This window comes from Pristiophorus japonicus, chromosome 19 (genome assembly GCF_044704955.1).
Source record: "Pristiophorus japonicus isolate sPriJap1 chromosome 19, sPriJap1.hap1, whole genome shotgun sequence".
NCBI lineage: Eukaryota > Metazoa > Chordata > Chondrichthyes > Pristiophoridae > Pristiophorus > Pristiophorus japonicus.
The window spans coordinates 18,205,243-18,277,331 of NC_091995.1; the positions used below are offsets into that span (position 1 = coordinate 18,205,243).

Below are 72,089 nucleotides of genomic sequence, written 5' to 3' on the forward strand. Positions count from 1 at the left end.
AAAGGGCAGAAAACACTAGTGGGAGTTGTGTACAGACCTCTAAACAGTAGGAGTGAGGTTGGGAACAGCATCAAACAAGAAATTAGGGACACGTGCAATAAAGGTACAGCAGTTATCATGGGCGATTTTAATCTACATATAGATTGGGCTAACCAAACTGGTAGCAATACAGTGGAGGAGGATTTCCTGGAGTGTATTAGGGATGGTTTTCGAGATCAATATGTCGAGGAGCCAACTCGAGGGCTGGCCATCCGAGACTGGGTACTGTGTAATGAGAAAGGACTAATTACCAATCTTGTTGTGTGAGGCCCCTTGGGGAATAGTGACCATAATATGGTAGAATTCTTTATTAAGATGGAGAGTGACACAGTTAATTCAGAGACAAGGGTCCTGAACTTAAGGAAAGGTAACTTCGACGGTGTGAGGCGTGAATTGGTTCGAATAGACTGGCAAAGGATACTTAAAGGGTTGACGGTGGATAAGCAATGGCAAATATTTAAAGATCACATGGATGAACTTCAGCAATTGTACATCCCTGTCTGGAGTAAAAATAAAACGGGGCAGGTGTCTCAACTGTGGCTAACAAGGGAAATTAAGGATAGTGTTAAAACCAAGGAAGGGGCATATAAATTGGCTAGAAAAAGCAACAAAGCTGAGCACTGGGAGAAATTTAGAATTCAACAGAGGAGAACTAAGGGCTTAATTAAGAGGGGGAAAATAGAGTAGGAGAGGAAACTTGCAGGAAACATAAAAACTGACTGCAAAAGCTTCTATAAATATGTGAAGAGAAAAAGATTAGTGAAGACAAACGTAGGTCCCTTGCAGTCTGATTCAGGTGAATTTATAATAGGGAACAAAGAAATGGCAGACCAGTTGAACAAATATTTCGGTTATGTCTTCACGAAGGAAGATACAAATAACCTTCCGGATGTACTAGGGGACAGTGGGTCTCCATCTTAATAAAGAATTCTACCATATTATGGTCACTATTCCCCAAGGGGCCTCACACAACAAGATTGCTAATTGGCCCTTTCTCATTACACAGCACCCAGTCTAGGATGGCCAGCCCTCTAGTTGGTTCCTCGACATATTGGTCTAGAGATTAGAGATAGTAAGGGGAAAAAGTCACTGGTGGGTGTAGTTTATAGGCCCCCAAATAATAACTTCAAGGTGGGGAGGACAATAATCAAGGGAATAATGGAGGCATGTGAAAAAGGAACGGCAGTAATCATGGGGGATTTTAACCTACAAATCGATTGGTCAAATCAAATCGCACGGGGTAGCCTGGAGGAGGAATAGAATGCATACGGGATTGTTTCTTAGAACAGTATGTTGCAGAACCTACAAGGGAGCAAGCTATCTTAGATCTGGTCCTGTGTAATGAGACAGGAATAATAAACAATCTTCGAGTAAAAGATCCTCTCGGAATGAGTGATCACAGCATGGTTGAATTTGTAATACAGATTGAGGATGAGGAAGTAGTGTCTCAAATTAATGTACTATGCTTAAACAAAGAGGACTACAGTGGGACGAGAGCAGAGTTGGCTAAAGTAGACTGGCAACACAGACTAAACGGTGGCACAATTGAGGAACAGTGGAGGACTTTTAAGGAGCTCTTTCATAATGTTCAACAAAAATATATTCCAGTGAAAAAGAAGGGCGGTAAGAGAAGGGATAACCAGCCGTGGATAACCAAGGAAATAAAGGAGAGTATGAAATTAAAAACCAATGCGTATAAGGTGGCCAAGGTTAGTGGGAAAATAGAAGATTGTGAACATTTTAAACGACAGTAAAGAATGACTAAGAAAGCAATAAAGAAAGGAAAGATAGATTATGAAGGTAAACTTGCGCAAAACATAAAAACAGATAGTAAAAGCTTTTACAGATATATAAAACGGAAAAGAGTGACTAAAGTAAATGTTGGTCCCTTAGAAGATGAGAAGGGGGATTTAATAATGGGAAATCTGGAAATGGCTGAGACCTTAAACAATTATTTTGCTTCGGTCTTCACAGTGGAAGACACAAAAACCATGCCAAAAATTGCTGGTCACAGGAATGTGGGAAGGGAGGACCTTGAGACAATCACTATCACTAGGGGGGTAATGCTGGACAGGCTAACGGGACTCAAGGTAGACAAGTCCCCTGGTCCTGATGAAATGCATCCCAGGGTATTAAAAGAGATGGCGGAAGTTATAGCAGATGCATTCGTTATAATCTACCAAAATTCTCTGGACTCTGGGGAGGTACCAGCGGATTGGAAAGCAGCTAATGTAACGTCTCTGTTTAAAAAAGGGAGCAGACAAAAGGCAGGTAACTATAGGCCGGTTAGTTTAACATCTGTAGTGGGGAAAATGCTTGAAACTATCATTAAGGAAGAAATAGCGGGACATCTAGATAGGAATAGTGCAATCAAGCAGACACAGCATAGATTCATGAAGGGGAAATCATGTGTAACTAATTTACTGGAATTCTTTGAGGATATAATGAGCATGGTGGATAGAGGTGTACCAATGGATATGGTGTATTTAGATTTTCAAAAGGCATTCGATAAGTTGACACACAAAAGGTTACTGCAGAAGATAAAGGTACGCGGAGTCGGAGGAAATGTATTAGCATAGATAGACAATTGGCTGGCGAACAGAAAGCAGAGAGTCGGGATAAATGGGTCCTTTTCGGGTTGGAAATCAGTGGTTAGTGGTGTGCCACAGGGATCGGTGCTGAGACCGCAACTGTTTACAATATACATAGATGACCTGGAAGAGGGGACAGAGTGTAGTGTAACAAAATTTGCAGATGACACGAAGATTAGTGGGAAAGCGGGTTGTGTAGAGGACACAGAGAGGCTGCAAAGAGATTTAGATAGGTTAAGCGAATGGGCTAAGGTTTGGCAGATGGAATACAATGTCGGAAAATGTGAGATCATCTACCTTGGGAAAAAAAACAGTAAAAGGGAATATTATTTGAATGGGGAGAAATTACAACATGCTGCAGTGCAGAGGGACCTGGGGGTCCTTGTGCATGAATCCCAAAAAGTTAGTTTGAAGGTGCAGCAGATAATCAGGAAGGCGAATGGAATATTGGCCTTCATTGCAAGAGGGATGGAGTACAAAAGCAGGGAGGTCCTGCTGCAACCGTACAGGGTATTGGTGAGGCCGTACCTGGAGTACTGCATGCAGTTTTGGTCACCTTACTTAGGGAAGGATATACTAGATTTGGAAGGGGTACGAGACGATTCACTAGGCTGATTCCGAAGATGAGGGGGTAACCTTATGATGATAGATTGAGTAGACTGGGTCTTTACTCGTTGGAGTTCAGAAGGATGAGGGATGATCTTATAGAAACATTTAAAATAATGAAGGGGATAGACAGGATAGAGGCAGAGAGGTTGTTTCCACTGGTCGGGGAGACTAGACCTAGGGGGCACAGCCTCAAAATACGGGGGAGCCAATTTAAAACCAAGTTGAGAAAGAATTTCTTCTCCCAGAGGATTGTGAATCTGTGGAATTCTCTGCCCAAGGAAGCAGTTGAGGCTAGCTCATTGAATATATTCAAATCACAGATAGATAGATTTTTAACCAATAAGGGAATTAAGGGTTATGGGGAGCGGGCGGGTAAGTGGAGCTGAGTCCACGGCCAGATCAGCCATGATCTTGTTGAATGGCGGAGCAGGCTCGAGGGGCTAGATGGCCTACTCCTGTTCCTAATTCTTATGTTCTTATGTTCTTATTAATGTTGGGGAAGTCCATAACCAGGGGTTACAGTCTAAGGATAAGGGGTAAGCCATTTAGAACCGAGATGAGGAGAAACTTCTTCACCCAAAGAGTGGTGAACCTGTGGAATTCTCTGCCACAGAAAGTTGTTGAGGCCAATTCACTAAATATATTCAAAAAGGAGTTAGATGTAGTCCTTACTACTAGGGGGATCAAGGGGTATGGTGAGAAAGCAGGAATGGGGGACTGAAGTTGCATGTTCAGCCATGAACTCATTGAATGGCGGTGCAGGCTCGAAGGGCCGAATGGCCTACTCCTGCACCTATTTTCTATGTTTCTATGATTCTATGAGCCGACGGGAGCTCACATTCTTGGCGGCAAATGTGCTTGCCGCCCAGTTGCCGCCGACGATGGAGTTGGGCCCACGGAGTGTCGAGCACCTAAAGAGCATCCAAAACAAAATAATACATCATGACGACCTTCAGCAGACCCCATCCAGGTAAGTCCCTGTAAAGAAATAAGTTTTTAGAAATGTCACTAACCTGTTTTCTCCCATCTTCTCACTTACCGTTGAGGACAGAGCGGCCTGCACTCAGCGGCCATCCTTGCGCCGACTCCAGCCAACTCCCGTTCACATAAATATGACATCTCGGCGGGCGGGAGTCCACCTTCGCGCATCGGCTGTCCGCTCATGTGGGCGGGCGCTCCCCGGCGGCTCTCCTCTCGCGCCCGTTCCAGGCCACGACGAAAGTGGCACTGGGTGGTTCGAGCAAAGGAATGTCAGTGGCAGTGGGCAGCAGTCGGTGGCAGTGGGCGGGAAGTTCTTCAATTTCGGGTCCAAAAGGTTAGCATGGAGGTACAACAAGTAATCAGGGAGGCAAATGGAATGCTGGCCTTTATCGCAAGGGGGATAGAGTATAAAAGCAGAGAAGTCCTGCTACAACTGCACAGGGTATTGGTGAGGCCACACCTGGAGTACTGCGTGCAGTTTTGGTCTCCGTACTTAAGGAGGGATACACTTGCATTGGAGACAGTTCAGAGAAGGTTCACTCAGTTGATTCCTGAGAAGAAGGGGTTGAGCAGGTTGGGCCAATACTCATTGGAGTTTAAAAGAATGAGAGGTGATCTTATTGAAACATATAAGATACTGAGGGGGCTCGACAAGGTCGATGCAGAGAGGATGTTTCCCCTCGTGGGGGAATCTAGAACTCGGGGGCATAGTCTCAGAATAAAGGGTCGCCCGTTTAAAATTGAGATGAGGAGGAATTTCTTCTCTCAGAGGGTTGTAACTCTATGGAATTCCCTGCCCCAGGGAGCTGTGGAGGCTGGGTCATAGAATACAGTTAAGTGGAGATAGACAGATTTTTGAAAGATAAGGGAGTGAAGGCTTATGGGGAGCAGGCAGGGAAGTGGAGCTGAGCCCAAGATCAGATCAGCCATGATCTTATTGAATGACGGTGCAGGCTCGAGGGGCCAATGGCCAACTCCTGCTCTTATTTCTTATGTTGTTATAAAGTTAGCGACCAGATGGTATCACCGCCTTAAGCAGCGCTATAATGAATTTTTAGCCCTAAAAGCGTACTCTAACAAAATTGTTATCAATTTTCTTGGCGGGCACCGCGCTTTTTGCTCCGGGCATTGACAGCAAAATAGTTGTTGTATATGCCAGTTATCTAACCAGGTAGTGGTATCCCAGCTATATCAACATAACTGGCCACATCCCAGGTGAGCAGGGACAATGCATAACGATTAGGAGCAGGAATCCCCACCCCTGCCAAAATCCAGTTGACTTTCCTCCTCACTAAACCAGGACAAAGTAGCCCGCTTGATCAGCGCTCCATCTACCACCTTTAACATTCACTCCCTCCACCACCGGCGCACCGTGGCTGCAGTGTGTACCATCTACAAGATGCACTGCAGCAACTCGCCAAGGCTTCTTCGGCAGCACCTCCCAAACCCGCGACCTCTACCACCTAGAAGGACGAGGGCAGCAGGTACATGGCAGCACCATCACCTCCAAGTTCCCCTCCCAGTCATACATCATCCTGATGCCAGGGATGAGGGCTTTCAGTTCCGTGGATAGACTTGAGAAACTGGGGTTGCTCTCCTCAGAGCAGAGAAGGTTCGGAGGAGATTTGGTAGATGTGTTCAAAATCATGAGAGGTGTGAACAGAGTAGATAAAGAGAAACTGTTCCCATTGGCCGAGGGGTCGAGATCCAGAGGACACAGATTTAAGGTGATTGGAAAAAGTTCCAAAGGTGACATGACAAAAAACTATTTTACGCAGTGAGTGGTTAGGATCTGGAATGCACTGCCTGAAAGGGTGGTGGAGGCAGATTCAATCGTGGCTTTCCAAAGGGAATTGGATAAGTAGCTGAAAGGAAAAAAATTTGCAGGGCTATGGGGAAAGGGGCGGGGGAGTGGGACGAGTTGAGGTGCTCTTGCAGAGAGCCGGCACAGGCTCGACGGGCCGAATGGCCACCTGCTGTGCTGTAACCATTCTATGATTCTATAACTTGGAAATATATCGACGTTCCTTCATTGTCACTGGGTCAAAATCCTGGAACTCCCTCCCAAACAACGCTGTGGGAGCACCTTCACCACATGGACTGCAGCGGTTCAAGAAGGCAGCTCACCACCACCTTCTCAAGGGCAACAAAGGGGATGGAGTATCAAAGCAGGGGAGTATTGCTACAGTTATTCAGCGTATTGGTGAGGCCACACCTGGAATACTGAGTACAGTTCTGGTTTCCATATTTTAGAAAGTATATATTTGCTTTGGAGGCAGTTCAGAGAAGGTTCATTTGGTTGAATCCGGGGATGAGGGGGTTGACTTATGAGGAAAGGTTGAGAAAGTTGGACCTCTACTCATTGGAATTCAGAAGAATGAGAGGTGATCTTATCGAGGGGGCTAGACAAGGTGGATGCAGAGAGGATATTTCCACTGATAGGGGAGACTAGAACTAGGGGGCATGATCTTAGAATAAGGGACCGCCCATTTAAAACTGAGATGAGGAGAAATTTCTTCTCTCAGAGGGTTGTAAATCTGTGGAATTCGCTGCCTCAGAGAGCTGTGAAAGCTGGGTCATTGAATAAATTTAGGACAGAGATAAGGGAGTTAACTGATAAGGGAATAAGGGGTTATGGGGAGCGTGCAAGGAAGTGGAGCTGATTCCATGATTGGATCAGCCATGATCATATTAAATGGCGGAGCAGGCTCGAGGGGCCCTATGGTCTACTGCTGCCCCTTTTTCTTATGTTCTTATGTTAACAAATGGTGGGTCTTACTAGCGATGCCCACATCCCGAGAATGAATTCAAAAAAATTGACAATTAACTAGACCAAGGAAAATATTGTTTATTGACTTAATGCATACATACCTATTTTTGCAGAGGCAAGATCTTTACTACTTGTATATATATGTACAAGATTGTTACCAGATCCAAAATATATACCTATTGCTACAGAATATCTGCTTTCATGGTTGAATATCCTGGCCTATGTTTCCACACTCAAAATCAGAATCATAAACGTAATGTAATGAACATGAACAAACATAACTATCGGCCCATTTGGATCAGTTTGCCCCAGGCCCACCAGGCCCGTAATCCAGCCCAGCAAGCAGGTGCCACCTTCTTGCCCAATGGAAGTCACATACTGACAGGCATGCATGAAGAGACGGGCGCGGTGGTGCCTGGCCTGGCATCGCCGCAGACCGCTAGTTGGATACAAGCCGTACGGTGAAGGCTCATGTCGGGGGCATGCCTGCACTGGTTGCCCCCCCCCCCCCACCGCGCCCCCCCCCCCCTCTCCAATATTATCTCAACCCAGTGCCCATTCTTATCGCGTGAGCCTAGGCTGTCATCGTGGGCAAGCTATTCACCGGGTGGCGGTGAGGCGGTGGGGAGTGGGAGCCAAGCCTGATCATAGTTTGGCCCGATGTACTTGCCAGTAGAGGTTGCTGGATAGGTCAAGCCAGCAGGAATGTTGGCTGCTCTTTGCCTCCCACCCCCAGGGAGACAGGCCAGTTCGACATCTCCCAGGGCCACCGTGGGTTATATCAGCTCACTCAGCACAGGCCAGGGATGAAAAGCTTGAGTTCCAGCCCCAAACTGGTTAAACGCGTGCCGATCCTTGGAGCTTCCACACAACCCGGCTCCCTGGGTGGAGCTTCTCATTCAAGGGGAGGCTGAATCAGGAAGGCCCGCTGACCCTTCATTCCGGGGCCCACGGCGGCTTTGCCAGTTGCCCCGTTATTTCCTGAAAGCGGGACAGGGTCAGGAATGCCAGTGACCGGGGTCGAGGGGCCTTGATCTGCCGCACATACATCGGCGGTATTGGCCCCAAGGTGATTCAGCACCAGAGCATGCGGTCCATTGTGTAAAGAACTCGTGTAATGCTACATTTGTCATCACACTGTTCCACCAACAAGAAAATACAAGTCAGTAAAAGACGGAGAATCTGACGACATCCAATTTATTAATGTATTAGTACAGTGGGTCAGACACTGTCCTTTCCCCTCTGGGACTGGGTGGTGCAGTGGGTCACACACTGTCCTTTCCCCCTCTGGGACTGGGTGGTGCAGTGGGTCACACACTGTCCTTTCCCCCTCTGGGACTGGATGGTGCAGTGGGTCAGACACTGACCTTTCCCCTCTGGGACTGGGTGGTGCAGTGGGTCACACACTGCCCTTTCCCCCTCTGGGACTGGGTGGTGCAGTGGGTCACACACTGTCCTTTCCCCCTCTGGGACTGGGTGGTGCAGTGGGTCACACACTGTCCTTTCCCCCTCTGGGACTGGGTGGTGCAGTGGGTCACACACTGTCCTTTCCCCCTCTGGGACTGGATGGTGCAGTGGGTCACACACTGTCCTTTCCCCCTCTGGGACTGGGTGGTGCAGTGGGTCACACACTGTCCTTTCCCCCCTCTGGGACTGGGTGGTGCAGTGGGTCACACACTGTCCTTTCCCCCCTCTGGGACTGGGTGGTGCAGTGGGTCACACACTGTCCTTTCCCCCTCTGGGACTGGGTGGTGCAGTGGGTCACACACTGTCCTTTCCCCCTCTGGGACTTGGTGGTGCAGTGGGTCACACACTGTCCTTTCCCCCTCTGGGACTGGGTGGTGCAGTGGGTCACACACTGTCCTTTCCCCCTCTGGGACTGGGTGGTGCAGTGGGTCACATACTGTCCTTTCCCCCTCTGGGACTGGGTGGTGCAGTGGGTCACACACTGTCCTTTCCCCCTCTGGGACTGGGTAGACCGAGGATTTAGACTGGTGACCTTTTAGCAATTGGTGAAATGGTGGAATCGACTTAGTTGCTCTTGCTCACTTTCTGACCAGAGCTCGAGAGAGAGAGTGTGGTGGGCTGGGACTTTGGAGCCGGTGATGATTTCAATTGGAGAGTGGCTGTGGATGTCACAATGGAGTCGAAGATGAATGAACAAAAAGTTAGAAAAATCTAAAAGCGACAATATTATTTAAGCCTCACATTGACCTGATCTCCGCCTGCACATGCCCAGTTATCAGTTGGATTCCGGTAATTCATTAAGGAATGGTTGAAGATGGAAAATATTTTGCAAGCTTGAACTTCATCAACTTCATCCTGTCGGGTAGTGACCATTTTACTGCCCAAATTCCCCACGTGCTTTTGCCTGTTGAGTTGCCTCACCACCGATAGGACGTCTTTGCAGCCATGCTGAGAGTAGAGCCGGCGCCTGGCTCGGAAGTAGTTGAAGGTGTTGGCCAGAGCGTCGGCCCGGGGGTCATGGGGATAGAAGCCTTCCCGGTCCATGGCCTGGTAGAAGCACTGGACCACGTGCACCCTCTCGAGCGGGAAGAGCGGGATGATCTCCGGCTCCCGCCACACGGGGTGCCGGCGGGCGAATGCCTGCGCCAGCTCCGCGCTGAGCCTCCCGACGCGGCCCGTCTCCCGGCGGGCGAAGCTGCGGCGGACGGACTGCGTGATGGCGCCCTGCCCCACGTTGCTGATGAAGACGTAGACGGCGCTGGTGTAGTTGGAGCGCAGGAGCTGCCCGACGAAGCTCAGGAGCTGGGCCGGCGCCAGCTCCATCTCGTCGAAGACCAGGACCGGGATCCGCTTGGCCCAGAGGGCTTGGGCGAGGACGGCCGCCGTGCGGTCGGAAAGCCGCTGCTGGGAGCGCTGGCCACAACGGCCCACCAGGTGCTGGTATTTCATGGAGTGCTGGAGCACCAGCTGAGGCCCCAGCTGAAACTTGAAGTGCTTGGCGATCAGTCGGCCCAAATGGCTCTTGCCAACTCCTGTGGGGCCATGGATGGACAGGAAGAGGGGCTTCACGTGGATGTAAGTGGAGAAGTACATCCTCAAGAACTTGGTCAGCTTATTGATGGCCAACGTCTGGCCGAGGATGCTGTGGTGCAGGGTCTTCTCAAGCTGGTTAATGTCGTAGATCAAGAGATTGTCGTCCAGATTCTCATAGGCGTTGTACACCTGCACTCCCACAACCAGGCAGAGCAGGTACAGAAGACACTTGGCCTTCGCCTTGGTGTCAAGGGACCACCACTTTTTTTCGCGCCTCAATGGGGCCTTCCTCTTCCACTGCAGCTTGCTATATTTCTTCTTAAAGGGACGGTGGCGACTGGTGCCCTCAGCGTGACCTTTGACCAAGGGTTGGGAGGCCACCCTCAGGAGGCGCTTGCCTCGCATCATCCGGTTGGCCAGCCGTATCTTCCTCATTGTGTGGGCCAGCTGATATTTGCGGGACTTTTTCACCTCCGGCAACTCCATTTTGGGACGCTCTCCTGAGGGTGAGATGCCATCGGCTGGGTCTAGATCGGTGTCGGGGTGGAGTGGGTGGAGGGGGGATGGAGAAAGGGGCCGGGGAGGGGGAATAAAGAGGAGGAACGAAGAAAGGTTTAACAAGAGCAGGTTTATAGCATGAACAAATAAAGGCAAAGAATATGAAGTATACAGTAGCCTAGTGGTTACGCTGCTGGGCTAGTAATCCAGAGGCCGGGGCTAATGATCCAGGGACGTGAGGTCAAATCTCAATTCATAGCCCTCCCTGGCCTAATACCCTGGGGATTGCCATACATGGAGCAGTAACTTGCCCCCTTTATGCAACTTACCCAATCGTGGGATTTGGGGCGGGTGGGAGGGGGATGGTGTAAGGGAAGGGGCAAGAATGGCAACTGGAGGTCCCATTCCCCCTACACTTCTGGTGGCAGAGTGGGGGCCTCGGGAAATTCTGGCCAGGCAAACAAGCAATTAGGAAGGCACATGGTGTGTTAGCCTTTATCGCAAGGGGATTGGAGTATAAGTGTTAGGCGGTCTCGCTGGGGGAATTTAAGTTCAATTAAATAAATCTGGAACTAAAAATTGAGTAATAGTGATCATGAAACTACTGGATTGTCAGTAAAAACCCAGCTGGTTCACTAACGTCCTTTAGAGAAGGAAATCTGCCATCCTTATGCGGTCTGCCTATATGGTGGACTCCAGAACCACAGCAATGTGGGTGACTCTTAAACTGCCCTCTGAAATGGCCTCGCGAGCCACACAGTTGTACCAAACTGCTACAACAAAGTCAGCACTGTGGGAGTGCCTTCACCACATGGACTGCAGCGGTTCAAGAAGGCGGCTCACCGCCATCTTCTCAAGGACAATTCGGGATGGGCGATAAATGCTGGCCTTGCCAGTGATGCCCACATTCCGTGAACAAATAAATTAAAAAAATATATAAGAAATAGGAACAGGAGTATGGCATTTGACCTCTCAAACCTGCTGTGCCATTCAATAAGATCAAGGCCGATCTTCTACCTGAACTGTACTGTCCCCATATTCCTTGATTCCCTTAATATTCAAAAATCTATCGGTCTCTGTCTAGAATATTCTCAACGACTGAGCTTCCACAACCCTCTGGGGGTGGACAATTCCAAAAACTCACAACCCACCGAGTGAAGAAATTTCTCCTAACCTCAGTTCTAAATGGCCAACCCCTTATCCTGAGACTGTGCTCCCTAGCTCTGTACTCTCCCGCCAGGGGGAAACCGCCTCTCAGCATCTAACCTGTCAAGCCCTCTAAGAATTTTAAGCATTTCAATGAGATTACCTCTCAGTCTTCTAAACTCCAGAGACTACAGGCCTATTCTACTCAATCTCTCCTCATATGACAGCCCTCTCATCCCTGGAATCAATCGAGTGAACCTTCATTGCATGCCCTGTAAGGCAAATATATCCTTTGCTGTATATGGAGACCGAAACTGTGCACAGTTCTCCAGATGCGGTCTCACCAAAGCCTGATATAATTGCAGCGAGACCTCCTAACACTTATACTCCAATCCCCTTGCGATAAAGGCTAACACACCATGTGCCTTCCGAATTGCTTGCTTGCCTGGCCAGAATTTCCCGAGGCCCCCACTCTGCCACCAGAAGTGTAGGGGGAGTGGGATCTCCGGTTGCCATTCTTGCCCCTTCCCTTAAACCATCCCCCTCCCACCCGCCCCAAATCCCACGATTGGGTAAGTTGCATAAAGGGGGCAAGTGCCTGCTCCATGTATGGCAATCCCCAGGTATTAGGCCAGGGAGGGCTATGAATTGCTAAGCAGTAATGTTGGGGGAAGGGAGTGCTAGCCTTCTTGTTTCCTTGTTGAAACTGAGAGAACTTCTTTGCGGCCACTTTCCTCATGGCGGTTGTTCACTCTATGATCGGTTGCTACTGGCAACCTGATATTCGGCCTCCATGATCACATCATTTGCAGTCATAACACCTGCTTCCTGATCCTTGGCCCTAGTAGCGGTAAAACCAATGCTGCCTCTGGCCAAGGGATATCATCCCACTCGTCCCGCTTCTTTCATAAAGAAAGACTTGCATTTATACAGTGCCTTTCACATCCTCAGGACATCCCAAAGCGTTTTACAGCCAATGAAGTACTGTTGAAGTACAGTCACTGTTGCAATGTATGAATTGCGGCAGCCAATTTGCGCACAGCAAGCTCCCACGAACAGCAATGTGATAATGACCAGGTAATCTGTTTTAGTGATGTTGGTTGAGGGATAAACATTGGCCCAGGACACCGGGGAGAACTCCCCTGCTCTTCTTCAAAATAGTGCCATGGGATCTTTTACAGCCACCTGAGAGACCAAACGGGGCCTCAGTTTAACGTCTCATCCGGAAGATGGCACCTCCGACAGTGCAGCACTCCCTCAGCACTGCACTGGAGTGTCGCCCCCTGTTGTGTCCTTACGCACTACAGCAAATCAACACGAGGCACATTCTATGGACAAGGTCACTCTGTGACCTGTACCTTTATTCACAGGACCAAGAAGTGCTGACCCTGCTTGGGACCTCCCGTTATATACCTGGATGACCAGGTGAGGAGTGTCTCCCACAAGTTCATCCCCTGTGTATCCAGTGTACAGTGTTGTTACATGAAGGTTACAGCTATGTGAGGTTACAAACATGACAGCCCCAGATTACGTGCTCAAGTGCCCTGGAGTGGGGAACTTTTACCCACAACCTTCTGACTCAGAGCCGAGTGTGCTGCCCACTGAGCCACTGACTGACACTGTTCATAGGAACATTAGGAGCAGGAGGAGGCCGTTCAGCTTCTCTGGCCTGTTCCGCCGTTCAATCAGATCATGCCTGATCTGCCCCAACTCGCCTTAGCTCCATATCCCTTGATACCCTTACCTAACAAAAATCTATCGATCTCAGTCTTGAAAGCTCCAATTGTCCCCCAACATCCACAGCCTTTTTGTGGGGGGAGTGAGAGTCCCAGATTTCCACTGCCCTTTCTGTGAAAAGGTGCTCCCTGACATCGCCCCTGGACAGCCATTGAAATGGCCTGGCTCTAATTTTTAAGATTGTGGCCCCACTCGTTCTTGATTTTCCCCTCCAGAGGAAATAGTTTCTCCATGTTCACCCTATTGAATCCTTTTCACATTTTTAAACACCCCGATCAGATCACCCCTCAATCAAGGGGGTTTACGCAACTTGTCCTGAGAGGTGATCTTATTGAAACACGTAAGATTCTGAGGGGGCTTGACAGGGTAGATGCAGAGAGGATGTTTCCCCTCGTGGGGGAATCTAGAACTAGAGGACATAGTTTCAGAATAAGGGGCTGCCCATTTAAAACGGAGATGGGGAGGAATTTCTTCACTCAGAGGGTTGTGAATCTTTGAAATTCTCTGCCCCCAGCGAGCTGGGGAGGCTGGGTCATTGATTATAGTTAAGGTGGAGGTAGACAGATTTTTGAGCGATAAGGGAGTCAAGGGTTATGAGGAAAGGGCAAGTAAGCTGAGTTGAGGCCAAGTTCAGATCAACCTTAATCTTATTGAATGGCGGAGCAGGCCTGAGGGGCAAATGGCGTACTCCTGCTCCTATTTCTTATTCTTAACCATATAAACCCTGGTATCATTCTGATTCAGTGACATTAGAATTTCCCAGTGATAAAATAACAAGGCATGGAGATTTGGTAGTGCCAGGTTCTGCTCCACATTTCATCCCACCCTCCCCCATCCAAATGCATTCTATATTCTGACCTCCCTAGCCTAGGAATTTTAATTCTCGAAAGCTGGCCAGTCCCAGCCTCAATAGTCAAGTGGATAGTCGAAAATGACAATAGCCAGCATACAGGCTGGCCGTCCAGGTGTCAGCCGTGGCTCAGTGGGTAGCACTCTCTCGCCTTCTGAGTTAGAAGGTTGTGGGTTCAAATCCCACTCCAGATACTTGAGCACAAAAATCTAGTTTGATTCTCAAGTGCAGTGCCGAGGGAGTGCTGCACTGTTGGAGCAACCAAATTGCAGGTGAGACTTTAAACCGAGGCCCCTGTCTGCCCATCTCAGGTGGATGTAAAACATCTCCATGGTTTCCCGGGGCCGATATTTATCCCTCAACCAACAGCACCAAAAACAGATGATCTATACATTACCACATTGCTATAGAAACATAGAAAATAGGTGCAGGAGTAGGCTATTCGGCCGTTCGAGCCTGCACCACCATTCAATAAGATCATGGCTGATCATTCACCTCAGTACCCCTTTCCTGCCTTCTCTCCATACCCCTTGATCCCTTTACCCTTAAGGGCCATATCTAACTCCCTCTTGAATATATCCAATGAATTGGCATCAACAACTCTCTGTGGCAAGGAATTCCACAGGTTAACAACTCTCTGAGTGAAGAAGTTTCTCCTCCTCTCAGTCCTAAATGGCTTACCCCTCATTCTTAGATTATGTCCCCTAGTTCTGGACTTCCCCAACATCGGGAACATTCTTCCTGCATCTAACCTGTCCAGTCCCGTCAGAATTTTATATGTTTCTATGAGATCCCCCTCTCATCCTTCTAAACTCCAGTGAATAAAGGCCCAGTCGATCCAGTCTCTCCTCATACATCAGTCCTGTCATCCCGGGAATCAGTCTGGTGAACCTTCGCTGCACTCTCGCAATAGCAAGAACGTTCTTCCTTAGATTAGGAGACCAAAACTGAACACAATATTCCAGGTGAGGCCTCACTAAGGCCCTGTACAACTGCAGTAAGAACTCCCTGCTCCTATACTCAAATCCCCTAGCTATGAAGGCCAACATACCATTTGTCTTTTTCACCACCTGCTGTACTTCATGCCAACTTTCCGGTGAGTGATGTACCATGACACCCAGGTCTCGTTGCAACTCCCCTTTTCCTAATCTGTCGCCATTCAGATAATATTCTGCCTTCACGTTTTTGCCACCAAAGTCGATAACCTCACATTTATCCACATTATACTGCATCTGCCACGCGTTGCCAACTCACCTAACCTGTCCAAGTCACCCTGCAGCCTTTTAGCATCCTCCTCACAGCTCACACCGCCACCCAGCTTAGTGTCATCTGCAAACACTCAATTCCTTCATCCAAATCATTGATGTATATTGTAAAGAGCTGGGGTCCCAGCACTGAGCCCTGCAGCACCCTATTAGTCACTGCCTGCCATTCTGAAAAGGACCCATTTATCCCGACTCTCTGCTTCCTGTCTGCCAACCAGTTCTCTATCCACATCAGTACATTAACCCCAATACCATGTGCTTTAATTTTGCACACCAATCTCTTGTGTGGGACCTTGTCAAAAGCCTTTTGAAAGTCCAAATACCCCACATCCACTGTCCCTTGTCCACTCTGCTAGTTACATCCTCAAAAATTCTAGAAGATTTGTCAAACATGATTTCCCTTTCATAAATCCATGCTGACTTGTGGGAGTTTGCTGTGTGCAAATGTGCTGCCGGGTTTCCCACACTACAGCACTGAATGCACTTCAAAAATGTGTCTCATTTTCTGTCAAGCTGTTTGGGACGTGCTGTGGTCATGAAGGGTGGCGTATAACATAGAAACATAGAAAATAGGAGCAGGACGAGGCCTTTCGAGTTTGCACAGCCATTCAATATGATCATGGCTGATCCTCTATCTCAACACCATATTCCCGCTTTCTCCCCATACCCTTGATGCCTTTTGTGTCTAGAAATCTATATTCACTGACTTGGCCTCCACAGCCATCTGTGGTAGAGAATTCCACAGGTTCACCACTCTCTGAGTGAAGACATTTCTCCTCATCTCAATCCTAAATTTCCTACCCCGTATCCTGAGACTGTGACCCCTTGTTCTAGACTTCCCAGCCAGGGGAAACATCCTCCCAGCATCCAGTCCATCCAACCCAGTCAGAATTTTATACGTTTCAATGAGATTCCCTCTCATTCTTCTAAACTCTAGTGAATACAGGCCTAGTCGACCCAATCTCTCATAAGACAGTCCTGCCATCGCAGGAATTAGTCTGGTGAACCTTCGATGCATTCCCGCTATGGCAAGTATATCCTTTCTTAGGTAAGGAGAACAAAACTGCACACAATACTCCAGGTGTGGTCTCACCAAGGCCCTGTATAACTGTAGTAAGACATCCTTGCTCCTGTATTCAAATCCTCTTGCAATGAAGGCCAACATAGCATTGGCCTTCCTAACTGCTTGCTGCAGCTGCATGTTTGCTTTCAATGACTGGTGTACAAGGACATAGAAACATAGAAACATAGAAAATAGGTGCAGGAGTAGGCAATTCGGCCATTCGAGCCTGCACCACCATTCGATAAGATTATGGTTGATCATTCCCTCAGTACCCCTTTCCTGCTTTCTCTCCATACCCCTTGATCCCCTTAGTGGTAAGGGTCATATCTAACTCCCTCTTGAATATATCCACTGAACTGGCATCAACAACTCTCTGTGGCAGGGAAGTCCACAGGTTAAAAACTCTCTGTGTGAAGAAGTTTCTCCTCATCTCAGTTCTAAATGGCCTTCCCCTTATCCTAAGACTGTGTCCCCTGGTTCTGGACTTCCCCAACATCGGGAACAATCTACCCACATCTAACCTGTCCAGTCCCGTCAGAATCTTGTATGTTTCTATGAGATCCCTCTTATCCTTCTAAACTCCAATGTATGAAGGCCCAGTTGATCCAGTCTCTCCTCATATGTCAGACCAGCCATCCCAGGAATCAGTCTGGTGAACCTTCGCTGCACTCCCTCAATAGCAAGAACATCCTTCCCCAGACTAGGAGACCAAAATTGAACACAATATTCCAGGTGAGGCCTCACCAAGGCCCTGTACAATGGCAGTATGGCCTCTCTGCTCCAATACTCAAATCCTGTAGCTATGAAAGCCAACATAACATTTGCCTTCTTTATCGCCTGTGTACCTGTATGCCATTTTTCAATAACTGATGAACCATGACACCCAGGTCTCGTTGCACCTCCCCTTTTCCTAATCTGCCACCATTCAGATAATATTCTGTCTTCGTGTTTTTGCTCCCAAAGTGGATAACCTCACATTTATCCACATTATACTGCATCTGCCATGCATTTGCCCACTCACCTAACCTGTCTAAGTCACCTTGCAGCCTCTGAGTGTCCCCCTCACAGCTCACACCGCCACCCAATTAAGTGTCATCTGCAAACTTGGAGATATTACACTCAATTCCTTCATCCAAATCATTGATGTATATTGTAAAGAGCTGGGGTCCCAGCACTGAGCCCTGCGGCACTCCACTAGTCACTGCCTGATATTCTGAAAAGGACCCATTTATCCCGACTCTCTGCTTCCTGTCTGCCAACCAGTTCTCTATCCACGTCCGTATATTACCCCCAATACCATGTGCTTTGATTTTGCTCACCAATCTCTTGTGTGGAACTTTGTCAAAAGCCTTTTGAAAGTCCAAATACACGACATCCACTGGTTCTCCCTTGTCCACCCTGCTAGTTACATCCTCAAAAAATTCCAGAAGATTTGTCAAGCATGATTTCCCCTTCATAAATCCATGTTGACTTGGACCGTTCCTGTCACTGCTTTCCAAATGCGCTGCTATTTCATTCTTAATAATTGATTCCAACATTTTCCCACCACTGATGTCAGGCTAACCGGTCTATAATTACCCGCTTTCTCTCTCCCTCCCTTTTTAAAAAGTGGTAGCTACCCTCCCGTCCATAGGAACGGATCCCGAGTTGATAGACTGTTGGAAAATGATCACCAATGCATCCACTATTTCTAGGCCACTTCTTTAAGTACTCTGGGATGCAGACTATCAGACCCCGGGGATTTATCGGCCTTCAATCTCATCAATTTCCCTAACACAATTTCCCGCCGAATAAGTATATCCTTCATTTCCTCCTTCTCACGAGACCATTGGTCCCCTCGTACTTCTGGAAGGTTATTTGTGTCTTCCTTCGTGAAGACAGAACCAAAGTATTTGTTCAATTGGTCTGCCATTTCTTTGTTCCCCATTATAAATTCACCTGAGTCCGACTGCAAGGGACCTACATTTGTCTTCACTAATCTTTTTCTCTTCACATATCTATAGAAGCTTTTGCAGTCAGTTTTTATGTTCCCAGCAAGCTTCTTCTCGTACTCTATTTCCCCCCACTTAATTAAACCCTTTGTCCTCCTCTGCTGAATTCTAAATTTCTCCCAGTCCTCAGGTTTGCTGCTTTTTCTGGCCAATTTATATGCCTCTTCCTTGGATTTAACACTATCCTTAATTTCCCTTGTTAGCCACGGTTGAGCCACCTTCCCCGTTTTATTTTTACTCCAGACAGGGATGTACAATTGCTGAAGTTCATCCATGTGATCTTTAAATGTTTGCCATTGCCTTTCCACCGTCGACCCTTTAAGCATCATTTGCCAATCTATTTTAGCCAATTCATGCCTCAAACCATCGAAGTTACCTTTCCTTAAGTTCAGGACCCTAGTTTCTGAATTAACTGTGTCACTCTCCATCCTAATAAAGAATTCTACCATGTTACGGTCACCCTTCCCCAAGGGGTCTTGCACAACAAGATTGCTAATTAGTCCTTTCTCATTACACATCACCCAGTCGAGGATGGCCTGCTCCCTGGTTGGTTTCTCGACATATTGTTCTCGAAAACCATCCCTAATACACTCCAGGAAATCCCCCTCCACTGCATTGCTACCAGTTTGGTTAGCCCAACCAGTATGTAGATTAAAGTCACCCATGATAACTGCTGTACCTTTATTGCATGCATCCCTAATTTCTTGTTTGATGCTGTCCCCAACCTCACTACTACTGTTTGGTGGTCTGTACACAACTCCCACTAGCGTTTTCAGCCCCTTGGTATTCCGCAGCTCCACCCATACCAATTCCACATCATCCAAGCTAATGTCCTATCTTACTATTGCATTAATTTCCCCTTTAACCAGCAATGCCATCCCGCCTCTGTTTCCTTTCTGTCCATCCTTTCTAAATGTTGAATATCCCTGGATGTTGAGTTCCCACCTTGGTCACCCTGGAGCCATGTCTCTGTGATGCCAATTCCATCATACCCGTTAACTGTTATCTGCGCAGTTAATTCTTCCACCTTATTCTGAATACTCTTCGCATTGACGTACAGAGCCTTCAGGCTTGTCTTTCTAACACACTTTGCCCCTTCAGAACTTTGCTGAAATGTGGCTATTTTTGCTTTTTGCTTTAAGTTTCTCTGCCCTCCCCTTTTACTTTTCTTCTTTCTATCTTTTGCTTCTGCCCCCATTCTACTTCCCTCTGTCTCCCTGTAAAGGTTCCCACCCCCCTGCCTGTAAAGTCCTGTCCCCTCAGTACAGATTCACATGAGGCATGTAGTGAAGTCAAGGTCACTCTGGACCTGCACCTTTATTTCACAGCTCTGGAATGCTGCACTTGCCTGAGACCTGTCCTTATATACCTGTCTCTTGCAAGTGCATCCCTGGTGGTAAGGTATGCTGGTGGTTACAGGTCATATCTTATTACAGTCATGTATAGCATGTTGGGATACAGTTATACATAATAATGTAAGATACATGACATCACCCTCCCCCAAGGTCTTATTGTCTTTATAGGTTCAGTCTCTCAGGTGGTCTACGCTCTCGCGTGGAGCGTCTGAGTTGTGGTTCAGTTGTTTACATTGGTGTCTGTTTTTCTTTGGGTGTGGTTGCTGGTATCTCGCGAGGGCTGTCTGTTTCAATTGGTGTGATTGTTGTGACTCGCCTGGGCTGTCTGTTGGGATTGCCCTTTCCTCAGGTTGTTCCCTCTGTCTGTCCACCAGGTGTGGTGCGAGTTCCACATCGTAGTCTGCCTCTGGTTCCGCAGTGTTGTTGGTAAATCTGCTTTTGACTTGGTCTACATGCCTCCGGCAGGTTTTGCCATTATCCATTTGTACAGTAGCCTGTTTCCTTCCTTGCCCGTTACTGTCCCTGCAAGCCATTTAGGACCCCTGCCATAGTTTAGTACAAACACTTTGTCCCCTATCTCATTCCATCTCCCCCTCGAATTTCTGTCATGGTACTCAGTCAGTTTACGGCGCTTTGCCTCAACGATTTTGTGCATGTCTGGGAGGATTAATGAGAGCCTTGTTTTTAAAGTCCTTTTCATCAACAGTTGCGCGGGGGGGGATCCCAGTCAATGAATGCGGATGAGATCTGTATGCCAGCAGCAGTCACGACAGGCGACCCTGCAGCGTGGGACCTTGGATTTTAAGCATGCCTTGTTTAATGATTTGCACTGCTCTCTCCGCCTGGCCATTGGAGGCCGGCTTGAACGGTGCCGTCTTGACATGATTTATGCGGTGGTCAATTATAAAGTCTTGGAATTCTGCGCTGGTGAAGTACGGACCATTGACCAATATGTCAGGGATTCCGTGCGTTGCAAACATGGTTGCGAGGCTCTCCACAGTGATGGAGGTTGTGCTCGAGTTTAAAATGGTGCATTCGATCCACTTTGAAAATGCATCTACAACTACGAGAAAAATTTTGCCCATGAATGGGCCCACATAGTCTACGTGCACCCGCGGCCACGATTTGGTAGGCCAGGGCCAGGGACTCAGTGGAGCCTCCCTGGGGGCATTGCTGAGTTGGGCACAAATGGTGCACCTTCGGATGCAGAGCTCCAAGTTCGCATCAATACCAGGCCACCAGAGGCCTGACTACTCGGCTGCCCCACATCAGGCAGTCTACTTGTAGTGATAGCTCATGCATGCGCCTGTGAAAGGGTTTTAATTCCTCGGGGCAGGCATCGCGAGCCTCTGCCCAGTCACTGGTTAGGACCCATCTTTTTACTAAGGATAACGTGGGATTGCTAGCCGTCCAGGCTCTGATTTGGCGAGCCGTCATGGGCGAACCTGTGGACTCAAAGGCATTGATTGCCATGACTATCTCACAGTCCTGTTCGTCAGACCCTTCCGTGGTCGCCAGGGTAGCCTGCTGAGCGCATCGGCACAGTTGTCTGTGCCTGGTCTGTGCCTTATGGTATAGTCGTAGGACGCCAGCATAAGTGCCCACCATTGAATTCGCACCGAGGCGTTGGCGTTTATTGCCTTGCTCTCGGATAGGAGGGACGTGAGGGGCTTGTGGTCGGTTTCTAATGTGAACTTGGCCCCGAAAAGGTATTGGTGCATCTTTTTGACACCATACACGCTCGCGAGTGCCTCCTTCTCAACCGTTCCGTACCCGCACTCCGCCTGCAAAAGTGACCTGTAGGCATAAGCTATGGGTTGTAATTTGCCCGCACTATTGACATGTTGCAAAATGCACCCGACCCTATATGCTGATGCATCGCATGTGAGAACTAGCTTTTTACCTGGGTCAAAGAAAGTCAAAACACTTTTGGAACACAGAAGGTTGCGTGTCTTATTGAAGGCACGTTCCTGGGCGTCCCCCCAAAACCAATCGCATCCCTTCCTGAGTAGCACGTGGAGAGGCTCCAGCAGCGTGCTTAAGTTCTGCATAAAGTTCCCAAAATAATTGAGTAGCCCGAGAAAGGCGCGCAGTTCTGAGACATTCCGGGGCGTGGGTGCCAGGCGAATTGCTTCTGTTTTGGACTCTGTTGGGCGGATTCCATCAGCGGCAATCCTTCTGCCCAAAAATTCAACCTCGTGTGCGAGAAACAGACAGTTGGGTTTCTTGACTCGTAGGCCTACCCGATCCAACCGCTTTAGTACTTCCTCCAAATTACGGAGATGGGAGTCGATGTCCTGCCAGTGATAAGTATGTCGTCTTGAAATACAACCATCCCCGGGATGGACTTGAGCAGACTCTCCATGTTGCGCTGGAATATGGCAGCTGCCAACCTGATGCCGAATGGGCATCGATTGTACATGAAAAGGACTCGATGTGTGTTGATGGTGGTGAGTAGCTTGGATTCCTTGGTCAATTCTTGCGTCATATACGCAGATGTGAGGTCTAATTTTGAGAAAAGCCAATGTGACAAATAAATCCTCCGCTCTAGGCAGCGGGTACTGGTCCTGTAGGGAGACTCTGTTTATGGTAGATTTTTAGTCCCCACAGATTTGTACGGATCCATCAGACTTCATGACTGGGACAATGGGACTTGCCCTGTCGCTAAATTCACAGGTGATATAATGCCTTCCCGCAGAAGCCTGCCTAGTTCGTGTTCAATCTTTTCCCTCATCACATAGGCTACAGCTCTGGCCTTGTGATGGACCGGTCTAGCATCCTGTGTGATGTAGATTTTGACTTTGGCCCCTTTGAAAGTGCCCACACCTGGCTGAAAGAGATGTTCAAATCACTTTATAACTGTTAAGCAGGAGGTCCATTCCTCTAATGACATGGCATGGACATCATCCCATTTCCAGTTAGTTTTGCCAGCCAGCTTCTCCCCAGCAGTGCTGGGCGGTCTCCGGGGACAATCCACAGGGGAAGTCGGATCACTGTCCCTTTGTGTGTGACAGAGAGCATGGCACTGCTGAGGACTGGTACGATTTCTTTGGTATAGGTCCTTAGTTTGGTGTCGACCCTTGTGAGTTTTGGTCTGTCTCTTTTATGCGGCCACAGTTGTTCAAATTGTTGAGCGCCCATGAGAGATTGACTCGCTCCCGTATCCAGCTCCATGTTAACAGATATCCTGTTGAGTAGGACCCTCATCATTATAGGAGGCGTCCTGTTGTAGGAGCAGCGGCCATTGATCGTGTTGACCCGCTGTACACCGGTGTCCCGGGTACTGTCCCCACCATCTTCTGGTCCGCTTTCCGACCCATCCGATTCGTATACCAGCCAAGCTGCAATTTTTTTGTACATGCAGGCCAAATGCCCTGTATATTCACAATTTCTGCAAACAGCCTGCTGAAATCGACATCCCCTTGTTGAATGCCCACCCCCACACCTCCAGCACAGACCTGTTCCATTGTTCAAAGAGTTCCCAAAGAATGAGCTGCGTCTGGCTGATCTCTCTTGAGCGTCTCTCAGTTTGTAGTTGATTGCTCGCATTGTGGGTTGATGAGGTGTGAACGGCCGTTCCTGTGGCTCTTGATGGCTTCTGCCTGCTGTTGAGAGCCTGTTCTCCCGGTTTTGTCTGTGTGTGGGGGTAGCAACTTGTATAGTGCTGTGAACTTCTTGTTCCAATATTTCGTTAGTTGCCGTACCTGCATTGTAAATCAACCTCGTTTCTTCTTCCCCTACCAAGAATGTCTGTGCAACCAGTGCTGCTGCCTCTAAGGTCAGGTTCTTGGTCTCCATGAGCTTTCGGAATATGCCTGCGTGGCCTATTGCTTCAATGAAAAAGTCTCTCAGCATTTCTCTCCTCAGTTCATCGGAGAACTCACATAAACTAACCAACCTCCGAAGTTCCGCCACGAGGTCGGGTATGCTCTGGCCCACACAGCGTCTGTAGTTGTAGGCTGCTCACTGGCTTCAGGTGGTCTCTTACCAGTGCGCTCAATTCTTCAAACGACTTGCTTCAAACAGCTGGTCAAGAGATGGGCTCTTCTCTTGTCTGCCTTATCGTCGCCTAACCAGTCTTTGGTTACAAAGCTTTGCTGGAGCCTTTCTATAAAGTCCTCCCAATTGTCTCCCGCATTGTACTTTTCATCTGATCCGTTGTTCGCCATTCTGTGGATTCTGTAATCCCGTAACCTGTCGTCACTGTAAAGTCCTGTCCCCTCAGTACAGATTCACACGAGGCATGTAGTGAAGTCAAGGTCACTCTGGACCTGCACCTTTATTTCACAGCTCTGGAATGCTGCACTTGCCTGAGACCTGTCCTTATATACCTGTCTCTTGCAAGTGCACCCCTGGTGGTAAGGTATGCTGGTGGTTACAGGTCATATCTTATTACAGTCATGTATAGCATGTTGGGATACAGTTATATATACATGATACATGACACTGCCATATTAGTTTAACTCCTCCCCAACAGCACTAGCAAACACTCCCCCTAGGACATTGGTTCTGGTCCTGCCCAGGTGCAGACCATCCAGTTTGTACTGGTCCCACCTCCCCCAGACCAGTTCCAATGTCCCAGGAATTTAAATCCCTCCCTGCTGCACCAGTCCTCAAGCCACGTATTCATCTGAGCTATCCTGCGATTCCTACTCTGACTAGCACGTGGCAATCCTGAGATTACTACTTTTTGGTCTACTTTTTAATTTAGCTCCTAGCTCCCTAAATTCGGCTTGTAGGACCTCATCCCTTTTTTTACATATATCATTGGTACCATATGTACCATGGCAACTGGCTGTTCACCCTCCCTTTTCAGAATGCCCTGCACCCGCTCCGAGGCATCCTTGACCCTTGCACCAGGGAGGCAACATACCATCCTGGAGTCTCGGCTGCAGCCGCAGAAACGTCTATCTATTCCCCTTACACTTGAATCCCCTATCACTATAGGGGGTTCAATTGTAAGGGGAATAGATAGACATAAGAGGAATAGGCACCCAGGTCCCTTTGCACATCGACATTTCCAAAGCTATCACCATTTAAGTCATACTTTGTCCTTATGTTTTTCCTGCCAAAGTGGATAACGTTGCATTTATCCACGTTATACTGCATCTGCATTGTGTTTGCCCAGAGACTTTTTCTTTAAAGTTCTCACCTTGACACGTTGTGCTGACAGCCTCCGACATAGTCGCCTCGCTCTGCAGCCCAAGTTTAAAGCTACTGCATTCAAACAGGGCCTCTTTGTTCCTGGGATGCTTTACCCTTCCAGCTGCTGAGCTACTGCTGGAGGCTGGCAGGTTTTGTTATGTTCCTGGAGCAGGTGCAGTCTTGTCTAGAGCACTTGTCCTGGGTGGGGCAGAGGGAGGAAGTTTTCATGCAATTGCAAACTCTCCTTCAGCAGATTGTCTCTGCTCCTGATTGGAAACGGCTGGCTATCGGGCAAAGAGTCCCTCAGAAGATCGAGCGAGCTGCTTGGTTCACAACATTGAATCATCCGACAGTCATTTGCCACAGTGTCGCAAGGCACTTTTTTTTAGGAAGTTGTTTAGTGGAAGAAGTGAGGCCCACTGACAGGGTTTAATGCTTCCCCTCACGAACTAATGCAATTTCCCTTTTGCAACTGAATGACTGAGATGCACACATCTCTGTTCTGTTCCTGGAGCAGGTGCAGTCTTGTCTAGAGCACTTGTGCTGGGCGGGACACTCTCCTGTTGGCTTCTTTCTCTCACCTACTTCTCTCAGCCACGTGTCTGCCGTGGCTCCCAGTGGGTAGCACACTCACCGCTGGGTTGGAACGTCGTGGGTTCAAGTCCCCACTCCATGGGACTTGAGCACATTTTTTTTTTAAATCTAGGCTGACACTCCAGTGCAGTGCTGAGGGAGTGCTACACTGTCGGAGGTGCCATCTTTCGGATGAGATGTTAAACGCGAGGATCCGTCTGCTCTCTCAGTTGAAGATAAAAGATCCCACAGCACTATTTCAAAGAAGGGCAGGGTAGTTCTCACTGGTGTCCTGGCCAAAATGTATTCCTCAATCAACACAACAAAATAAATCAATGATCTGGTCATTATCACATTCCTGATTGTGGGAGCTTGCTGTGTGCATATTGCCACATTTCCCACATTATAACAGAGACTACACTCCAAAGTGCTTCATTGGCTGTAAAGTGCTTTGAGATGTCTGTTGGTCGGGAAAGATGCTATATAAATTCAAGTCTTTCTTTCTTTCTTTACTTGCCCTTGAGGTTTCTGACACCTGCAGGTGAACTGTATTGCTAGTAAAGTCTTTGTACCGTACCCCAAGTGGCCCACTCTTCATGTAGGAGCTGTTTGACAAATCTGCTGGAGTTCTTTGAGGATGTAACGAGCAGAGTGGATAAAGGAGAACCAGTTGATGTCGTATATTTGGATTTCCAGAAAGCATTCAATAAGATGCCACACAAAAGGTTACTGCATAAGATAAGAGGTCACAGGATTGGGGGTAATATATTAGTGTGGAGAGAGGATTGGCTAACTAACAGAAAAGAGAGAGTCAGGATAAAGGTTGGCAAACGGTAGCTAGTGGGGTGTCACAGGGATCAGTGCTGGGGTCTCAACTATTTACAATTTATATTAATGATTTGGATGAAGGGACCGAGTGTAACATAAACCAAATGTGCTGATGATACAAAAATAGGTTGGAAGGCAAGTTGTGAGGATGATACAAAGAACCTACAAAGGGATGTAGATCGGGTCAGTGAGTGGGCAAAAATTTGGCAGATGGACTATAATGGGGGAAAATGTGTGGTTATCCACATTGGTAGGAAAAATAAAAAAGCAAATTATTATTTAAATGGGGAGAGCTTACAAAATGTTGTAGTACAGAGGGATCTGGGGGCTCTCATGTATGAAACGCAAAAAGTTAGCATGCAGATAGAGCAAGTAATCAGGAAGGCAAATGGAATTCTGGTATTTATTACAAGGGGGATAGAGTATAAAAGTAGGGAAGTACTGCTCCAACTGTACAGTGTATTGGTGAGACCACACCTGGAGTACTGCATGCAGTTTTGCTCTCCTTATTTAAGAAAGGATATACTTGCATTGGAGGCTGTTCAGAGAAGGTTCACGAGGTTAATTCCTGACATGAAGGGATTGTCATATGAAGAAAGATTGAGCAGGTTAGACCTGTACTCCTTAGAGTTTAGAAGGATGAGAGATGAGATTATTGAAACATATAAAATTCTGAGGGGGCTTGACAAGGTAGATGCAGAGAGAATGTTTTCACTCATGCGAGAATCTAAAACTAGGGGGCATAGTTTCAGAATAAGGGGCCGCCTATTTAAAACAGAAATGAGGAGGAATTTCTTCTCTCAGAGGGTTGTAAATCTATGGAATTCTCTGCCACAGAGAGCTGTGGAGGCTGGGGCATTGAATATTTTAAAATTTGAGACAGACAGATTTTTGAATGATGAAGGAATGAAGGGTTATGGGCAAGTGGAGTTGAGGCCATGATCAGATCAGCCATGATCGTATTGAATGGTGGAGCAGGCTCGAGGGGCCAAATGGCCTACTCCTGCTCCTAGTTCTTATGTTCTTGTGTTATTAGAAGCTAAGGATCAGCTCCTATTTTCCATTGGAGAGAATGGGAGGAGGAGGGAAATAAGACATCAGCACCAACAACTTGCATTTATACAGTGCCTTTAAGGTAGTAAAATGTCCCAAGGCGCCTCACAGGAGCGATTATCAAACAGAATTTGACACCGAGACACATAAGGAGATATTCAGACAGGTGACCATGTGACCTTGTGACCTTGAAAGAGGTTGGTTTGATGGAGCATCTTAAAGGAGGAGAGAGAGAGGGGAGGTAATTAGGCAGCTGAAGGCACAGCCACCAATGATGGAATGATTAAAATGGGGGATGCTCATAAGGCCATAATTTGAGGGATGCAGAGATCTTGCAGAGTTGCAGGGCCGGATAAAGTTACAGAGATAGGCAGGGGAGGCGGGGGGGGGGGGGGGGGGGGGGGGGGTGGGGGGGGCGAGGGTGAGGGGGGGTGGGGGAGGCAAAACCATGGAGGGTTGGAAAACAAGGATGTGAATGCTTCTCCACAAGTTCACATTCGTGCTTCCCTTCTCTAACTCGGGAATGCTGAGACCAACTACATAGAATTACATAGAATCTATAGCACAGAAGCGGACCATTTGGTCCAGCTGGTCTGTGCCAGCGCTTATGGCTCCACATCATCATAGGCAGTCCCTTGAAATTGAGGAAGACTTGCTTCCACTCTAAAAGTAGGTTCTCAGGTGACTGAACAGTCCAATAGGGGAATTACAATCTCTGTCACAGGTGGGGCAGATAGTGGTTGAAGGAAAGGGTGGGTGGGGAGTCTGGTTTACCGAACACTCCTTCCACTGCCTGCACCTAGTTTCTGCAAGCTCTCGGCAACGAGACTTGAGGTGCTCAGCGCCCTCCCGGATGCACCTCTTCCACATAAGCCTCCTCCCTCTCTACTACATCTAACCCGAGCTTCAATTCTTGGTCACTAAGGGAATCAAGGGATATGGGGATAGGGTGGGCAAGTTGAGGTCGAAGATCGGCCCTGTTCTCATTTTTATTTGTTCACGGGATATGGGCATCTCTGCAAAGGCCAACATTTATTGCCCATCCCTAATTGCCCTGGAGAAGGTGGTGGTGAGCTGCCTTCTTGACCGCTGCAGTCCGTGTGGTGAAGATACTCCCACAGTGCTGTTCGGGAGGGAGTTAGCATTTTTCTTTATATAGGTTTGATACAACTGTGTAGCTTGCTAGGCCACTTCAGAGGGCAGTTGAGTCAACCTCATTGCTGTGGGTCTGGAGCCACGTGTAGGCCCGACCGGGTAAGGACGGCAGTTTTCCTTCCCTAAAGGGCATAAGGGAACCAGATGGGTTTTTAACGACAATCCAGTAATTTCATAGTCACCATTACTGACACAAAGCTTTCAATTGCAGTTTTATGGGGGAGCACGCTCGAGGGGCTGTAGGATCTATTCCTTTAAAAACAATGTATTCATTCATGGGATGTGGCCTGGCATTTATTGCCCATCCCTAATTGCCCATGAGAAGGTGGTGGTGAGCCACCTTCTTGAACCGCTGCAGTCCGTGTGGTGAAGGTACTCCCACAGTGCTGACTTTGTCGCAGGGGTTTGGTACAACTGAGTGGCTCGCTAGGTTATTTCAGAGTCAACCACATTGCTGTTGGCCTGGAGTCACATATAGTCCAGACCAGGTAAGGGCAGCAGATTTCCTTCCCTAAAGGACGTGAGTGAACCGGATGGATTTTTCCCGACAATCCGGTAGTTTCATGGTCACCATTACTGATGCTAGCTTTCTATTTCCAAATGTATTTAATTAACTGAATTTAAATTCCCCCAGCTAACGTGATGAGATTTGAATTGATAGTCTCTGGACTGTCAATCCAGGCCTCGAGATTACTAGTCCAGTAATATAACCACTATGCCACCATACTCCTGCTCCTATTTCTTATGTTCTTATTCCTTTCTCCCTCATCGACTTATCTAGCTTCCCCCTTGAATGCATCTGTGCTTAACCTCAGCTACTCCTTGTGGTCGCGAGTTCCACATTCGTACCAGTCTGCGGACCACTTGGGTATGGTGCGAACATAAAAACGTAAGAAATAGGAGCAGGAGTAGACCATTTGGCCCCTCGAGCCTGCCCCACCATTCAATAAGATCAGGGCTGATCTGATCATGGATTCGGCGGAAGTGTTTGCCACTAGTACAGTGCACTCGCAAGAGCCTGAAAATTCAAGGCAAGGAAGGAAGTGAAAGAGGCTGGCGGGTGTTGGGGAGGGAAGTATGCCCTTTACCAATGCTAGCAGCCTTGAGCTCAACAGAAAAACAAAATGTAAAACGGGAGAGATGTAAAACGGGCTGCCAATTCGCCATCACCCCTTTTACACGATCACGCAAAGTCAAGGTCAGCTGCCCATGAGGTCAACTAACTGCTGGACTGCTTTCTTGTTCTTTTTCACTTTGTTGCTTTCAACGTCAAGTTACACACACACACGTCAGTAATGGCAGGATCAGGTCTTTATTGAAACTTCATACTACACAAAGCCAGTGTATGCGGTGAAAACAGTGTTTCTTTTCATTTCTTATCCAATGTTTCGCCTTTGATCATTACACCTCATGCATACTGTCAATACATCAAAGTACATCAAAGGTACATAGAAATGCTCAGCCAAGGGGGTAAGTGATTGGCTGGTGATTGCTGAGTAATTTTTCTTTTTCTTTTATCTATCAGTAATTAACTTTTAGTCTTGTTGTGCCAAATTAAGTTTATCTAAGGGTTAAGTCATGGCAGGACAGCTCGGACACGTGTTATGCTCCTCCTGTACCATGTGGGAAATCAGGGACGGCTCCGGTGTCCCTGATGACTATGTGTGCGGGAAGTGTGTCCGCCTCCAGCTCCTGATGAACCGCGTTGCGGAACTGGAGCTGCGGGTGGATTCACTCTGGAGCATGCACGATGCTGAGAATGACGTGAATAGCACGTTTAGTGAGTTGGTCTTACCGCAGGTAAAGGGTACACAGCCAGATAGGGAATGGAAGACCAACAGGAAGAGCAGTGCAAGGAAGGTAGTGCAGGGGTGCCCTGCGGTCATCCCCCTGCAAAACAGATACACCGCTTTGAGTACTGCTGAGGGGGATGACTCATCAGGGGAGAGCAGCAGCAGCCAAGTTCATGGCACCGTGGCTGGCTCTGCTGCACAGGAGGGCAGGAAAAAGAGTGGGAGAGCGATAGTGATAGGGGATTCAATTGTAAGGGGAATAGATAGGCATTTCTGCGGCCACAACCAAGACTCCAGGATGGTATGTTGCTCCCTGGTACAAGGATCAAGGATGTCTCGGAGCGGGTGCAGGACATTCTGAAAAGGGAGGGTGAACAGCCAGTTGTCGTGGTGCATATAGGTACCAATGACATAGGTAAAAAACGGGATGAGGTCCTACGAGGTGAATTTAGGGAGCTAGGAGTTAAATTAAAAAGTAGGACCTCAAAAGTAATAATCTCAGGATTGTTACCAGTGCCACATGCTAGTCAGAGTAGGAATCGCAGGATAGCTCAGATGAATACGTGGCTTGAGGAGTGGTGCAGAAGGGAGGGATTCAAATTCCTGGAGCTTTGGAACCGGTTCTGGGGGAGGTGGGACCAGTACAAACCGAACGGTCTGCACCTGGGCAGGACCAGAACCAATGTCCTAGGGGGAGTGTGTGTTAGTGCTGTTGGGGAGGAGTTAAACTAATATGGCAGGGGGATGGGAACCTATGCAGGGAGACAGAGGGAAATAACAAGGAGGCAGAAGCAAAATATAGAAAGGAGAATAGTAAAAGTGGAGGCAGAGAAACCCAAGGCAAAAAACAAAAAGGGCCACATTACAGCAAAATTCTAAAGGGGCAAAGTGTGTTAAAAAAAACAAGCCTGAAGGCTCTGTGCCTCAATGCGAGGAGTATTTGGAATAAGGTGGATGAATTAACTGTGCAGATAGCAATTAACGGATACGATGTGATTGGCATCACAGAGACATGGATCCAGGGGGACCAAGGCTGGGAACTCAACATCCAAGGGTATTCAGCATTTAGGAAGGATAGACAGAAAGGATTGCTGGTTAAAGATGAAATCAATGCAATTGTAAGGAAGGACATTAGCCTGGATGATGTGGAATCGGTATGGGTGGAGCTGCGGAATTCCAAAGGGCAGAAAACGCTAGTGGGAGTTGTGTACAGACCACCAAATAGAAGTAGTGAGGTTGGGGACAGCATCAAACAAGAAATAAGGGATGTGTGCAATAAAGGTACAGCAGTAATCATGGCCACCTTTAATCTACATATTGATTGGGCTAACCAAACTGGTAGCAATGTGGTGGAAGAGGATTTCCTGGAGTGTATTAGGGATGGTTTTCTGGATCAATATGTCAAGGAACCAACCAGGGAGCTGGCCATCCTAGACTGGGTGATGTGTAATGAGAAAGGACTAATTAGCAATCTTGTTGTGCGAGGCCTCTTGGGGAATAGTGACCATAGTATGGTAGAATTCCTTATTAAGATGGAGAGTGACAAAGTTAATTCGGAAACTAGGGTCCTGAACTTAAGGTAAGGTAACTTCGACGGTATGAGGCGTGAATTAGCTAGAATAGACTGGCAAATGATACTCAAAGGGTTGACAATGGATAAGCAATGGCAAACATTTAAAGATCACATGGATGAACTTCAGCAAATGTACATCCCTGTCTGGAGTAAAAATAAAACTGGGAAGGTGGCTCAACCATGGCTAACAAAGGAAATTAAGGATAGTATTAAAGCCAAGGAAGAGGCATATAAATTGGCTAGAAAAAGTAGCAAATCTAAGGACTGGGGAAATTTAGAATTCAACAGAGGAGGACTAAGGGTTTATTAAGAGGTAGAAAATAGAGTACGAGAGGAAGCTTGCAGGGAATATAAAAACTTACTGCAAAAGCTTCTACAAATATGTGAAGAGAAAAAGTTTAGTAAAGACAAACATAGGTCCCTTGCAGTCAGACTCAGGTGAAATTATAATGGGGAACAAAGAAATGGCAGACCAATTGGACCAATACTTCGGTTCTGTCTTCACGAAGAAAGATACAAACAACCTTCCGAAGGGGACAGTGGGCCTAGTGAGAAGGAGGAACTGAAGGATATCCTTACTAGGCGTGAAATTCTGTTACGGAAATTAATGGGATTGAAGGCCGATAAATCCCCAGGGCCTGATAATCTGCATCCCAGAGTGCTCAAGGAAGTGGCCCTAGAAATAGTGGATGCATTGGTGATCATTTTCCAACAGTCTATCGACTCTGGATCAGTTCCTATGGACTGGAGGGTAGCTAATGTAACACCATTTTTTGAAAAAGGAGGGAGAGAAAAATGGGTAATTATAGACCGGTTAGCCTGACATCAGTAGTGGGGAAAATGTTGGAATCAATCATGAAGGACAAAATAGCAGCGCATTTGGAAAGCGGTGACAGGATCGGACCAAGTCAGCATGGATTTATGAAAGGGAAATCATGTTTGACGAATCTTCTGGAATTTTTTGAGGATGTAACTAGCAGAGTGGACAAGGGAGAACCAGTGGATGTGGTATATTTGGACTTACAGAAGGCTTTTGACAAGGTCCCGCACAAGAGATTGTTGTGCAAAATCAAAGCACATGGTATTGGCGATAATATACTGACGTGGATAGGGAACTGGTTGGCAGACAGGAAGCAGAGAGTTAGGATAAACGGTCCTTTTCAGAATGACAGGCAGTGACTAGTGGAGTGCCGCAGGGCTCAGTGCTGGGACCCCAGCTCTTTACAATATACATTAACAATTTGGATGAAGGAATAGAGTATAATATCTCCAAGTTTGCAGATGACACTAAACTGGGTGGCGGTGTGAGCTGTGAGGAGAATGCTAAGAGGCTGCAGGGTAACTTGGACAGGTTAGGTGAGTGGACAAATGCATGGCAGATGCAGTATAATGTGGATAAATATGAGGTTATCCATTTTGGGGGCAAAAACACGAAGGCAGAATATTATCTGAATGGCGGCAGACTAGGAAAAGGGGAGGTGCAACGAGACCTGGGTGTCATGGTTCATCAATCACTGAAAGTGGGCATGCAGGTACAGCAGGCGGTAAAGAAGGCAAATGGTATGTTGGCCTTCATAGCTAGGGGATTTGAATATAGAAGCAGGGAGGTCTTACTGCAGTTGTACAGGGCCTTAGTGAGGACTCACCTGGAATATTGTGTTCAGTTTTGGTCTCATAGTCTGAGGAAGTACGTTCTTGCTATTGAGGGAGTGCAGCAAATGTTCACCAGACTGATTCCAGGGATGGCTGGACTGTCATATGAGGAGAGACTGGATCAACTGGGCCTTTATTCACTGGAGTTTAGAAGGATGAGAGGGGATCTCATGGAAACATATAATATTCTGACGGGACTGGACAGGTTAGATGCGGGAAGAATGTTCCCGATGTTGGGGAAGTCCAGAACCAGGGGACATATTCTTAGGATAAGGGATAGATCATTTAGGACTGAGATGAGGATAAACTTCTTCACTCAGAGAGTTGTTAACCTGTGGAATTCCCTGCCACAGAGAGTTGTTGATGCCAGTTCACTGGATATATTCAAGAGGGAGTTAGATATGGCTCTTATAGTTAAGCGGTCAAGGGGTATGGAGAGAAAGCAGGAAAGGGGTACTGAAGGAATGATCAGCCATGATCTTATTGAATGGCGGTGCAGGCTCGAAGGGCCGAATGGCCTACTCCTGCACCTATTTTTCTATGTTTCTATGTTTCTATGAATAACAAACTAAACTAAACACCCAGGCACCCAACTCTTCTAATTGCTTTACTATATACAATAAATCCTAAACAGATTTATCAGGTTGACAAGTACAGATATGGTTGAATGACTCGTACACCTCTTACCATTTGAACTTTTAACCCAGCATATGCTGTCTCGCAGATGGCGCAGAGCGAATCAGCGAGGTATTCGGGTAATACGGACTTTTGCTCCCATACTAACATCATCACAGACTAGGGCTGAACCTTAAGCCTCTAAGTGTTGAAGACATACCACTGGGCCCAGCAATGGGCTCCACATAACTGGGCCATTGGGTGAACTGCTTCGTTAATTCAACCAGCTCATACGGCACAGAAAGCGGTCATTCAGCCCATCGTGCCTATGCCGGCTCTTTAAAGAGCTACCCAATTAGTCCCACACCCCTGCTCTTTCCCAATAGCCCCGCAAATGTTTCTCCTTCAAGTATTTATCCAATTCCCTTTTGAAAGTAACTGTTGAATCAGCTTCCAACACCTTTTCAGGCAACGCATTCCAGGGCACAACAGCTCGCTACCTGAAAATAAATCTCCTCATCACCCCTCTGATTCTTTATTGCCAATTATCTTCAACCTGTGTCCTCTGGTTACCGACCCTCTTGCCAGTGGAAACAGTTTCTCTTTATTTTATTAAATCCTTCATGATTTTGAACACCGAACATAAGAATATAAGAAATAGGAGCAGGAGTAGGCCATACGGCCCCTTGAATAATTTAATAATTTTATGGCTGATCTGATCATGGACTCAGGTCCACTTCCCTGCCCGCTCCCCATTACCCCTTATTCCCTTATCAGTTAAAAAACTGTCTATCTCGGTGTTACATTTATTCATTGTCCCAGCTTCCACAGCTCTCTGAGGCAGCGAATTCCACAGATTTGCAACTCACTGAGAGAAGAAATTCCTCCTCATCTCAGTTTTAAATGGGCGGCCCCTGATCCTAAGAGTATGCCCCCTAGACTCCCCTATCAGTGGAAACATCCGTTCTGCATCCACCTTGTCAAGCCCCCTCATAACCTGATGTGTTTCGATAAGATCATCTCTCATTCTACTGTTTTGCAATGAGTGTAGGCCCAACCTACTCAACCTTTCCTCATAAGTCAACCCCCTCATCCCTGGAATCAACCGAGTGAACCTTCTCTGAACTGCCTCCAATGCAAGTATATCCATTCTTTGCTATGGAAACCAAATCTGTGCGCAGTATTCTAGGTGTGGTCTCACCAATATCCGGCTTTTATGCTCCATCCCCTCTGCAATAAATGTCAAGGTTCCATTGGCCTTCCTGATCACTTGCTGTACCTGCATACTAACCTTTTGTGTTTCACGCACCAGGGCCCCCAGCTCCCACTGTACTGCAGCACTTTACAACATTTTACTCCATCTGCCAAATTTTTGCCCACTCACTTAGCCTGTCTATGTCCTTTTGCATGTTCTTTATGTCCTCCTCATACATTGCTTTTTCTCCCATCTTTGTATTGTCAACAAACTTGGCTACATTACACTCGGTCCCTTGATCCAAGACATTAATATGAATTGTAAATAGTTGGGGTCCCAGCATTAATCCCTGCGGCATCCCACTAGTTACTGATTGCCAACCTGAGAATGAACCATTTATCCCAACTCTCTGTTTTCTGTTCGTTAGGAACTTGACCTCTATCCATGCTAATATATTACCCCCAAACCCATGAACTTTTATCTTGTGCAGTAACCTTTTATGTGCCACCTTGTCAAATGCCTTCTGGAAGTCTAAATGCAACACATCCACTGGTTCCCCTTTTTCCACTCTGTTCGTTACATCCTCAAAGAGTTCCAGCAAATTTGTCAAACATGACTTCCCCTTTATAAATCCATGCTGACTCTGCCTGACCGCATTTTGCTTTTCCAAATGTCCTGCTACTGCTTCTTTAATAATGGACTCCAACTTTTCCAACCACAGATGTTAGGCTAACTGGTCTATAGTTTCCTGCTTTTTGTCTGCCTCCTTTTTTAAATAGGGGCGTTTCATTTGCAGTTTTCCAATCTGCTGGGACCTCCCCAGAATCTAGGGCATTTTGGTAAATTACAACCAATGCATCCACAATCCCTGCCGTTACTTCTCTTAAGCCCCTAGCCTGCAAGCCATCGGGTCCAGAGGATTTATTTGCCTTTAATCCCATTATCTTACTGAGTACCACCTCCTTAGTGATTGTGATTGTGTTAAGTTCCTCCCCCCCCACCCCCCCCTATAGCCCCATGACTATCCACTGTTGGGATATTTTTAGTGTCCTCTACCGTAAAGAATGATACAAAATATTTGTTCAGAGTTTCTGCCATTTCCATGTTTCCTATTACTAGTTCCCCATTATTAATTCCCCGGTCTCATCCTCGAAGGGACATTTACTTTAGCCACTCTTTTCCTTTTTATATACCTATAGAAACTCTTGCTATCTGTTTTTATATTTTGTGTTGGTTTACTTTCATAGTCTGTCTTTCCTTTCTTAATAATTTTTTTAGGATTCTTTACTGGCTTTTAAAAGCTTCCCAATCTTCTGTCCTCTCACTCGTTTTGGCCACTTTGTTTGCTCTTGTTTTTAATTGGAAACCGTCCTTTATTTCTTTAGTTAGCCACGGATGGCTATCTTTTCTTTTACACCTCCTCACTGGAATATAATTTTCTTGAGAGTTATGAACTAGCTCCTTAAATGTACGCCTCTGTTCATCAAACGTCCTACACTTTAATCTATTTTCCCAGTCAACTTTAGCCAACATTGCCCTCAAACCTTTGTAGCCTCCTTTATTTAAGATTGGTATGCTGGTTTGAGATACAACTTTCTCTCTTTCCATCTGATTTTGAAATTAAACCAGGCTATGATCATTCATTCCGAGGGGATCTTTTACTAGCAGAGTGTTTATTAATCCTGTCTCATTACACAGGACCAGATCTAAGATAGCCTGCCCCCTGATTGGTTCCATTACATACTGATCAAGGAACCCGTCCACCTCTATTAAATCTCCTCTTACCTTCTCTGCTCAAAGGAGAAAAATTCCAGCTTCTCCAGTCTCTTTGCATAACTGAAGATTTTTACTGGAAGCGCAGGAGCAGTTGGAGATACTAATCTAGCAACGAGCTATTCATTAACTTCCTGCAGCCACTAAAAGTAACATTGCTTCATTTACTGTTGGTTGACATTGGATATGAATTCATGCACACAAATGGTAACCCTGCACTCCCAGCACGAAAGACAGCCTCAAGCAAGAAATATGACCTGACAGTCTCTCATTTATACAGCACCTTTCACAACCTCAGGACATCCCAAAGCGCTTTACAGCCAATGAAGTACTTTTTGAAGTACAGACACAGTTGTAACGTAGGAAACACGACAGCCAATTTGTGCACAATTTGCAGAGTGTCAGCTGTGGCTCAGTGTGTAGCACCCCTGCCTCTGAGTCAGACAGCTGTGTGCTTGATTCTCAATCCAGAGACTTGAGTGCAAAAATCTCGGGTGACACTCCAGTGCAGTGCTGAGGGAGTGCTACACTGTTGGAGGTGCTGTCTTTTGGATGAGAAGTTTAATCAAGGCCGGTCTGCTTTTTCCAGTGGACGTAAAAGACGTTTTTCGAAGAAGAGCAGGGAAGTTCTCCCCGGTGTCCCTCAACCAACATCATTAAAAGAGATTATCTGGTCATTAACACATTGCTGTTCATGGGAGCTTGCTGTGCGCAAATTGGCTGCTTCGTTTCCCACATTACAACAGTGACTACACTTCAAAAAGTACTTCATTGGCTGTAAAGCACTTTGGGATGTCCGGTGGTCGTGAGTGTGCTGTATGCAGAGTCTTTCTTTCACAGCAAGGTCCCACAAACAGCAATGTGATAATGACCAGATAATCAGATTTAGTGATGTTCATTGAGGGATAAATATTGGCCAAGGCACAGGAGAGAACTCCCCTGGGCTCTTCCTCAAAATAGTGGCCATAGGATCTTACGCATCCAACTGAGAAAGCAGACGGCACCTCGGTTTGTGTCCGAAAGACAGCAGCTCCGACAGTGCAGCGCTCCCTCACTACTGTTCTGGGAGTGTCAGCCTCGATTTTGTGAAGGTTGTAGATAGGACTTCAGCGGGGGGGTTCTGCTAGTGCTGTTGGGGAGGGTTTAAACTAGCTTGGCAGGGGATGGGAACCTGAAAATAGATTCAGTAGGGAGAGGAGTAAAGCTGGAATTAGAAAGAAAAATAAAGAAAGTGAGTTTGAAGGAGAGAGGAAACAAGCAGGAAAAAAGGCTAAAAAAAACAAACTTAAACGCACTTTGTCTAAATGCACGTAGCATTTGTAACAAAATAGATGAGTTGACGGCTCAAATTGAGACAAACGGGTATGATTTGATAGCCATTACAGAGATATGGTTGCAAGGTAACCAGGACTGGGAATTAAATATTCAGAGGTATTGGACAATCCAGAGGGACAGACAGAAAAGAAAAGTAGGTGGGGTAGCTCTATTGATAAAGGATGGAATCACTGAATTGATAAGAAATTATAATGGCTCAAATGATAAGGGTGTTGAAACAGTTTAGGTGTAGATATGGAACAATAAGGGGAAAAAGTCACTGGTGGCATAGTCTATAGGCCCCTTAACAGTAACAACTCTGTTGGTCGGAGCATAAACCAGGAAATAGTGGGTGCTTGTAAAAAGGGAACAGCAATAATCATGGGTGATTTTAACCTCCATATTGATTGGACAAATCAAATTAGTCAGGGTAGCCTTGAGGAGGAGTCCATAGAGTGCATAAGGGACGGGTTCCTTGAGTATTATGTAACGGAACCAACCAGGGGGCAGGCTTTCTTCGATCTGGTCCTGTGTAATGAGACAGGATTACTAAACAATCTCCTAGTAAAGGATCCCCTTGAAATAAGTGATCACAGCATGATTGAATTTCACATTCAGATGGAGGGTGTGAAAGTTGGATCTCTAACCAGCGTACTAAGCTTAAATAAAGGAGACTATGAAAGTATGAGGGCAGAGTTGGGTAAAGTGGACTGGGAAAATAGATTAAAGTGTAGGTTGATGAACAGTGGTGTATATTTAAGGAGCTATTTCACAACTCTCAAGAAAATATATTCCAGTGAGGAGTGAAAGGTGTAAGAGAAAAGCCACCCGTGGCTAACTAAAGAAATAAAGAACGGTATTCAAATAAAAACAAGGGCATACAAAATGGCCAAAACTAGTGGGAAGACAGAAGACTGGGAAGCTTTTAAAAGCCAGCAAAGAACGACGAAAAAAATGATAGGAAAGGGAAGATAGACTATGAAAGTAAACTAGCGCAAAATATAAAAACAGATAGCAAGAGTATCTATGGGTATATAAAAAGGAAAAGAGTGGCTAAAGTAAATGTTGGTCCCTTAGAGGACGAGACCAGGGAATTAGTAATGGGGAACATGGAGATAATGGAACTAAACGCAGATAATTCCCCTGGACCTGATGGCTTGCATCCTAGGGTTAAGAGAAGTAGCAGCAGGGATTGTGGATGCATTGGTTGTAACTTACCAAAATTCCCTGGATTCTAGGGAGGTCCCAGCAGATTGGAAAACTGCAAATGTAATGCCCCTATTTAAAAAGGAGGCAGACAAAAAGCAGGAAACTTTAGACCAATTAGCCTAACATCTGTGGTTGGGAAAATGTTGGAGACCATTATTAAAGAAGCAGTAGCAGGACATTTGGAAAAGCAAAATTCGGTCAGGCAGAGTCAGCATGGATTTATGAAGGGGAAGTAATGTTTGACAAATTTGCTGGAGTTCTTTGAGGATGTAACGAACAGGGTGGATAATGGGGAACCAGTGGATGTGGTGTATGTGGACTTCCAGAAGGCATTTGACAAGGTACCAAATAAAAGGTTACTGCACAAAATAAAAGTTCACAGGGTTGGGGGTAATATATTAGCATGGATAGAGGATTGGCTAACTAACAGAAAACAGAATGTTGGGATAAATGGTTCATTCTCTGGTTGACAACCAGCAACTAGTGCAGTGCCGCAGGGATTAGTGTTGGGACCCCAACTATTTACAATCTATATTAACGATTTGGAAGATGGGACTGAGTGTAACGTAGCCAAGTTTGCTGATGATACAAAGATGGGAGGAAAAGCAATGTGTGAGGAGGCCACAAAAAATCTGCAAAAGGACATAGACAGGCTAAGCGAGTGGACAAAAATTTGGCAGATAGAGTATAATGTTGGAAAGTGTGAGGTCATGCACTTTGGCAGAAAAAAATCAAAGAGCAAGTTATTATTTAAATGGAGAAAGATTGCAAAGTGCCGCCGTACAGCGGGACCTGGGGGTACTTGTGCATGAAACACAAAAGGATAGTATGCAGGCACAGCAGGTGATCAGGAAGGCCAATGGTATCTTGGCCTTTATTGCAAAGGGGATGGAGTATAAAAGCAGGGACATCTTGCTACTGCTATATAAGGTATTGGTGAGGCCACACCTGGAATACTGCGTGCAGTTTTGGTTTCCATATTTATGAAAGGATATACTTGCTTTGGAGGCAGTTCAGAGAAGGTTCACTAGGTTGATTCCGGGGATGAGAGGGTTGACTTATGAGGAAAGGTGGAGTAGGTTGGGCCTCTACTCATTGGAATTCAGAAGGATGAGAGGTGATCTTATCGAAACGTATAAGATTATGAGGGGGCTTGACAAGGTGGATGCAGAGAGGATGTTTCCGCTGATGGGGGAGACTAGAACTAGAGGGCACAATGTTAGAATAAGGTGCCACCCATTTAAAACTGAGATGAGGAGAAATTTCTTCTCTCAGAGGGTTGTAAATCTATGGAATTCACTCCCTCAGAGAGCTGTGGAAGCTGGGACATTGAATAAATTTAAGACTGAAATAGACAGTTTCTTAAATGATAAGGGAATAAGGGGTTATGGGGAGCAGGTGGGGAAGTGGAGCTGAGTCCATGATCAGATCAGCCATGATCTCATTGAATAGCAGAGCAGGCTCGAGGTGCCATATGGCCTACTCCTGCTCCTATTTCTTATGTTGTTATGCTAGAGCTGCCATTCTCTGATGCAACAAAAGCCTCTCTTCAAAGCAAGTATGAGGCCACAACAATAGGCAGCACCTGAGGGGAACACAGATAGAAAGAGTCAGACGGAACACTGTGAGCTCAAAGTAGAGTGTGACCTTAGTCTTTTATTGCAGATCTCCAGATTGCCTCTCCAACCTGTGAAGCCTCCTTAAATACCTGTGCTCCCAAAGGATTATGGGATCCCTTGGGACTCCAGGGGATGAGACCTCTGGTGGCTGTACAGAATAAATAAAGTCCATATATATAACAACACTCCCCCCCACCCCCCAAAGTCAATAGTGTAACTATTTACAATGTGAGTCGATCTGGGGCCCTTCTTGCCCTGGTTGATCGTCTCGGTGTGAAAGCTGGTGTTGTTGAATCATTTGTTGGGCCCTCACTGGGCTGCTGTGCAGCTGGCCTTGCTGGGCTGCCTGTTGTGTTGGGCCCTGCAGGGCTGCTGTGGATGATGGGTTCTGCTTCATGATCAACCGTGCTGCCGGTTGCCACTGGTGTGTATGTTGGGGGATCAAAACAGGTAGGGTCCAAGGTGGGTTGCTCAGGATAGTTTGTGAATCTGAGTTTGATTTGGTCCAAGTGTTTCCGGTGAATGAGTCCATATGAAAGTTTGACCCGAAACACCCTGCTCCCCTCTTTGGCCATGACAGTGCCAGGAAGCCACTTGGAACCTTGTCCATAATTTAATAAAAAATACAGGATCATTGATTTCAATCTCGCGTGACACATTTGCGCTATCATGGTATGCACTTTGTTGAAGCCGCCTGCTTTCTACCTGTTCATGTAGATCAGGGTGAACTAACGAAAGCCTTGTCTTAAGTGCTCTTTTCATGAGCAGTTCAGCAGGTGGGATCCTGGGGTCTCGTGCGGTAGCTAGGCAGGACTCGGGATAGGCGAGTCTGCAGTGAGCCTTCAGTTACTCTCTTCAAGCCTTACTTGATGGTTTGCACTGCTCTCTCTGCCAGACCATTGGACGCTGGTTTAAACAGGGCAGATGTGACATGTTTGATCCGGTTACGGGTCATGAATTCTTTGAACTCAGCACTGGTAAAACATGGCCCATTGTCGCTCACCAGGATATCGGGTAAGCCGTGTGTGGCAAACACACGGCTTACCCGATAATATCTCACATTCAATCCACTTGGAATATGCGTCTACAACCACAAGGAACATTTTACCCAAGAACGGGCCTGCATAGTCGACGTGTACCCTAGACCACAGTTTGGAGGGCCAAGACGATAAACTTATCGGCGCCTCCCTGGGTACATTGCTTAACTGCAAGCATGTATTACATCTGTGAATGCAGGATTCTAAGTCCGCATCGATACAGGGCCACCAGACGTGGGATCTGGCTATCGCTTTCATCATTACGATGCCTGGGTGGGTACTGTGGAGGTCATTGATGAAGGTATCTCTGCCCTTCTTGGGGACCACTGCTCGATTGCCCCACAGAAGGCAGTCTCCCTGTATAGACATTTCATCTTTGCGCCGCTGGAACGGCTTTATCTCTTCCTGCATTTCCACTGGGGCACTGGACCAGCTCCTGTGAAGCACACAGCTTTTGACTAGAGATAATAATGGGTCCTGGCTCGTCCAGGTTTTGATCTGCTGGGCAGTGACGGGTGATTGCTCACTCTTAAATGCTTCCATAACCATGACTAGACCTGCAGGCTGCGTCATTTCCACCCCTGTGGTGGGCAATGGCAGCCTACTGAGAGCATTGGCGCAGTTTTCTGTGCCTGGTCTATAGCGGATGGCATAGTTATATGCAGACAATGTGAGTACCCATCCCTGGATACGAGCCGATGCGTTGGTATTTATCCCTTTACTCTTGGAAAACAGAGATATAAGTGGCTTATGGTCAGTTTCCAATTCAAATTTTAGCCCAAACAGGTATTGATGCATTCTCTTTACCCCATAGACACACGCTAACGCTTCTTTTTCAATCATGCTGTAGGCTCTCTCAGCCTTAGACAGATTCCTGGACGCATAAGCAACCGGCTGCAATTTCCCGAAATCATTTGCTTGTTGCAATACACACCCGACGCCAAATGACGACGCATCACATGCTAGTACCAAACGCTTACATGGATCATACAATACAAGCAATTTGTTTGAGCATAACCATTTTCTCGCTTTACAAAGGCATTTTCTTGGCTTTTGCCCCAAACCCATTCGCCCCCTTTTTTTTGGAAAACATGTAATGGTTCCAACAGTGTGCTGAGTCCCGGTAAGAAGTTACCAAAGTAGTTGAAGAGTCCCTGAAACGACCGCAGCTCTGTCACGTTCTGTGGCCTCGGTGCGTTCTCGATTGCCTCCATCTTCAAGTTGGTGGGCCTGATGCCATCCACCGCAATCCTCCTTCCCAGGAACTCCACTTCAGGCACCAGGAAAACACACTTCGAATGTTTTAACCTGAGCCCCAAGCGGTTGAGTCGATTAAGAACCTCCTCCAGGTTCTGCAGGTGCTCGACTGTGTTCCGACCTGTGACCAAGATGTCGTCCTGGAAGACCACGGTGTGCGGGACCGACTTCAGTAAACTTTCCATGTTTCTCTGGAATATCGCCGCCGCTGATCAGATTCCAAACGGGCATCTGTTATAAACCGTGTTGATGCAGGTGAGGGCCTTCGATGATTCCTCCAGTTCCTGCGTCATGTAGACTGAAGTCAGATCCAGCTTCGTGAACGTCTTTCCTCCCACCAGCTTTGCAAAGAGGTTGTCAGTTTTTGGTAGTGGCTATTGGTCCTGCAGGGAGAAGTGATTGATAGTTACTTTGTAATCGCCACAGATTCTGACGGTGCCGTCTCCCTTGAGGACTGGGACAATTGGACTGGCCCACTCGTTGAACTCAATTGGTGAAATGATGCTCTCCATTTAGTTCAACATTCAGCATTATCGGGGGACATTTCGTGGTGAATATGTGCACCCCATGTACCTCTGCCTCCTCGGTCTGAGGCTCTGGTTCATCGTGATCCTCCATGGATCTGTCCTCCTTTGCAACGTGGTGGTTTGCAGGTTTAACAGGCTTTGCAGCTCGCCTGCACATTCGTTGGAGGTGTCCCATTGTTCCACAGCCCTTGCAAACGTACTCTTTGAATCGGCATGAATGAAAACGATGATCACCCCCGCAGCGCCAACAAGGTGTTAATGGCCTTGCATTCATCACCCTTGATGGTGGACTCTGAGTCATCTGTGGACGTGCAGCTGCAGGTATGTGTGACCTGCCCTGTACGTTACGATTCGAACATCACTTTGTTCACAGTACTTGTAGCAGCACTTGTGTCTACAGTCAAAAGTTTGCGAAGTATGGTTTTGTGGCCAATGCCAAGTACGAAAAAGTCTCTGTGCATGTGTTCCAAATATCCTTCAAATTCGCAATGTCCTGCAAGACGTCTTAGCTCAGCGACATTAGTCGCCACTTCCTGGCCTTCAGATCTTTTGTAGGTGTAGAACCGGTACCTTGCCATCAGAACGCTTTCCTTCGGGTTCAAATGCACTCGGACCAGTGTGCACAAATCGTCGTACAATTTCTCCGTGGGTTTCGCTGGAGAGAGCAAATTCTTCATGAGGCCATACGTTGGTGCCCCACAGACGGTGAGGAGGATCGCCCTTCGTTTGGCAGCGCTCTCTTCCCCATGCAGCTCGTTGGCCACAAAGTATTGGTCGAGTCGCTCCACAAACGTTTTCCAATCATCTCCCTCTGAGAATTTCTCCAGGATGCCCACTGTTCTCTGCATCTTTGGGTTCGCTATCTGTATCTCATTGCCAGTTGTTGTGTATGGAGAAAGAGTCAGACTGAACACTGTGAGCTCAAAGTAAAGTGTGACCGTAGTCTTTTATTGCAGGTCTCCAGCGTGCCTCTCCATCCTGTGAAACCTCCTTAAATATCTGTGCTCCCAAGGGATTATGGGATCCCTTGGAACTCCAGGGGATGAGCCTTCTGGTGGCTGTATAGAGTAAATACAAGTCCACAGATATAACAGGGGGGTGGAGGCTTGCATGCCCCATATAGAACCCCTTATAGTTGGATATACCTTCTATTTATAGAATTACACAGTATTTACGGCACAGGAATAGGCTATTCCACCAATTGGTCGATGTCAGTGTTTATGCACCAGTTGAGGCTCCTGCCACGCATCTCCATCTCATCTTATCCACATAACCTTCTATTTCTTTCTCATATGCTTATCCAGCTTCTCCCTAAATGCAATTTACTATTCACCTCAACCACTCCCTGTAGTAGTGAGTTCCACATTCTCACTACTCTCTGGGTAAAGAAGTTGCTCCTGAATTCCCTATTCTATATACTAGTGGCAAACTTATATTTATGGATCCTAGTTTCATTGGTTTTTGAGCAAGAGTGCCTACGGTGAGGAACAGCGGTGTAAAATCTGAGAGGATATCAAACGAAGATGCAAATATGTAACAGCGCCTGGCCTACTGCACCACACCCAGTCCCAGAGGGGGAAAGGACAGTGTGTGACCCACTGCACCACCCAGTCCCAGAGGGGGAAAGGACAGTGTGTGACCCACTGCACCACCCAGTCCCAGAGGGGGAAAGGACAGTGTGTGACCCACTGCACCATCCAGTCCCAGAGGGGGAAAGGATAGTGCGTGACCCACTGCACCACCCAGTCCCAGAGGGGGAAAGGACAGTGTGTGACCCACTGCACCACCCAGTCCCAGAGGGGGAAAGGATAGTGCGTGACCCACTGCACCACCCAGTCCCAGAGGGGGAAAGGACAGTGTCTGACCCCAGATTGACACCCAGTCCCAGAGGGGGAAAGGACAGTGTGTGACCCACTGCACCACCCAGTCCCAGAGGGGGAAAGGACAGTGTGTGACCCACTGCACCACCCAGTCCCAGAGGGGGAAAGGACAGTGTGTGACCCACTGCACCACCCAGTCCCAGAGGGGGAAAGGACAGTGTGTGACCCACTGCACCACCCAGTCCCAGAGGGGGAAAGGACAGTGTGTGACCCACTGCACCACCCAGTCCCAGAGGGGGAAAGGACAGTGTGTGACCCACTGCATCACCCAGTCCCAGAGGGGGAAAGGACAGTGTGTGACCCACTGCATCACCCAGTCCCAGAGGGGGAAAGTGTCATGTATCTCACATTACTGTATGTAACTGTATCTTACCAAGCTATACATGACTGTAACTGGATATGACCTGTAACAATAAGCATACCTTACCACCAGGGGTGCACTTGCAGGAGACACTCCATACCTGTCCCACTGTGGTATATAAAGGGAGATCTCAGGCAAGTGCAACACTGGAGAGCTGTGAATTAAAGGTGCAGGTCCTGAATGACCTTTACTTCAGCATGTGCCTCATGTAAGTCAGTACATTAGAGTCAGGACTTAACAGTGGCGACGAGTTACGGGATCACAGAATCCACAGAATGGCTACCAACAGCTCAGATGAGAAATACAATGCTGGAGACAATTGGGATGACTTTATAGAAAGGCTCCAGCAAAGCTTTGTGACCAAAGACTGGCTGGGCGACGATAAGGCAGACAAGAGAAGAGCCCATCTCTTGACCAGCTGTGGCTCGAAAACACACGCTTTAATGAAAGAGCTGCTGGCACCCGAGAAACCAGCAAGCAAGTCGTTTGAGGAGTTGAGCACACTGGTGAGAGACCACCTGAAGCCAGTGAGCAGGTTCTACAACTACAGACGCTGTGTGGACCAAAGCATACCCAACTTCGTGGCGGAACTTTGGAGGCTGGCTAGTTCATGTGAATTCCCCAATGAACTAAGGAGAGAAGTACTGAGAGACTTTTTTATTGAAGGAATAGGCCACGCAGGCATATTCCGAAAGCTTATACAGACTAAGAACTTGACGCTAGAGGCAGCAGCAGTGGTCACACAGACGTTCTTGGCAGGCGAAGAAGAAACGAGGCTGATCTACACTTCGGGTACAACAACCAACGAGGCATCGGAACAAGGGGTTCACATTGTGAAACAAACCGCTACCCCCACATACAGACAAAGGCAGGAGAGCAGACCTTCAACAGCAGACAGTGGTGCCAGTAGCCATCAAAATCAAGGGCCACATGAACGGCCGATCACACCTCATCAACCCACAATGCGAGCAATCAACAACAGCTTGAGAGAAGCTCAAGGGAGATCAGCCAGACGCAGCTCATCCTTCGTAAACAATGGAAACGGTCTGTGTTGGAGATGTGGGGGAAGGCACTCAACCAGGGTGTGTCGATTTCAGCATGCTGTTTGCAGAAACTGCAACGACACAGGGCATCTGGCTCGCATGTGCAGAAAAACAGCAGCTCGGCTGGTATACGAATCGGAAGGGTCGGAAAGCGGACCAGAAGACGGTTGGAACAGTGCACTGGACGCCGAGGTACAGCGGGTTAACACGATAAATGTCCACTGTTCTTACACCAAGACGCCTCCAACTATGATGAGGGTTCTACTCAACGGGATACCCGTCAATATGGAACTGGACACGGGGGCCAGTCAATCCCTCATGAGCGTTCAACAATTTGAACAGCTGTAGCCGCACAAAAGAAACAGACCAAAACTCACAAAGATCGACACCAAACTAAGGACCAATACTAAAGAAATCGTCCCAGTCCTTGGCAGCGCCATGCTCTCAGTCACACACAAAGGGATGGTGCACCGACTTTCCCTGTGGATTGTCCCTGGGGATCTCCCAGCCCTGTTGGGGAGAAGCTGGCTAGCAGAACTTAATTGGAAATGGGATGATGTTCACGCCATGTCGTCAGAGGAACAGACCTCCTGCTCAACAGTTCGAAGCCATTTTGAACATCTCTTTCAGCCAGGTGTGGGCACCTTCAAAGGGGCTAAAGTTAGAATCTACATCACACAGGATGCCAGACCGGTCCATCACAAGGCTAGAGCTGTGCCTGATGTGATGAGGGAAAAGATTGAACACGAACTGGACCGGCTTCTGCGGGAAGGCATAATTTCTCCCGTGGAATTCAGTGACTGGGCAAGCCCCATCGTCCCAGTCATGAAGCCTGATGGATCCGTGCGAATCTGTGGGGATTACAAGTCTACCATAAACAGAGTCTCCCTACAGGACCAATACCCGCTGCCCAGAGCGGAGGACCTATTTGCCACGTTGGCTGGAGGAAAACTTTTCTCAAAACTTGACCTCACATCTGCGTATATGCCGCAAGAACTGACCGAAGAGTCTAAGCTACTCACCACCATCAACACACATCGAGGCCTTTTTGTGTACAATCGATGCCCATTCGGCATCAGGTCAGCAGCTGCTATATTCCAGCGCAACATGGAGAGTCTGCTCAAGTCCATCCCGGGGACGGTTGTGCTTCAAGATGACATACTCATCACGGGCAGGGACACCGACTCTCATCTCCGCAATCTTGAGGAAGTACTAAGTCGATTGGATCGGGTAGGCCTAAGAGTTAAGAAATCCAAGTATCTGTTTCTCGTGCCTGAGGTTGAATTTTTGGGCAGAAGGATTGTCACTGATGGAATCCGCCCAACCGAATCCAAAACCAAAGCGATTCGTCTGGCACCCAGGCTCCGGAATGTCTCAGAATTGCGCGCCTTTCTCGGGCTACTCAATTACTTTGGGAACTTTATGCAGAACTTGAGCACGTTGCTGGAGCCTCTCCACGTGCTACTCAGAAAGGGGTGCGATTGGTTTTATGGGGACGCCCAAGAACGCGCCTTCAATAAGGCACGCAACCTTCTATGTTCCAAGAGTGTTTTAGCCTTTTTGGACCCAGGTAAAAAGTTAGTCCTCACGTGTGATGCGTCAGCGTACGGGGTCGGGTACGTTTTACAGCACGTCAATGATGCGGGTGAATTGCAGCCCGTTGCTTATGCCTCCAGGTCACTTTCGCGGGTGGAGCGCGGGTATGGTATGGTTGAGATGGAGGCACTCGCGTGCATGTACGGTGTCAAAAAGCTGCACCAATACTTTTTCGGGGCCAAGTTTGCGTTAGAAACTGACCACAAACCCCTCACGTCCCGACTATCCGAGTGCAAGGCAATCAACGCCAATGCCTCGGCGCGCATTCAGCGGTGGGCACTCATGCTGGCGGCTTACGACTACACGATAAGGCACAGACCAGGCACAGACAACTGTGCCGACGCGCTTAGCAGGCTACCCCTGGCGACCACAGAAGGGTCCGACGAACAGGACTGTGAGATGGTCATGTCAATCAATGCCTTTGAATTCACAGGTTCGCCCATGACAGCTCGCCAAATCAGAGCCTGGACGACCAGCGACCCCACGTTATCTCTCGTTAAAAGATGCGTTTTAATCGGTGACTGGGCAAAGACTCGCGATGCCTGCCCCAAGGAGGTCAAACTCTTCCATAGGCGCATGCATGAACTCTCACTACAGGCAGACTGCCTGATGTGGGGCAGCCGAGTAGTTATGCCCTTACGAGGCAGGGAGGCGTTTGTCTGTGAGCTCCATCGCGAGCACCCGGGGATTGTCCTTATGAAGGCCATAGCCAGATCCCATGTCTGGTGGCCTGGCATTGACGCGGACTTGGAGCTCTGCGTCCGGCGGTGCACCATTTGTGCCCAACTCAGTAATGCCTCCAGGGAGGCCCCCCGAAGCCCCTGGCCCTGGCCCACCAAACCTTGGTCGCGGGTGCATGTAGACTATGCGGGCCCATTCATGGGCAAAATGTTCCTCGTGGTCGTTGATGCATTTTCAAAGTGGATCGAATGCACCATTTTAAACTCGAGCACCACCTCCACCACTGTGGAGAGCCTTAGAACCATGTTTGCAACGCACGGCATTCCTGACATATTGGTCAGTGATAATGGTCCGTGCTTCACCAGCGCAGAATTTCACGAGTTTATAGTTCACCACGATATAAATCACATTAAGACGGCACCTTTCAAGCCGGCCTCCAATGGCCAGGCGGAGCGAGCAGTGCAGATCATTAAACATGCTCAGAATCCAAGGTCCCACGCTGCAGAGCTGCCTGTCGCGACTGCTGCTGGCATACAGATCTCGTCCGCATTCGTTGACTGGGGTTCCCCCCGCGCAACTATTGAAACGAACCTTAAAGACCAGGCTCTCATTAATCCTCCCAGACATGCATGAAATTGTTGAGGCTAAGCGTCAAAAGTTAACTGAGTACCATGAGCGAAATGCGCGGGGGAGGTGGAATGAGATAGGGGACAAAGTGTTTGTGCTAAACTATGGCTGGGATCCCAAATGGCTTGCAGGGACAGTAACAGACAAAGAGGGAAACAGGCTACTGGCTGTACAAATGGAAAATGGCCAAACCTGCCGTAGGCATGTAGACCAAGTAAAAAGTAGATTCACTGATAACACTGAAGAACCAGAGGCAGACTACAATGTGGAACTCACACCACACCTGGTGGACAGACAGGTGAAACAACCTGAGGAAAGGGCAGTCTCAACAGTCAGCCCAGCAGAATAACAACAATCACACCGATCGAAACAGAGAGCCCAGGCGAGATACTAGCAATCACACCGAACGAAAAACAGGCACCAAGGCAAACAACTGAACCACAACTAAGACGCTCCACACGAGAGCGCAGACCACCTGAGAGACTGAATCTATAAAGGCAATAAGACCTTGGGGGAGGGTGATGTCATGTATCTCACACGACTGTATATAACTGTATCTTACCTTGCTATACATGACTGTAACTGGATATGACCTGTAACAATAAGCATGCTTTACCACCAGGGGTGCACTTGCAGGAGACACTCCATACCTGTCCCACTGAGGTATATAAAGGGAGGTCTCAGGCAAGTGCAGCACTGGAGAGCTGTGAATTAAAGGTGCAGGTCCTGAGTGACCTTGGCTTCAGCATGTGTCTCGTGTAAGTCAGTACATTCGAGTCAGGGCTTAACAGAAAGGATAGTGTCTGGCCCACTGCACCATCCAGTCCCTAGGGGAAAGGACAGTGTGTGACCCACTGCACCACCCAGTCCCAGAGGGGGAAAGGACAGTGTGTGACCCACTGCACCACCCAGTCCCAGAGGGGGAAAGGACAGTGTGTGACCCACTGCACCACCCAGTCCCAGAGGGGGAAAGGACAGTGTGTGACCCACTGCACCACCCAGTCCCAGAGGGGGAAAGGACAGTGTGTGACCCACTGCACCACCCAGTCCCAGAGGGGGAAAGGACAGTGTGTGACCCACTGCACCACCCAGTCCCAGAGGGGGAAAGGACAGTGTGTGACCCACTGCACCACCCAGTCCCAGAGGGGGAAAGGACAGTGTGTGACCCACTGCACCACCCAGTCCCAGAGGGGGAAAGGACAGTGTGTGACCCACTGCACCACCCAGTCCCAGAGGGGGAAAGGACAGTGTCTGACCCACTGCACCACCCAGTCCCAGAGGGGGAAAGGACAGTGTGTGTGACCCACTGTACCACCCATCCATTAACAACAATGACAACTTTTATTTATGGAGCACCTTTAATGTCATAAAATATTCCAAGACGCTTCACAGCAGTGTTACAGGACAAAACAGATAAATTTGACATATCATTTTAACAGAGCAAGAGAGGACGTAAGTTTTGGCAAGAAAGTGGAAGCATCCAAGATTTCATCAGCTGCTTGCAGCAGGAACTTGGGGCTCGATTTTACACTTTTGTGCAGATTGCACTAAAATTGGCGTTATTTCCGGCGTGGGCGATAAAAATGGATTTTCAGATTGCCGGTTTGTCGCCCATTCTCAAAGCCCCTCGTCTCCATTTTTAAAATTGGGCATTACCGCGACTGATATCAAATCGGCGGTAGCGTTAAATCTCTCTGACCTTCTGCTGTAAAATGGTCCTTAGAAACGGCATAGCAACGCTCGATTCCCGTGATCCAGGAGATCAAGATTCATCAAGAGAGCGAGCAGCATCGTGAGAGGAGGTCAGCGGGTGAGCGGGACTACAAGGTCGGCGGCTGAGAGCGACTAATGGCAGACAGCGAAAGGAGGGCGGCGGCAGAGAGGGAGCAGCGAGCAGCAGAGGAGGGAAGCAAGCAAAGAAGTACTGCAGCCTCTTCCTCTGGTACGTCGATCTTGGTGGAGCAAGAGCGAGAGAGAGCCCTCTCTAGATACAAACTGCACCCCAAGCTACAATCTAAAAATAAAGTGGAAAGACCCTGTCTTTATGGGAGTCTTGCTACCCCTATCTTTTCCACCAATCTTTAAAATCCCTTTGTTTCTAAGCATGGGTACTTAGTCAGTGATGGGCCATCCAACCCATGTGTATTGGGCTGATGGCCCTTAATCTGGGCATCTCTCTGATTCTTTATGTTGGGCAAAATCCGGCTCCTCTTTGGCTGGCCAGGCTAGTGGGTTCATTGTTCTTTTTTTCCTTCTGAGGTGGAGGTGAGAAGTTCTTTTGCATATTAAAGTTGCTTTATCAGTGCCCCCCCCCCCCTTCCTGGCCGACAGGGCTGTTGTCAATATTCCTGGCCCCCTTCCTTTAGCTGGGACTGGTGGGCAAACCCGTTCTGGATGACTGACAGTTCTTTTGCCATATCTAACTACCATGCGGTGTCTGGAGTTTTAACAAAACCAACTTTCTCACGTATCTGCGCAGGGTGCACCCCCTAAAATCCACAAAATATTCTTTGAACAGAAACTTTGCGATCTCTTCACCATTCCAATAAAAGTACAATGCTGATTGTTCAGAAGCAATAATTTCAACACTAAAAGACATCTACAGTAAAACCCAATCGTCCACAGTCTGAAAAGATGTCTGTTCAGATGGTCACTTCACCTGAGAAGAACTCCAATCCAAACTCCCCCGAAGTTGAAGCAGCCTTTTCAATGAAACGACCCGCGATTTGAAAAATGGCGTCCACACTGCTGTGATTAGTTCAGAACAGTTCCCCTTTTTCAGAGCGGTGTTTTGGGCGAGTGATATTGTGGGCGAGGTGTGTGCGAGGTGGTGAAAGTGACGCTGGGCGATATGCTGGGCGTTAGTTTCGTCAAATTTGATCTTTACGACAAAAGATTTGTGGGCGGGCGGTATTATTGAATCTCAGCGTTAATTATATGCCGAAAGTAATGCTGGGCAATATTATGGGCGTTGGTTTCGTCCATTCTGATGATTCCGCCCCCAAAAAGTGGGCGGGCGGTATTATTTTTTTCCTGGCGTTAACGTACGTGGGGAAAATAACGCTCGGCGATAAGTGTCAGAAAAACGGCTGTCAATTTCCATTTTGTGGCTAAATGGGCGCTATCTGGGCATTGCACCTCATTTCAGCATTAAAATGGACATTAAGTGGGCGTTATGCATGCAGAAATAATGGAAAATCTAGCCCGAAAACTTCCTGCTGACAAATTCAGTAAGTTGGCTTGGTTTGAGTCCAAGAGTGCAGCATTGTGTGCAATGCAAAGCTGTTTCCCGATGGTGGTTTCAAGTCATCACTCAACCGGTTGTTGAGTGAACATCGCTTGCTGTGTGATCAAACTGCCCTTAAGCACCAGCCTTCACATCTCGCACCTGCTTGGCACCCTGGTTGGCTGCCGATCAAGTCTCTTGAAACCCGGCCTTTGAGCACAGTCTCTCTCAAGTAGTGAAGGGTTTCTTTGTGTAGTGGCCAAGTTTGATCAGTTGGGCACTGGGCCATGGCAGTCGGTAGGTCTAGCAGAGGTTGTTTATATGTTACAGAAATCAGGAGAGCGATCGCAGCTAATTCTGGCTGCACAGAGCCAAGCGAGGCAGATAATTGGTGCCAACTTTCATCAACGTCCCATCTGGGAACCATTCCCTTTATCTCGCTGTGTGCCAGAAGTTCTCAAAGAGCATTAATTAGATGTGCTGTGACTTGCATCCCAATGGCATGTTGCTTGCATTTTTTTGGGATGGGAGCAGCTGCTGTGGAAAAAGTTGGTGGGGGGGCTTGCCACTTTGGTTGTTGATCATCTGAAATGACTTTGTATTACTGCCAATTTGTGTGCCCTCATGTTCAAAGGGCAGAAAAGACAGAGTTTGCATTTATATAGCGCCGTTCACGACCCCAGGACACCCCCCCCCCCCCCCCAAAGGGCTTGACAGCCAACTAAGTACTTTTTTGAAGCGCAGTCAATGTTAGAAGGTGGGAAACGCGGCAGCCAATCTGCGCACAGCAAGCTCCCACAAACAGCAATGCGATAATAAGCAGATCGTCTGTTTTTAGTCATGTTGATTGAGGGATAAATGTTGGCCCAATGCACCGGGGAGAACTTGTCCTGCTCTTCTTCAAAATAGTGCCCTGGGAGCTTTTACGTCCACCTGAGAGGCCTGACTTGACTTAATGTCTCATCTGAAGCATGCCACCATCCGACAGTCTGGTACTTCCTCAGCACTGCACTGGGAGTGTCAGCCTAGATTTTTGTACTCAAGTCTCTGCAGTGGGACTTAAACCCACAAACTTCTGACTCAGGCAAGAGAGCTACCCTGTTGGACTGCTTTCTTGGCCTTTTTCATTTTGTTGCATTAATCGTCAGATTACACACAAACTCAGTTGCAGGAATGGCAGGACCAGGTCTTTATTGTAACGTCATACTACACAAAAACCAGTATGAAAGTCACTGAGACATGCACTTCACAAAACCAGTGTGTGCTCCCTGCTCTTGAGACATACACGTTCCGATTCCAGTGTATGCTCCTAAAACAGTGTTCGCCCACATCTCTTATACTAACTCAGGTCTTTGGTCTGTATATTCCATGCATACTATCAATAAATCATGGTACACCAAAGGTACAGACAAATGCTAACAGAATGACAATGTAAGCTATACATCCAGCCACTCAAACTCCTGAAATTGGTTTATTGCCTCAATCGACTCTTGCCATGCATTTTATTACTATAACACACAGGTGACCAAATTGACACATTCAAATGGCTGAATGAATCTCACACCTTCTAGTATCTTCTTCCCTGTGGAGACATCCTCTGCTTTGCCCTCTTACCAATGTACAAATCTATGCTCATCAGAAAGCTGTTTGAAATTTTAACCCACCATGCATTGATCTCACCATCTGCGCAAAGCGAACAGCGAGGTCTTAAGGTTATACGGACTTTCCTTCCCATGCTACCAACTGAGTCAAGGCTGTTAGATCAGTTGGTACATCCGTCCTTCTCCCAACAAGGACAATGGATGTTTCTGATCGTATAGTATGAAATTGGACTATTGGCTCAGTGCCACTGAGTTCGGGAGGGGGGAAAGTAAACACAGCCAGAACGCCCGCTCCTGATGATCATCCAGTGACCACACTCCTACCCCCTCCTTAATGGGAATGGTCCGTGTGTGATCAACAACACCAACAACAACCCAACTTGCAGTTATATGGCACCTTTAATGTCGTAAAATATCCCACGGTGCTTCACAGGAGCAATTACCAGACAAAATTTGACACCGAGCCACATAAGGAGATGTTAGAGCATTTGAACAAAAAGGTAGGTTTTCAGGAGCGTCGTTTCAGGACCACAACTGTTTACAATATACATAGATGACCTGAAGAGGGGACAGAGTGTAGTGTAACAAAATTTGCAGGTGACACAAAGATTAGTGGGAAAGCGGGTTGTGTAAAGGACACAGAGAGGCTGCAAAGAGATTTAGATAGGTTAAGCGAATGGGCTAAGGTTTGGCAGATGGAATACAATGTCGGAAAATGTGAGATCATCCATCTTGGGAAAAAAACAGTAAAAGGGAATATTATTTGAATGGGGAGAAATTACAACATGCTGCAGTGCAGAGGGACCTGGGGGTCCTTGTGCATGAATCCCAAAAAGTTAGTTTGCAGGTGCAGCAGGTAATCAGGAAGGCGAATGGAATGTTGGCCTTCATTGCAAGAGGGATGGAGTACAAAAGCAGGGAGGTCCTGCTGCAACTGTACAGGTTATTGGTGAGGCCGCACCTGGAGTACTGCGTGCATTTTTGGTCACCTTACTTAAGGAAGGATATACTAGCTTTGGAGGGGATACAGAGATGATTTACTCGGCTGATTCCGGAGATGAGGGGGTTACCTTATGATGATAGATTGAGTAGACTGGGTCTTTACTCGTTGGAGTTCAGAAGGATGAGGGGTGATCTTATAGAAACATTTAAAATAATGAAAGGGATAGACAAGTTAGAGGCAGAGAGGTTGTTTCCACTGGTCGGGGAGACTAGAACTAGGGGGCACAGCCTCAAAATACGGGGGAGCCAATTTGGGACCGAGTTGAGAGGTAATTTCTTCTCCCAGAGGGTTGTGAATCTGTGGAATTCTCTACCCAAGGAAGCAGTTGAGGCTAGCTCATTGAATGTATTCAAATCACAGATAGATAGATTTTTAACCAATAAGGGAATTAAGGGTTATGGGCAGCGGGCGGGTAAGTGGAGCTGAGTCCACGGCCAGATCAGCCATGATCTGGTTGAGTGGCGGAGCAGGCTCGAGGGGCTAGATGGCCTACTCCTGTTCCTAATTCTTATGTTTTTAAAGGAGGAGAGAGAGGTAGAGAGTCGGAGAGGTTTAGGGAGGGAGTTCCAGAGCTTGGGGCCCAGGCAGCTGAAGGTACGACCATCGATGGTGGGGTCACGGAAATGGGGGATGCGCAGCAGTCTTGAATTGAGGCGCTCAGTTGGATTGGTTTTGCTGTAGTCGAACTCACTGTACGGGTTGACAGGTGCAGGAATGAAGCATGTGGAGGCATGGAACTGGAGTCAGGGGAGGAGGGGAGAAAACTGAAGAAAAGGGAAATTAAAAACAGAAAAACTCAATCTAAAAAAAAATAATAGGATATTAGAATCATAGAATAGTTACAGAATGGAAGGAGGCCATTCGGCCCGTCGAGTCCATGCTGACTCTCTGCTGGAGCACTTCAGCTGGTCCCATTCCCTCCTCCCTTTCCCCATAGCCCTTCAAATGTTTTTCCTTCAGGTACTTAGCTGATTCCCTTTTGAAATCCACAAAAGAATCTGCCTACACCACAACTCTGTCAGGCTATGCACGTGGATAAATATGAGGCTATCCACTTTGGTGGCAAAAATAGAAAGGCAGAATATTATCTGAATGGCGACAGATTAGGAGAAGGGGAGGTGCAACAAGACCTGGGTGTCATGGTACATCAGTCATTGAAAGTTGGCATGCAGGTACAGCAGGCGGTGAAGAAGGCAAATGGTATGTTGACCTTCATAGCTAGGGGATTTATGTATAGGAGCAAGGAGGTCTTACTGCAGTTGTACAGGGCCTTAGTGAGGCCTCACCTAGAATATTGTGTTCAGTTTTGGTCTCCTAATCTTAGGAAGGACGTTTTTGCTATTGAGGGAGTGCAGCAAAGGTTCACCAGACTGATTCCTGGGATGGCAGGACTGACATATGAGGAGAGACTGGATCGACTGGGCCTGTATTCACTGGAATTTAGAAGAATGAGAGGGGTCCTCATGGAAACATATAAAATTCTGATGGGACTGGACAGGTTAGATGCAGGAAGAATGTTCCCGATTTTGGGGAAGTCCAGAACCAGGGGTCACAGTCTAAAGATAAGGGGTGAGCCATTTAGGACTGAGACGAGGAGAAACTTCTTCACTCAGAGAGTTGTTAACCTGTGGAATTCTCTACTGCAGAGAGTTGTTGATGCCAGTTCGTTAGATGTATTCAAGAGTGAGTTAGATATGCCCCTTACGGCTAAAGGGATCAAGGGGTATGGAGAGAAAGCAGGAAAGGGGTACTGAGGTGAATGATCAGCCATGATCTTATTGAATGGTGGTGCAGGCTCGAGGGGCCGAATGACCCACTCTTGCACCTATTTTCTATGTTTCTATGTCTCTATTCCAGATCCCAACCACTCGCTGCGTAAAAAAAAAGTTTTTCCTCATGTCGCCTTTGGTTCTTTTGCCAATCACCTTAAATCTGTGTCCTCTGGTTCTCGACCCTTCTGCCAATGGGAACAGTTTCTCCCTATCTGCTGTGTCTTGTAAGATTCCAAAATTCGTGGAAACCCCCACAGTGGTTGGACTCACTGAAAAGGAAATTCAATTTGGGAGGACTATTAAGCAGAAAGTTTGGGATCCTAAAATGCCCATGGAAAAAATCTTCGATTTTTAACCAAGTTTGAGATTTTTAAAAGGTGCATGTTGGGTCTGTGAGAAAAGGTCTGCAAGACCAGGGGTAGGTTCAACCTCTGAAAAGCCAGTTTAGATATTGGAGCTAATCAAGCTGTCTGGGGATATTGGAGCTAATCAAATTGTCTGGGGAGCTGTTTACCCGCAAAACCTGCTCCCTAGAAGACATTTACATTTCAACAATCAATCCAAGGAAGTACAGTTTCAATCCAAGCACAAAACCCATCCAACACATGCATAATGCTAATCACCTTTCCAGCCTGCATAGAAAGCTGGGACCCAGGCAGACAACTCGACACCAGAAACTAATTTTAAACAATTGCGACTCGAAATCAAAAGAAAATTTCAGCAATTGACACATTTTCAATCAGTAAAGTGCCCGCCAAAACTTAAACAAAGAGCACGCAGATAAGAAAGCCTCTCAAAGTATAGTTGAGGCCCTGTTTTTACAGTCAGTAGGTTATTCACAGGCTACCACAGACCATCAGAACGAAGACAGAAGAAGTCGGTCTTCAGTGACCCCAGACATCATTGGACACATCGCTCTATCAAGAGCCTCACAAAACCATCAACGAACCATTATCAACAACCAACTTGGTACTATTGAGGCACCGTGACCGACAAATTTTGACCAGAACCAACTCAGAAGAAAAACGAAGATTCGAGAATTTTCCACTCTACAACCTGTTCCTGACCTACCAACGAGTAACACTTTACCGAAAGTAACCTAAAATCCTACCTCTGCAAGAGAAAAGTGGGTACTTACCCTATAGATCCAAAACGCACCCTACCGCATCAGCGGACACAACCCAACTGAAGAAAACGCAGCAAGAAGTCCTCGTCTACGTTCGGGGTACGGCAAGCAGAACCTACCAGGCCCAGCGAACCCCGAAATCGCGAACCACCGTCAACTGTCAAAGGAAGGATTGGTGAGCATTATCCCTGTTGCCCTAGTGTCTAACTTAGCTAGAAAGTGGGATAGGGAAATGGGAGGAGGTGTTCTTCTGCTGTATCTCTTCTTGTGTATGAATTAAAAGTGTTCCCCATTTTGAGATTGTAAGATTTTGACATGCACTGAATATTGTAATTTTCTTTCTTGAATAAAATCAAAGTTTCTTGCCCCAAAACCAGTTGTCTGCTGCACTTTGTCACATCCCTAAATAAATCCAGAGTCTAGAATCGAGGGAGTGGGAGCGATTCGAACCGCTCAGAAGGTCAGAGGTGAACCTGACCCCCACACCACCCCTTACAGTCCAGACCTCTCGTCATTTTGAACATCGCTGTCAGATGTCCTCTCGACCTTCTCTGCTCCAAGGAGAACAGCTCTGGCTTCTCCAGTCTCTCCACGTAACTGAAGTCCCTCATCCCTGGAAACATAAAAAATGAGGATCTGAGGAAACAGTGTCATCTGCGCGGACTCTGTCGCGATTTGTAAAGCACTTAAACAGAGGCAACGGCCTGAAAAACTGTTTGTAATAAGGTCACTCTCGAGTCCAGACTTTGCCCAGCTGTGACAGAGAACAATGTGTTCACACTCACCCGGTCTGAAGAATGGACTGAAGGGCCATGTGCTCTCTGGTGGGCAGTCCGCACAATGGCAACCTCCTCGGCCCCTCAATGCCCCAACAACCACTTGCGTTTATATTACATGTGTTTATATTACACAGTGTCTGCTGTGGCTCAGTGGGCTGCACTCTCGTCTTTGAGTCCAGAAAGTTGTGGGTTCAAGTCTCACTCCAGGGACTTAAGCACATAAATTCTAGGCTGACACTCCCAGTGCAATGCTGAGGGGCAGCTGCACTGTTGGAGGTGCTGCCTTTTCGATGAGACGTTAAACCGAGGCCCCGTCTGCTCTCTCAGGTGGAACATTAAAGATCCCATGGCATTGTTTTGAAGACGAGCAGGGGAGTTCTCCCTGGCATCCTGGACAATATTTATTCCTCAATCAACACAACAAAAAAACTGATTATCTGCTCATTATCAGATTGCTGTTTGCGGGAGCTTGCTTGTGCGCAAATTGGCTGTCGCGTTTCGCACATTACAACAATGACTGCACTCCAAAAGTACTTCATTGGCTGTAAAGCACTTTGAGACGTCCAGTGGTCATGAAAGGCGCTATATAAATCCAAGTCTCTCTTTCTTACATCGAATGTACAGCAAAGAAATAGGCCATTTGACCCAACTGGTCTATGCTAGTATTTGTGTTTCACACGAGCCTTCTATCACCCTTCTTTATCTGACCCTGTCAGCACAACCTTCTATTCCTTTCTCCCTCATGTGCTTATCTAGCTTCCCCTTAAATGCATCTATGCTTTTTGCCACAACTGCTCTCTGTGGTAGCAAGTTCCACAATCTAACCACGATCTCAGTAAAGAAGTTCCTCCTGAATTCACTGTTGGATTTACCTTCTGGTCGCCATATTATAAAAAGGATATCCAGGCACCGGAGTAAGTGGGAGGATGATTTACAAGGATGATACCAGAAATGCGAGGGTACACCTATCAGGAAAGGATGATCAGGCTGGGTCGCTTTTCTCTTGAAAAGAGAAGGCTGAGGGGTGACCTAATAAATGTCTTTAAATTATGGTCAAGCGGATAGAGAGAGACCGTTTCCACTTGTGGGGAAGAGCATAATGAGGGGCCATCAATATAAGATAGTCACCAAGAAATCCAATCGGGAATTCAGAAGAAAATTTTTTACCTAAAGAGCGATGAGAATTAAAACTCGCTAACACAGGGAGTGGTTGAAACAAATAGTATAGATGCACGTAAGGGGAGGCTAGACAAGCATATGAGGGAGAAGGGAATAGAGGGTTATGCTAATAGAGTTGGATGAGGAAAGACCGGAGGAGGCTCGAGTGGAGCATAAACGCTGGCATGGACTGGTTGGGCCAAATGGCCTGTTTCTGTGCCGTGTAATATCTTTTCTTATATTGTATCTTAACTCGCACCAAGTCCCTTCACCCATCACCCCATGTGCTCACTGACCTAAACTGGTTCCCGGTCCGGCAATGCCTCAGTTATAAAATCTTCATCCTAAGCTCTGGAATTTCCCACCTAAACCTCTCTGCTTCTTTACCTCTGTCTCTACTCTTTTAAGATGGTCCTGAAAACCAACCTCTCTGATCAAGCTTATGGCTATCTGTCCTGATATCTCCTTCTGTGACCTGTGTCAAAAATGTTTTTAGTCTAAGGATAAGGGGTAAGCCATTTAGGACCGAGATGAGGAGAAACGTCTTCACCCAGAGAGTGGTGAACCTGTGGAATTCTCTACAACAGAAAGTTGTTGAGGCCAATTCACGAAATATATTCAAAAAGGAGTTAGATGTAGTCCTTACTACGAGGGGGATCAAGGGGTATGGCGAGAAAGCGGGAATGGGTTACTGAAGTTGCATGTTCAGCCATGAACTCATTGATATGTAAAGAGAAAAAGGTTAGTAAAGACAAATGTAGGTCCCCTGCAGTCAGAATCAGGGGAAGTCATAACGGGGAACAAAGAAATGGCGGACCAATTGAACAAGTACTTTGGTTCGGTATTCACGAAGGAGGACACGAACAACCTTCCGGTTATAAAAGGGGTCGGGGGGTCTAGTAAGGAGGAGGAACTGAGGGAAATCCTTATTAGCCGGGAAATTGTGTTGGGGAAATTGATGGGATTGAAGGCCGATAAATCCCCAGGGCCTGATGGACTGCATCCCAGAGTACTTAAGGAGGTGGCCTTGGAAATAGTGGATGCGTTGACAGTCATTTTCCAACATTCCATTGACTCTGGATCAGTTCCTATGGAGTGGAGGGTAGCCAATGTAACCCCACTTTTTAAAAAAGGAGGGAGAGAGAAAACAGGGAATTATAGACCGGTCAGCCTGACATCGGTAGTGGGTAAAATGATGGAATCAATTATTAAGGATGTCATAGCAGTGCATTTGGAAAGAGGTGACATGATAGGTCCAAGTCAGCATGGATTTGTGAAAGGGAAATCATGCTTGACAAATCTTCTGGAATTTTTTGAGGATGTTTCCAGTAGAGTGGATAAGGGAGAACCAGTTGATGTGGTATATTTGGACTTTCAGAAGGCGTTCGACAAGGTCCCACACAAGAGATTGATGTGCAAAGTTAGAGCACATGGGATTGGGGGTAGTGTACTGACATGGATTGAGAACTGGTTGTCAGACAGGAAGCAAAGAGTAGGAGTAAATGGGTACTTTTCAGAATGGCAGGCAGTGACTAGTGGGGTACCGCAAGGTTCTGTGCTGGGGCCCCAGCTGTTTACACTGTACATTAATGATTTAGATGAGGGGATTAAATGTAGTATCTCCAAATTTGCGGATGACACTAAGTTGGGTGGCAGTGTGAGCTGCGAGGAGGATGCTGTGAGGCTGCAGAGCGACTTGGATAGGTTAGGTGAGTGGGCAAATGCATGGCAGATGAAGTATAATGTGGATAAATGTGAGGTTATCCACTTTGGTGGTAAAAACAGAGAGACAGACTATTATCTGAATGGTGACAGATTAGGAAAAGGGGAGGTGCAAAGAGACCTGGGTGTCATGGTACATCAGTCATTGAAGGTTGGCATGCAGGTGCAGCAGGCGGTTAAGAAAGCAAATGGCATGTTGGCCTTCATAGCAAGGGGATTTGAGTACAGGGGCAGGGAGGTGTTGCTACAGTTGTACAGGGCATTGGTGAGGCCACACCTGGAGTATTGTGTACAGTTTTGGTCTCCTAACCTGAGGAAGGACATTCTTGCTATTGAGGGAGTGCAGCGAAGGTTCACCAGACTGATTCCCGGGATGGCGGGACTGACCTATCAAGAAAGACTGGATCAACTGGGCTTGTATTCACTGGAGTTCAGAAGAATGAGAGGGGACCTCATAGAAACATATAAAATTCTGACGGGGTTAGACAGGTTAGATGCAGGAAGAATGTTCCCAATGTTGGGGAAGTCCAGAACCAGGGGTCACAGTCTAAGGATAAGGGGTAAGCCATTTAGGACCGAGATGCGGAGGAACTTCTTCACCCAGAGAGTGGTGAACCTGTGGAATTCTCTACCACAGAAAGTTGTTGAGGCCAATTCACTAAATATATTCAAAAAGGAGTTAGATGAGGTCCTTACTGCTAGGGGGATCAAGGGGTATGGCGAGAAAGCAGGAATGGGGTACTGAAGTTGAATGTTCAGCCATGAACTCATTGAATGGCGGTGCAGGCTAGAAGGGCCGAATGGCCTACTCCTGCACCTATTTTCTATGTTTCTATGTTTCTATGAATGGCAGTGCAGGTTCGAAGGGCCGAATGGCCTACTCCTGCACCTATTTTCTATGTTTCTATTCATATCGCTGTTGTTACATATCTTGGGACATTTTACTATGTTTTATGTGCTAAATAAATGTACATTGTTTTTATATCTATTGCTTCTCGATTCCTACAAGTGGAAAGAATTTATCTATGTCTAGCCTATCAAATCCTTTCATAATCTTCAAGAAACTATCACATCACCCATCAGTCTTCTCTTTTCCAGAGAAATGAGCCCCAGCCTGTTCAGACACTCCCTGATAAGCATAGGCTCTCAGTTCGGTTATCATTCTCGTAAATCTTTTTTTTTAAACCTTCTCCAGTGCCCCTATATCCTGTTTGTAATATGAGACGAGAAGAGTGCACAGTACTCCAGGTGCAGTCTAACCAAGGTTCTATATAAGTATGTAAGAATGCCTTTAATGTAGTAAACTATTCCAAGGTGTTTCACAGTTGTGTTTATCTTTATAGCAATTTAAGTCTGAACTCATCGCCAGAATCTGACCAGGAGAGATCAATTCTGTCAATGTTAAGTTTACAATTTCCTTTTTAACCTTTACCCTTTGCTCTTCAACCTTATCCTTGTTTAAAGTTATTGTAAGAGCTTTGCCCCAAAGGAAGAAGATCAGGAAGAGTGGTGAGAATGTGGAACTCGCTACCACAAGGTGTGGCTGAGGGGAATAGCAGAGATGCATTCAAGGGGAAGATAAACACATGAGGGAGCAACAGAAGGATAGGGTCAGAGGATGAAAGAAAGAATAACTTGCATTCATATAGCACCTTTCATGACCCCCCCAGGACGTCACAAAGTGCTTTCAGCCAACGATGTATTTGGGAGTTTAGTTACTGTTGTAATGTGGGAAACGCAGCAGCCAATCTGCACACAGAAAGACCCCACAAATACCAAAGTGATAATTGGTACACTCATAATAAAGGATGAAACTGAGTACTGTGTACAATGAGCAAGTGTGACCTTAGCTCCTTTAATAAGACTCCAGAGTGCAGGTACTTCGTGGGTGTCCTGCTTATATACTATGCTCCCAAGGGATGCTGGGATCCCTTGGGACTCCAACAGGTAGGCCCTCTGGTGGTAGTGTAATACAGGTTACAAGGGGTTAAATACATTACATCACTCCCCCGTGAAGTCAACAGTACACTTATTTACAAGGTGAGACGATCTGGGGCTTTACGCTCCCTTGTCAACCGTCTCGGGACAAATACGGGTGTGGGTGGGTTGGTCAGTTCTTCACTGGGCTGTTGGGCAGCGGGCCTTGCCAGGCTGCTGGGGACGATGAGTTCGGTTTCGTGGTCAACCATGATGTCAGTTGCCACCTGTGTGTGTGTTGGAGGGTCAAAGTTGGTGGTGTCCTCTTCAGGTTGTTCGTAGCTGTTGGTGAACCGCAATTTGAGTTGGTACAAAAGTTTTCTGTACGTTTGTCCATTAGCCAATTTGACCTGAAACACTACTCCCCTCTTTGGCTGTGACCATGCCAGCGAGCCATTTGGGATCATGTCCATAATTGAATACAAACACAGGATCATTGATCTCAATATCGCGTGACAAATTTGCGCGGTCATGGTACACACTTGCCCTCCACATGATCATGGAGATCAGAGTGGACAAGAGAGAGCCTTGTTTTTAGCGCCCTTTTCAAGAGCAGCTCGGCTGGGGGAACCCCGGTGAGTAAGTGGGGTCTGGTGCGGTAGCTGAGCAGTACTCGGGACAGCCGGGTCTGCAGGGAGTCTTCCGACACACGTTTCAAGCTTTGCTTGATGGTCTGAACTGCCCGTTCTGCCTGGCCATTGGATGCAGGCTTGAACAGGGCAGATGTGCCATGTTTGATTCCATTGCAGGTCATGAATTCCTTGAATTCAGCTCTGGTGAAGCACGGCCCATTGTCGCTGACTAGGACATCAGTCAAGCCATGCGTAGCAAACATGGCTCGTAGGCTTTCAATAGTGGCTGTGGACGTGCTTACAGACATTATAGACATAGAAACATAGAAACATAGAAAATAGGTGCAAGAGTAGGCCATTCGGCCCTTCTAGCCTGCACCGGCATTCAATGAGTTCATGGCTGAACATGCAACTTCAGTACCCCATTCCTGCTTTCTCGCCATACCCCTTGATCCCCCTAGTAGTAAGGACTTCATCGCACATTCAATCCATTTTGAGTAAGCGTCCACGACAACCAAAAACATTTTGCCTAGAAATGGGCCCGCAGAGTCCACGTGGTTCCTCGACCACGGTTTGGAGGGCCACGACCACAAACTTAGCAGTGCCTCTCTGAGTGCATTGCTCAGTTGAGAGCAAGTGTTGCACTGGCGCACGCATGACTCTAAATCTGAGTCGATGCCAGGCCACCACACATGGGATCTGGCTATGGCTTTCATCATTACAATGCCTGGGTGGGTGCTGTGCAGTTCACAAATGAACGTATCTCTGCCTATCTTGGGCAAGACCACGCGATTACCAGACAACAGATAGTCTGCCTGTAGGGACATTTCGTCTTTGCGTCTGTTGAATGGCTTAATCGCCTCCTGAATCTCCACTGGGACATCGGACCAGCTCTCATGGAGGACACAGTTTTTTACCAAGGACAGTAAAGGATCCTGGCTGGTCCAAGTCCTGATCTGGCGGGCTTTTCGTAACGGGGGACTTTTCGTTCTCGAATGCCTCCATGACCATGAGCAAGTCCGCTGGCTGTGCCATTTCCACCCTGGTGGTGGGCAGTGGCAGCTGATTGAGATCATCTGCGCAGTTCTCTGTGCCCGGTCTGTGGCGGATTACATAGTTGTGTGCTGACAGTGTGAGCGCCCATCTTTGGATGCGGGCAGAGGCATTGGCATTAATTCCTTTGCTCTCAGAGAACAGCGATATGAGAAGCTTGTGATCAGTTTCAAGCTCAAACTTGAGGCCAAATAAGTACTGGAGCATTTTTTTTACCCCATAAACGCACGTCAGAGTCTCTTTTTCAATCATGCTGGAGGCCCTTTCGGCCTTGGACAAACTGCTGGACGCATAAGCGACCGGTTGCAAGATTCCCGATTCGTTAGCATGTAACACACACCCGACCCTGTATGATGACGCATCGCAAGCAAGCACCAACCTTTTACAAGAGTTATAGAGGACAAGCAGTTTGTTTGAACACAACAGATTTCTGGCTTTCTTAAAGGCAGCCTCTTGAGAATTCCCCCATACCCAGTCATCTTCCTTGCGCAGTAACACATGTAGTGGTTCTAGCAGGGTGCTTAACCCAGGTTGGAAATTACCGAAAAATTTAAGGAGTCCCAGGAACGACCGCAGCTCCGTCACGTTCTGTGGTCTCGGTGCGTTCTTGATGGCCTCCGTCTTGGCATCGGTGGGTCTGAAGCCGTCTGCTGCGATTCTTCTTCCCAAGAACTCGACCTCCTGCGCCAGGAAAACACACTTCAACTGTTTCAACCTGAGTCCCACGTGATCCAACCGACTAAGAACCCCTTCCAGTTTCTTCAAGTGCTGAATGGTGTCCCGACCTGTAACCAGTATGTCGTCCTGGAAAACTACAGTGCAAAGAACCGACTTTAGCAGGCTCTCCATGTTCCGTTGGAAGATTGCCGCGGCCAAGCGAATCCCGAACGGGCATCTGTTATAGATGAACAGACCTTTGTGCGTGTTGATGCAGGTGAGGCTTTCGAAGACTCCTCCAGCTCCTGCGTCATGTAGGCCGAGGTCAGGTCCAGCTTGGTGAATGTCTTCCCTCCAGCCAGGGTCGCAAATAGGTCGTCTGCCTTGGGTAGCGGGTACTGGTCCTGTAGCGAAAAACGGTTAATTGTTACTTTATAGTCCCCACAAATTCTAACCGTGCCGTCCTCTTTAACATAGAAAAAAATAGGTGCAGGAGCAGGCCATTCGGCCCTTTGAGCCTGCACCACCATTCAATATGATCATGGCTGATCATGCAACTTCAGTACCCCATTCCTGCTTTCTCTCCATACCCCTTGTTCCATATAGCGTAAGGCCCAAATCTAACTTCCTTTTGAATATATCTAACGAACTGGCCTCAACAAGTTTCTGTGGTACAGAATTCCACAGGTTCACAATTCTCCTCATCTTGGTCCTAAATGGCTTACCCCTTATCCTTAGACTGTGATCCCTGGTTCTGGACTTCCCCAACATTGGGAACATTCTTCCTGCATTTAACCTGTCCAATCCTGTCAGAATTTTATATGTTTCTATGAGATCCCCTCTCATTCTTCTAAGTTCCAGTGAAAATACCGGGACAATTGGACTGGCCCACTCGTTGAATTCCATCGGTGCGATGATGCCTTCTCGCTGCAGCCTGCCCAGCTCAATTTCCACTTTCTCACGCATCATGTACGGTACCGCCCGTGCCTTGTGGTGGATGGTTCGTTTACCGGGAACCAAATGGATCTGCACTTTCGCCCCCGAAAAGCTGCCAATGCCTGGCTCGAACAACAATGGGAACTTGCTCAGAACCTGGGCACATGAGGCGTCGTCGACGGACAAACGCGCTCGGATGTCGTCCCAGTTCCAGCGGATTTGTCCCAGCCAGCTTCTGCCAAACAATGTGGGGCCATCCCCTGGCACAATCCACAGCAGGAGTTCATGTACTGCGCCGTTATAGGACACTTTGACTTCAGCACTGCCAATTACAGGGATTAGTTCCTTGGTGTAAGTCCTTAATTTGGTGTGAATGGGGCTGAGCTTGGGCCTGTGTGCCTTTTTGCCCCACAGCCTGTCAAAGGCCTTTTTACTCATTATGGACTGACTTGCCCCCGTGTCCAGCTCCATAGATACTGGAATTCCATTCAGTTCAACTTTCAACATTATTGGTGGTCATTTCGTAGTGAACGTGCGTACTCCGTACACTTCTGCCTCCTCGGTACGAGTCTCCAATTCAGCTTAATCCACAGTGGATCGATTTTCCTCTGCAACGTGGTGGGTTGCAGGTTTTGCAGCTCGCCTGCAAATTTGCTGGAAGTATCCCATTATTCTGCAACCATTGCACACATAGTGCTCGAAGCGGCATTGATGGGGCCGATGATTCCCTCCACAGCGCCAACAGGGTGTTAACTGCCTCGCATTAATAATTGATGGTGGACTCTGGGTCATCTGAGGTCGGGCAGCAGCAGCCGGCGTGTATGTTCTGCCATGTATATTTCTGCTCGAAATCGAACTTACTTTATGCACAGTACTGGACGAAACTTCTTTACTCTGTGAAATCTGTTTGGTGTTGTCACTGGTGGACATAAATGCCTGGGCTATCGTTATGGTTTTACTTAGATTTGAAGTTTCGACAGTCAACGGTTTGCGAAGGATTGTCTCATGGCCAATGCCCATTACAAAAAGTCTCTGTGCATTTATTCTAGGAATCTCTTAAATTCACAATGTCCTGCGAGGCGCCTTAGTTCGGCGACATAGCTCGCCACTTCCTGGCCCTCCGATTGTTGACACGTGTCGAACCGATATCTCGACATCGAAACGCTTTCCTTAGGATTTAGGTGCTCCCGGACCAGCGTACACAATTCTTCATAGGATTTCTCTGTTGGTTTTGCCGGTGCTGGGAGACTCTTCATGAGGTCATAGGTTGTTGCCCCACAGACAGTTAGGAGGATCGCCCTTCGTTTGGAGGCATTTTCATCCCCTTCCAGCTCGTTGGCCATGAAGTATTGGTCGAGTCTCTCCACGAAGGGCAATCCTCTCAATCATCCCCTTCTGAGAACTTCTCCAGGATACCGACAGTACTTTGCATTTTCACACGGTTGTTCGTTACCTCATCGCCAATTGGTACGCTCATAATAAAGGATGAAACTGAGTACTGTGTACAATGAGCAAGTGTGACCTTAGCTCCTTTAATAAGACTCCAGAGTGCAGGTACCTCGTGGGTGGCCTGCTTATATACTGTGCTCCCAAGGGATGCCGGGATCCCTTGGGACTCCAACAGGTAGGCCCTCTGGTGGTCGTGTAATACAGATTACAAGATGTTAAATGCTTAACAATAATGACCAGACCATTGTTTTTTTTAGTGATGTTAGTTGAAGGATAAACATTAGCCCAAAAGCACATGGGAGAGTTCCCCAGCTTTTCTTGAAATAGTGCCACAGGATCATTTACGCCCACCTGAGAAAGCAGACATGTCTTCAGTTTAACTTCCCATTCGAAAAACAGGTAACTTCTTTGCTTTTGTACCCTATAGTTTACTGTCTTGACTGTGCCGTTTATGTTATATATTCATTCATGGTATGAGGGCATCGCTGGCAAAGCCGGCATTTATTGCCCATCCCTAATTGCCCATGAGAAGGTGGTGGTGAGCCGCCTTCTTGAACCGCTGCAGTCCGTGTGGTGAAGGTTCTCCCACAGTGCTGACTTTGTAACAATTCAACGGCTTGTTAGGTCATTTCAGAGGGCAGTTACCAATCAACCATATTGCTGTGGGTCTGAAATCAAAAATAGGCCAGATCAAGTAAGGACAGCAGATTTCCTTCCCTAAAAGACATTGGTGAACAAGGTGGGTTTTTAACAACATGGTCACCATTACTGATACTAGCTTTTTATTTTAAATTCCAGGTTTATGTAATTAACTGAATTTAAAACCCTCAGCTGCCTGTGGTGGGATTTGAACTCTGGATTTTTAGACCAGTCCTCTGGATTACTTGTCCAGTGACGTAACCATGAAGCTACCGTAGCCAAGTTCAGCATCCTAAAAGCATTGTGGATTGCTAAACTGCCCTATTCTGTTTGGGCATGTCTACTGTTGGGTCTGTAAGATTCCTGGTACAATTTCATCTTTTATTCGGCTAAATCAACATCATTCATGGAATATGTGTGCGCCATCAATTTTTATTTTATATCTTGCTTTTCACTTCCATCCTCAGCCAACTTACAGGGTGGATAAAGGGGGAACCAGTAGATATGGTGTAGTTGCATTTCCAGAAGGCTTTTGACAAGGTGCCACATAAAAGGTTGCGGGTAATATATTAGCATGGATAGAGGAATGGCTAACTAACAGAGAACAGATAGTCGGGATAAATGGTTCATTCTCTGGCTGGCAACCAGTAACTAGTGTGGTGCAGGGATCAGTGCTGGGACCCCAATTATTTACAATCTATATTAACGACTTTGAAGCAGGGACTGAGTGTAACGTAGCCAAGTTTGCTGATGATACAAAGATGGGAGGAAAAGCAATGTGTGAGGAGGCCACAAAAAATCTGCAAAGGGACATAGACAGGCTAAGTGAGTGGGCAAAAATTTGGCCGATGGAGTATAATGTTGGAAAGTGTGAGGTTATGCATTTTGGCACAAAGAATCAAAGAGCAAGTTATTATTTAAATGGAGAAAGATTGCAAAGTGCCATAGTACAGCGGGACCTGGGGGTACTTGTGCATGAAACATAAAGGGATAGTGTGCAGGTACAGCAAGTGATCAGGAAAGCCAATGGTATCTTGGCCTGTCTTGCAAAGGGGATGGAGTATAAAAGCAGGGAAGTCTTGCTACAGTTATATGAGGCATTGGTGAGGCCACCTGGAATACTGTCTGCAGTTTTGGTTTCCATATTTATGAAAGGATATACTTGCTTTGGAGGCAGTTAAGGTTCACTCGGTTGATTCTGGGGATGAGGGGGTTGACTTATGAGGAAAGTTTAAGTAGATTGGGCCTCCTCATTGGAATTCAGAAGAATGAGAGGTGATCTTATCGAATCGTGAGGATTGTGAGGGGTTTTGACAAGGTGGATGCAGAGAGGATGTTTCTAGAGCTAGAGGACATGATCTTAGAATAAGTGGCTGACCACTTGAAACAGAGATGAGGAGAAACTGGAACATATGGCCCCTTGAACCTGCTCCACCATTCAGTAAGATCATGGCTGATTTGATCATGGACTCAGCTCCACTTCCCCGCCCTTTCCCCATAACCCCTTATCCCCTTATGATGAGGAGAAATTTCATCTCAGAAGGCTGTTAATCTGTGGAATTCACTGCCTCAGAGAGCTGTGGAAGCTGGGACATTGAATAAATTTAAGACAGAAATAGACAGTTTCTCAAACAATAAGGGGATAAGGGGTTATGGGGAACGGGTGGGGAAGCGGAGCTGAGTCCATGATCAAATCAGCCATGATCTTACTGAATGGCGGAGCAGGCTCGAGGGGCTATATGGACTACTCCTGTTCCTATTTCTTATGTTCTTATATCCTGTTCCATAGAAACATAGAAACATAGAAAATAGGTGCAGGAGTAGGCCATTCGGCCCTTCGAGCCTGCACGCCATTCAACAAGATCATGGCTCCCCATCTTAGTCCAAAATAGCTTACCCCTTATCCTTAGACTGTGTCCCCTGGTTCTGGACTTCGCCAACATCGGGAACATTCTTCCTGCATCTAACCTGTCCAGTCCCGTCAGAATTTTTTAATGCAGTAACACATCACAAGGTG

General features: G+C 47.2%; 1 protein-coding gene across 2 annotated transcripts; it reads right to left on the bottom strand.

Annotated features, from left to right (window-relative positions):
- Nucleotides 1–8,585: 8,585 nt before the first annotated feature.
- LOC139230380 (torsin-4A-like) lies at nucleotides 8,586–37,297 on the bottom strand. Of its 2 annotated transcripts, none has more exons than XM_070862210.1 (2): nucleotides 37,264–37,297; nucleotides 8,586–10,517 (listed from the first exon to the last, which is right to left on the bottom strand). In XM_070862210.1, exon 2 carries the CDS (start codon nucleotides 10,474–10,476, stop codon nucleotides 9,184–9,186), a length of 1,293 nt encoding a protein of 430 aa, XP_070718311.1. In that variant the 5' UTR covers nucleotides 10,477–10,517; nucleotides 37,264–37,297; the 3' UTR covers nucleotides 8,586–9,183. The 2 variants fall into 2 exon arrangements, with proteins under 2 accessions (XP_070718311.1, XP_070718310.1); XM_070862209.1 differs by lacking the exon at nucleotides 37,264–37,297 and adding an exon at nucleotides 25,048–25,166.
- Nucleotides 37,298–72,089: the final 34,792 nt, after the last annotated feature.

What these genes read in the sequence shown, in the direction of transcription:
- LOC139230380 (XM_070862209.1), bottom strand. Translation starts at nt 25,078, where the DNA reads ATGTCGGAGGCTGTCAGCACAACGTGTCAAG. An exon ending in TGTCAGCACAACGTGTCAAG is followed by an intron (nt 10,518 to 25,047) that starts GTGAGAACTTTA and finishes ACACCGATCTAG; the next exon opens with ACCCAGCCGATGGCATCTCA.